The sequence below is a fragment of the Molossus molossus genome, unplaced genomic scaffold (genome assembly GCF_014108415.1).
Source record: "Molossus molossus isolate mMolMol1 unplaced genomic scaffold, mMolMol1.p scaffold_m16_p_4, whole genome shotgun sequence".
NCBI lineage: Eukaryota > Metazoa > Chordata > Mammalia > Chiroptera > Molossidae > Molossus > Molossus molossus.
Window position 1 is genome coordinate 91,025,074 of NW_023425377.1, and position 72,089 is coordinate 91,097,162.

The 72,089-nt window shown below is 42.9% G+C and overlaps 1 protein-coding gene across 1 annotated transcript; it reads left to right on the forward strand.

The window, feature by feature from the left end:
• Positions 1 to 17,574: 17,574 nt before the first annotated feature.
• MFAP3L (microfibril associated protein 3 like) lies at positions 17,575 to 58,564 on the forward strand. The gene is made up of 3 exons (XM_036282054.1): positions 17,575 to 17,698; positions 39,981 to 40,408; positions 52,926 to 58,564. Exons 2-3 carry the CDS (start codon positions 40,111 to 40,113, stop codon positions 53,855 to 53,857), a joined length of 1,230 nt encoding a protein of 409 aa, XP_036137947.1. The 5' UTR covers positions 17,575 to 17,698; positions 39,981 to 40,110; the 3' UTR covers positions 53,858 to 58,564.
• The last annotated feature ends 13,525 nt before the right edge of the window (positions 58,565 to 72,089 follow it).

Genomic DNA, 72,089 nt, shown 5'->3' on the forward strand with positions numbered 1-72,089 from the left:
AAACCAGCGGAAACTGAGGCTCAGGGAGGCTGAAGCGGCTGGAGCCCCAGGCAGCTCCCTAAAGGGCCCGCGCACGGACTTATCGGACTCTCTCCCTCTAAGCTCGGAGGGGAGGCAGCTCGAGGGGCGCCAGAGACATACAGGGAAGAACTGAGCTGTTTGGCACTGGAGCGAGCACTGGAGAGGGGGCTTCCTCGGGTACAAACGTGCTGTCAGAGGCCTTTGTTCCTTTGGTGAGCCCTTCCCGGGGGCGGCAGAGAGAAGCCATATCTGGGACTCCAGCAACCTGGCTCACACTGGTAGCCCCGCCCTGCTGACTCCCTGAGGACCTGCCCCACCCACCCAACTTTCAAGCCCACCCAACTTTCAAGCCCACCCAAGCGGTTGCCACTTGCTTAACCATAGGATTGGCCAGTCTTGCATCCTGCTTCAGGTTTTTCCTAAATTCTTTCAAACGAGCAGCACCTGGTCTCAAATAGCACCATACCTCTCATTAAGTAATACACAGAAACAACCACAGGGAGGCAGCCAAAATGAGGAGACAAAGAAACAGGTCCCAAATGAAAGAACAGAACAAAACCCCAATAAAAGAACTAAGCGAAAGGGAGATAAGCAACCTAACAGATACTGAGTTCAAAATACTGCTTATAAGGATGCTCAATGAACTTAGTGAGAACCCCAGTGAACTTAGGGAGGGCCTCAAGAGCATAAAAAAGGACCAGTTAGAAATAATGGATACACAGTTAGAATTAAAGGAGGCATTAACTGAAATAAAGAATAATTTACACAGCTTCAATAATAGAGTATGTAAATCCAAGGAGCAAACCATCGATTTGGAATATAAGGGAGCAAAAAATGCCCAATCAGAACAGCAAAAAGAAAAAAGAATCCAAAAAAATGAGGATAGTGTAAGGAGCCTCTGGGACAACTTCAAGCGTGCCAACATTCGCATCTTGGGGGTGCCAGAAGGAGAAGAGAGAGAACAAGAAATCGAAAACCTGTTTGAAACAATAATGGCAGAAAACTTTCCTAACTTGGCGAAGGAAACAGACATACAAGTCCAGGAAGCACAGAGAGTCCCAAACAAGATGAACCCCAAGAGGCACACACCAAGACACATCATCATCAAAATGCAAAAGGTTCAAGACAAAGAGAGAATCTTAAAAGCAGCAAGACAAAGGCAGCTAGTTACCTACAAGGGAGTACCCATTAGGCTGTCAGCTGATTTCTCAAAAGAAACTTTGCAGGCCAGAAGGGAGTGGCAAGAAATATTCAGAGTGATGAAAACCAAGAACCTACAACCAAAATTACTCTATCCTGCAAAGCTGTCATTTAGAATTGATGGACATATAAAAACTTTCCCAGACAAGAAAAAGTTAAAGGAGTTCATCAGTACCAAACCGTTATTATATGAAATGATGAAGGGTCTTTTTGAAGAAAAAGATAAAATGTATGAACAAACAAAATGGCAATAAATACATATCTATCAACAATGGAATCTACAAACAAAATGAACAGGAAGAACAGAAACATTCTCATAGATACAGAGAACATTTTGTTGGTTGCCAGTTGGGAAGGGGGTTGGGGGAATGGGTGAAAAAGGTGAAGGGACTAAGAAGCACAAATTCATTGCTAGACTGACAAACCTCAAAGGGAAAGGGGTTGGAGGGGTGGGAAGAAATAAACCAAAGAACTTATATGCATAACCAATGGACACAGAGAATAGTGTGGGAAAAGGTGGGAGGGGGGCGAGAGTGGGGAGGAGGGGGTCAATGGGGGAAAAATGTGGAACATGTGTAATACATTTTACATCCAACAATAAAGATTTGGAAAAAAATAATAAATAAATAAAATAAAATAAAATTAAATTAAAAAGCTGTGGTACATATACACAATGGAGTACTATGCAGCTGTAAGAAAGAAAGACCTCTTATCCTTTGAGACAACATGGAGGGACCTGGAGAGTATTATCCTAAGCGAAACAAACCAAGCATAGAAAGACAAGTATCACATAATCTCACTTATTTGTGGAATATAATGAACATAACAGTGTGAGGAATGGTGTAGTCCCAGAGACGTGTGGAAGTGGGGTACAGACTGACAATCCCCAAAAGAGGGTGTGGTGGGGGAGAGATAAACCACAGAACTTATATGCATGTGTGCATGAACAATGGACATGGACAACAAAGCTGGGGACAGGGCGGGGAGGGAGGGGGAAGGAGGCATCAGTGGAGAAAAAGGAGAAACATCTGTAACAAAAATAAATTAATAAACAATTAAAATAAAAAAATATATAAGATGATATGCACATCTCAGATGTCAGTTAAATCCAGGAGACAGGATGGGCCCTGTTGCTGAAGGTCGGCGGTACAGAGCGCAGAGCTGGGCAGTCTGCTGGTGAGAATCACGAGGAAAGAACTCCGATGGTGAGGACGGGGAGCTGGGGCGGGAAGGTGGGGTAGTGTCAGAGGAAGAGAAAGAAAAGGAGAAGGGCCACATTTGCACTGGGAGAGAGACGTGAGGAAACATAGGACAACTTTAATTATTATGGGACATTGGTCAAACCCTTTACCTAATTTAATTTTCAAAATACGTAATATGTCCTTTATTGCCCAGTGATCTCATGTGCATCCAATAATCTTCCAGGATCCCACTGGTGCTAACCCTCCATAATTTTTTTTTTTATCCTCACCTGAGGACATTTTTTCGTTTTTTGTTCAGATAGAGTGGGAGGGAGAGGGAGGAAGAGCCAAAGAGAGAAACATCGATATGAAAGGGACACATCGAGTTGCTGCCACCCACACAACCCAACCAGGGCCGGGGACAAACTGCAACCGAAGTACATGCCCTTAGCAGGAACCGAACCCGGGTCTCTCCAGACCGCAGGTCAATGCTCTAACTGTTGAGCCAAACCGGCCAGGGCTAACCCTCCATAATTGATGATCCTCATGTCAATCACACCATTAGAGGCTGGACTGCTCCCCTCTCCCATTTATATGTTGAAATTCTCACTCCAAGTACCTCAGAATGTGACCTTATTTGGAAACAAAGTTGTTGCCCATGTAATTAGTTAAGATGAGTCACAGTGAGTAGGGTGGGCCACTCACCCAATACAACTGGTGTCCTTATAAAGGGGAAATTTGAACACGGATACAACACACACACACACACACACACACACACACGGAAAGCCATGTGAAGGCTGGGGTTATCCTGCCACAAGGAACTACCAGAAGCTGGGAGAGAAGCCCGGGACACATCCTTCCCTACACCTTCAGAGGGAGAACAGTCCTGCTAACACCTTGATCTTGAACTTTTAGCCTCCAGACTATGACACAAGTTTCCGTTTAAGCCGCTCAGTTTGTGGTACTGCTACAACAACCCTAGCAAAGGAATAAGACACCTCAGCCACAATTCACTGTCTTTATCTCAATATTTTATATGTATAAACATATACAGTGAAATCCAACATAAGTCTTCAAATGTGGTCAGCCCATCAGAATGGCAGATGAGGGGGGAAATTGTTTCATGCCGAGGCTGTTTACAGTCAAAGACTCTTGCCAATTTGCAGTGAAATGTGGCTGGAGATGAGGCCAGTGACATAGCAAAACGGACCAGACGAGGCTACCCTCCAGGTTTCAAACCATGTGGAGAGCTGGTGGCATAGCTGCTCTGCTCATCATCAGCGTGCTTGGAATATCAGCTCCACTCAGTATTCACTGTTTTCCTTGAGTCTCTCTTCTTGTTCTTGGTCAAACAGAGCACCTTGTGTGGCAGAGCTGGGCTGTCCTCTCCGGCTGCTAACCTGAAAGGTGATCCAGAGTCCTCCTGACCCTGACCCATGGACTTCGGTAGCAGTACTGTGCTAATCAGCAAAGCTGGCCACATCTTTTTGCTTATTGCTTAGTGACATCCCCATTTCCAAAAAGAGCTTGAGGTGACTTAAACCAAAAACACCTGGCCAGCATGTACATTATGAAGCTTGTGGTCTCAAATGAACAGAATGGTTACATATTCTGTAAAGTCTGTTTCTTTGGAACTGAAAGGTCTTCTCAGATACCTAGTGGACACGTATACCTGTCTGTGCTATTAGAAGATACGTGCTTTCAAACTCTAAAATGATAGGTTTTATCTGCCATGGCAGTATCCTTTAGAGCAGACAATCAGAGGAAGTCGATCAATATAAATGACAGAGAAAAGGTGGGAGGAGAAGCTTCTCATTTCTCATTGTTATTACCTGCTGACCACATTTCTCTTTAACAGCCTCAGTACCACAATGTAACTCCCTATGTGGGAAAACAGTAAAAATGTCATTTTCTTTTTTTTTGCATTTCTAATTTGCTCTTGTACAAACTCTAAAGATTCTAGAACTATAAAATATGAGATAGAAAAAATTAAGGTAATAGACAAATATATAACAGAAAACCAAGGAGTGTAAAGAACAGAAGAAATAAAAGTAATTGAGTGAATAAATACTCTCTGTCTAGAGAAATACCCATTCAAGCACTACAAGTCCTTATGAAGTATGTACACAGAGAAATCCATTCAAGAGAAGAGGTGGGGGTGGGGAGTGACTTAAAAGTTTTAAATTGTTGATAAATTAAATTTTTAGAAAAATTTAAAAGAAAAGAATTTTGGTGAGAACAAAAATACTCGTGCCGTGTTTGTTGGAGACTGTCTGAATTATCCTAGTGTTCCCAAACAAACAGAACCATTTCTTCAAAAGACATATATGTGGTACAGTCGTATTCTAACCACAAGTCCACGTACCAACTACTTCTTGGCAACACGGCTGGCTCTGCTCCAAAAGCCGTGTTACGTTGCATCCTTACAAAAAGGAGAACGGCCCAGTCCTTCATCACAGTAGCACTGCACTAAGGTGACCCGAATTGGCCCCTCCTGAAATTGTTTCTCAGTTGTCCTACTGTAAGCTGATTCCCCTATACTGGAAGACATGAGTCAGGGTCAGGATGACACTACGTTCTAGACAAATGTTTTCTGGAAACAAACTGTCTTAGTCACTTTGGGCTGCTTTAAGAAAATACCATAGGCTGGGTGGGTTAAACATTAGACATTGATTTCCCATCGATCTGGAGGCTGGGAAGTCCGAGATCAGGGTGCCAGCATGGTTAGGTTATGGTGAGACCCCTCTTGCTGGCTTGCAAAAGACTGCGTTCTCACTGGGGCCTCACATGCAGAGAGAGAGAGATCCTCTCTTAACTCTTCTTATAAGGGCACCACTCCCAACACAAGGACTTCATCCTTATGGCCTAACTACTCCTAATACCATCCCACTGGGACTTAGGGCTTCAACATATGAGTTTTGTTTTTGTTTTTTTCCTCACTCGAGGACATTTTTTCCATTTTTTGTTCAGATAGAATGGGAGGGGAAGAGAGAGAGAGAAACATCGACATGAAAGGGACACATCAAGTGGTTGCCACCCGCATGACCCAGCCGGGAACAAACTGCAACCGAGGCACATGCCCTTAGCGGGAACCGAACCCGGGTCTCTCTGGACCGCAGGTCGACACTCTAACCACTGAGCAAAACCGGCCAGGGACAACATATGAGTTTTTAAGGACACAGCTCAGCCCAAAGCATAGCTACAGGATTTACCCAGTCTGCCTGCCCCTTCCAGGTCCTCTCCCGTGTAAACTCCTCAGATGTGCACAGCTGGTGCACCAACCCAACAGGACTCAAACCAATGGGTTTTGAGTCTGCACCTCTGCTAAGATGGTATCACACATATCACCTCAAACATGGTGGGACACTGTATACACCTGTGTAAAGAGCTTGACAATGGACATTTGCACACCATACAGTCAGCGCGTTCATACACAAGATCACAAGCACCTGGAATGGACGATTATGCCCATGTTGTCAATGAGAGCAACTCAAAGGGTAGGAGCGCACAGGGGCAGGGGAGACGCATCCATGGCAGGCCAGCTGGACGGCACTGGCAGGACTCACAGCACGCAGAGACAGAACATGTGAGTCCTGGTTAGGAATGAACCCTCACAGTGATATGTATTAAGTTACAAAGGTTTACTATTAAGACAGAATGGAGCCCTGGTTGGTTTGGCTCAGCAGTTAGAGTGTCAGCATGCGGACCAGAGAGTCCGGGGTTCGGGTCCCACTAAGGGCACGTACCTCGGTTGTGGTTTGTCCCCGGCCCCAGTTGGGGTTGTGTGGGTGGCAACCAGTTGATGTGTCTCTCTCACATCAATGTTTCTCTCTCACTCTTCCCCCCTCTCTATCTCCCGCTCTATCTGAAGATAAATGCAAAAATGTCCTCGGGTGAAAAAAAAAAAAAAAATCCAGAATGGAGGAATGGAGTAAGTCCTGTGGGCAACAGGAACTGTTAGACGTCTCTTCCTAGCCTCTGTTCACCTGGGATCTTGATGGAGATATATATATATATATATATATATATATATATATATATTTTTTTTTTTTTTTTTTTGGTACGTGCCCCTAGCAGAAAACGAATCTGGGACTCTCTGGTCCGCAGGCCGACACTCCAACCACTGAGCCAAACAGGCCAGGGCTTGATGGATATCTTCAAACAGATGATCTGGTGGCCGATTTGAGCGTTGGAGCGTTGGACTGCAGACCAGAGAGTCCTGGGTTCAGTTCCTGCTAGGGGCACGTACCAAAAAAGTAAAAAGAAATCTTTCTGCCCTGGTTGGTTTGGCTCAGCAGTTAGAGCGTCGGCCTGCAGTTCAGAGAGACCAGGGTTCGGTTCCCGCTAAGGGCACATACCTCGGTTGCAGTTTGTCCCTGGCCCTGGTTGGGTCGTGTGGGTGGCAACCACTCGATGTGTCCCTTCCACGTCGATGTTTCTCTCTTTCTCTCTCTCTCTCTCTCTCTCTCTCTCTCTCTCTCTCTCTCCTTCCCACTCTCTCTGAACAAAACATGAAAAAATGTCCTCAGGTGAGGATGAAAAAAAAAGATTATCTGACTGCCCAGACATTTGTATAGAGACTCTCATTTCATCCCTCCCTTTGGAAATAGATTATATACTCAAACAGGTATGTTAAATTTTATGGGCAATGTAAAGGATTTTCTAGATTAATTTTGACTATATACTAACTTTAGAACCTAACCCTACCTGAGAAGTCACCTCCCCAAATCCCAACTTGATTCTAGCCAAATCCTTATTTATTTGGAAAATACCTACTCAAAATGAAGTCATTGCCTTTCTTCCATATACTTCCTTTCCTAATATAGAAAAGTTTATTTGAAAACTGTATAAATCACTATGAAGTCATATTTTATTCAACAGACATTTAGCAAATACCTACTATGAGCAGGGTAATGCCCTGGACGCAGAGGCTGGTCGTGGTCTCTATCCTCAAGGGGTTTAGCTAGCTTGGGAGTATAGGCAATGTATGTTAAAGGTAGTTTGCATGGTAAGACAATTTTAATGTACCAGATAAAAATAAAATCATTTAATTTGCTGTTTCATAAAATTCTTTAGATGGATTTACAATGTAAAATTCACTATATTTTTATTGTTGCGGATATTTATTCTTACTATAATCCTGTTGCTGAAATTTCATTTATCATGCTCAGTGTTTTTATTAATCTTCCACCATAAATAACTCATGGGATGAGAGTCACTCTCCAGATTGTTTTATGGCTTAAAAACAAAGGGCATCTTGGTTCTTTCATAAATGAACTGTCACAATAAATTATGCAATGTTCCCAAATTGTTACACAAATCTGGCATATTTATTTTATAATAAATTAAAATGTACGCATTGGACTTGATTTTCCCACTTATTTTCAAAATTGGTTTCAGTGGTCCAAAATACCACATCTACTCCATTCTGCAACTCATAAATTCTATGGTTAGTTTCTTGTGATGACATCGAGAGCCCATCACACTGCCGCTCATGTAACATTGCCCAGTTCATCACTTCATCATAGGATAGGAGTGCTGGTGATCTACAGTCATCTTAATGTTTGGGATGACATAGGTTGACAGTTAGTGGAACAAATGAAAAAAGATTCTCATTCTAAATCTATCAGTATGCATTAACAGATATTAAGAATATTGACTCATTTAAAAGTTGCACTCCATTGACAAGAGTATGAAGACAGACATGCCCCCTTCTTAACTTCCTGTTTCCTGTCACTCCACCATCCCACCTCTAGACCTCCCAAGGAATTCATGGCTCTAACTGTGACCCCAGACTGAGCTGCAACTCTGACAGGCCTCCTGGCTTTTGAGAGGCGCTGAAGAGATGCCCAGGGGTAATCCACAGGAGGACAGGTATCTGTAACAGCACCTCAGCACCAGAAAGAAGCAAGTGCTTGGTGAAGCAGAGATGATAAGAAGACAGAGAGGGGAGTCATTTCAGCCCTGATACCAGGCTTCACCCTGGTGCTACCACAAGGAGCTGGACAGTTAGAAGGAAGTTAAGAGCAGTGGCAAATGACCGCTATATTCTCCCATTACCCTCAACCCTGATGGCAGCAGTCAGGGGTCATGAAACAGTTGGAGCCTGGAGCAGGACAGAACACTCCTGATGCAAGGTGGCCTTGGGCACCCGAAGGTCCCAGTACTCTGTGCCTTTGGTCTTCAGCCACTTGGCCCTCCGTCACTAACTGCAGAGAGGTCCACCTAGACCATGGTCTCCCCCTAGATAAAGTGAGAGTCTGGCAGAGCCAGGGGCAGCGGTGTCATTGGGGACAGCTGGGGAGGCTGAGCAAAGATAGCCTACGGAGGGATTTGACAGCACAACAGCCTCTTGGAAGCTGGCAATACTGATTTGCTTAAGTGGAGTCTACAATTAAATGCATCTCACAAATAACAAAAAAAGCTGTATTTTCATACGAACTGCTGATGTCAAAAAGCCGGCGATCCTTCAATTATGTAACTTCTTTGACCTGCCTTTCATATCGCATTTTTAATACTTGGGTGAGATGCCTACTCTTTGAAGGAAAGTCATGCCTGAGTCAGAATCTTACAAGAAATGAATCAATTCACCCATTTAAGCACGTGGTATTTGGGAACTGTCCCGGAAGCCAGGCCAACAGGAATGCCATCTGAGGGTTACAGCCTGAATTCCGACAAGTCTCTCGGATCCGTCTCATTTCCCCGCCGGTCTTCTCATGAGTTTTCCCATAACACGATGAAAGGAAAGCAAATAACACTCTCAAGAGAAATAAATAGCATGCGAGCAAATACAAGTGAAAATAAGAGACAGAGATAGGAAACCAAATAAGATCTTTAGAACCAAAGCACCTAGTACTGAAAACAGCACACATGAATTTCAACACACCAGCAACGCCATGCTGAGCTATTAGTGTAAGGCAGGCTAAGGGGTGTGGTTTTCCCAGGGATGGCTATTTTGCTGCTCTTCTGGAATACGAACACCTTCCAAAGTGGTTTTGGTTCTCCTGCATCCCTGGGGCCCTCAGCAATAGGGGTCCAGTGCTGGGGGAATGACAGGTTTGTATAATGCCTAAAGATGGCAGGCAGTTCTGCTCCAAGCAAACTCATTACCTACCATGTGTCTTATAGGCAATAAGCAATAGTGGAGTTTTAATGTAATAAAATGTAATATTTATGTAACAGTCGAAGATTCCCGAAGACGGGCTGGGTATTCTCCTTTCAAGTGTTGTCCATTTTCAGTAATTAGTGCTACAGGCCAAAGCACACACAGAGAATTGTAAATCACTGGAATCAATCACATCAAGACAGGTCTGCAGAATCCTTTTGTACTGCACTCTGTTTTCTTCCTGTCATCGTGACAGCCCATGTCATTACCCTTATTAGCAATTCTTAGCTGCATTTCTGAGTGACCGTACCCTACTTGGAGCAGCAAATTGTAACTTTTATTCAATTTAAGGAAAACGGCTCACTTAGTTCATAAATACAATCTCACTATTCTTCCAGTTCTAGGGATGGTTAATTTCAAGATACCTTTAAAATTCCTAGAAAAGCAAAAAGGAAGGCTCATTGAAATTAACAGCAGAAAGTCTCTCCCACAATCGAGAACCCATGAACCATGATACTGAAAAACAGACACAAACTCTTCCTTGACCTTGTCCTTCAAAATTTTTCATGCATTTGCCAGATTCATCCACATTTATTATCAGCTTCGCCTTTTTGTCAGCTGACCCAGATCAGGGAGAAACATATTGGTAATAGATCTGAAACACTTCTTCAGAAGGAAAAGCAGAATCAATACCATCCGGACTACGGCCAAAGGCCACTAAAGAGAAGTTGCAGAGCTTATAAATGTCTGCAAAGCAAGTGAGGTCCCAAAGAAGAAACACTAACCCTCAGCCGGATGACTGCAGTTCTGTAACACTGCATGGTCCGTAAGTGAAGGGGCACTATTCATAAGCACTCTCAGCCATATGGAGAATAAACCAAACACACTCACTCCGGTAACTACAGGTAGAAACAGTATCAGTGATGCGGAAGGTGGAAGGCGCAATCATACTGAAGGTGAGCTCATTTTGGACGGTGTCTTTTGTGAGGGGAAAGGAGAGCTTCAATTAGGTAACGTCATTCTTCAGGTTGGCCACAATTATAGGACTATCAAAAGTACATTTTAGCCCAGCCAGTGTGGTTAGTGGTTGAGCGTCAACCCATGCACCAAGAGGTCGCTGGTTCAATTCCTGGTCAGGGCACATGTCCAGGTTGTGGGCCTGATCCCCAGTGGGGGGCATGCAGGAGGCGGCCAATCTATGCTCTCTCTCATCAACATTTCTAGCTCTCTCCCTCTCCCTTCCTTTCCCTCTAGAATTAATAAAGAAAAAAAAATTTTTTTTAAGTACATTTTAGTCCCCACTTCAGTCCTTTCCCATGGTGACAATTCACTAGTAGATGTCCAGTGGGGAGGTGTTCATGCTCCCCACCAAGCGGTCTCTCAGGCCTTTGGACAGCAGCTCCCTGGTCTGCACAAACCTCACCTAGCAGAGGGGAGGCCCGAGGAAGGAAGCCAGACTTCCCCAGACAGCAGGACTTCGTAGCCTCCTAGTGTCCTTCATATCTTACAACAAAAACCAGCTCCTGCCACCTGCTGCCTGGCCAGCACCTCATTCCCATCACTGTTGCCACTGTAAGTCTCCGAAACCCCCAAAAGGGCTCCTACTCCCCTGTCATCCACCTCGCCCTCTGCCCTCCCTGCCTTGGCCACACACCAGGGCTTCTGCCAAGATGTCTGCTGTCACATATATCCACAAGATAAAAAGAAAAAACATAACATTTCCTATCCCCTTAATTCTAGTCCATAACTACCTATAAAAGAGAGAGGCTTGAAAATCACCACCACAGAAAATCACAATTCAACTCTCCGCGTAAACCTTGGACTTTTCTCCTCATGCAGGTGTCTCAGGTTAGTCCTGCTGAGGGGGCAGTGAAGCTGCAGAAGCTCATCTAACTTGGGGGGCCCTCAGTTCTGAGCTATGTTCCCAAGGGGGTGCTGTGGCCTCCCTGTCAAATGTCAGGGCAAAGGGTTGTCCTTGCGGCCACGCTCCTGGAGATCATGTTGGCTTCTTCGGGTGTCTGTTTTCCCACTTGCTGCCCAGTGATTTGTTTTTGTTTGTTTGATTCCTTGCATGACCCAACTTTGACCTCCTGTCCTATGGTGGGAAAGTGGATGTTTGGATCCTTCCCGAGGAAATTATAAACTAAAAGAACAAAACTTCAAGCTACATGCAAGACACAACTTTTCCAGAATCCAAAGTGAAGCCCGTGGGAAGTGAAATGTATACAAAAGTCCCCCTCTCGGAGCCATTCCACTTCCTCAGCCAGGCTCTCCAGGCCTCCTTTCACACCTCTCTCACAAGGAGAGTCCCTCTGCTAACCTTCCTGTGCAAATATCCACCCACTTTCAGGAAGTCCCCACACACAAGAGACTTGGCTGCAATACTCCTCAATGTCCCAGGCTGGGAAACTGCCCAGGAGAGCGGGGCTTTGGCGTGGTCCCAGAGGGAGGTCCAGGAAGGGCGGGCTCCTTCACGCTGGGTCGTCTGCCCATGTGAGTTGCAGGCACAGCCTTTGCTCTCCTGATTTCTGCAGCTGGCTAACTGGTTAGACCACACACATGCACACACACCTCCAAAGGACCGACATCAGTGCTCAATCTGAAGCCATAACAAGGAAGGGAATATTTTCCTAATACTGACTCAGACTTTTTAACAAGCTTTGTGCTCTTCAGCAAAGTCACAAGATGATAGAGAAGCGTCTGCTTCCTTTCATTCCTCCCTCGTCCTCCTTCCTAATTGTGCCCTTTCAGACTCCAAAGAACAAGAAAAAGGCATACGGTAGGGTCACACGCCTGTGATTGTCCTCTTCCAGGAAGGAGGTAAGGTCAGAACCCCCACTGTCCCATCACCCTCTGTCAAAGGAGGCTAAATTTAGGAAAGAGATGCTGGAGAATAACACCAGGCCTACATGAGTCACCCAGTAAAACTCCCCTGTAGGTCACACATGGAAAAACAAGCAGCTCCCTCACCACATACGTATTCGTCTATATTCACCAGGCTCTAATGTTAATAAGCACGGGTGTGAATAACACTTTTAATAAATGGGCCACTATTTTCCCCACCCACCTATATCTTTCTGTTCATGAAAACCAATTTAGGGGCGACTTGAAGTTCTGGACTCGCTGGGGTTTTTGTTTTGTTTTTTCCCTCCCCCTTTTATCCATGTGACTTAAAACCGTGTTTCTCAAGTATGTCGTGTGGAATCAACTGGAGGAGCTGTTAAAATCACTGCCCCTGGACCACTCTATTCAGGAGGTCTGGAATGAATTCATCATTACTGGTTAACCTAAAGGAGGCAGTCAGTCCATCCATGGTTAACTCTGGGTGCTCTCAACAGACAATGGGAACTGGTAGAACCATAAAAATGATGAGCATTCCTAAAAGATTACTCTGCCCTCTCAGAATGCCATACTTCCAACAGAAAGAAAGAAATAAAATCTATTCTAAGACGTAAGCATGCAATTAGGAGGTTATAACTACACCAAGGAAGGAAACGCAATGAGAGAGAACAATGGACTTTGTGATTAATTAGCAATCCAACGCCGAGCTTTGTGCAGCTACAGACAGATAGATAAACACGTGCATCAGACTGGCTCCCTGAAAGCTTCCTGATTTCTAAAGCTAAAGAAAACCTCTGGGTTTAAGACCAAATCTGAGATCTCACATATATTACTCGAAGGAGCATAACCATTCAGCAAGTTATATGTGATGTGGCTTTTCCGGTATTTTTTCTTTTCACTCTATTTACAATTCTCGAGGAGAATTTTAAAAATTAATAAACTTTAAATATTGCATGGATACATATGTCTATTATTCATTTATCAAGTAAAATTTTATTGAGGACTGAGAACAAAGCTACAACGACTGTTGAGAAGAGCCCTTGTTGTCATGCTGCCTACAATGTCATGGAGGAGACAAAGGAAAATGAATCAAGGTTAGGTGTCACAATGGAGGCAAGGTACACCCTTCTTGGTTCCTGTTCCCAGTGGCCCTGAGGGTGTGGGCCAGGGGAGCCCCAAGAGTAGGAGGGGAAGCAGGTCTTCTGATCCAAGTATTGCGGCAAGAATCTGGAGGAGGAGCAGATAGCAAGGATAGGCCCAGAAGCGATAGCATCCAAAGAACAACAAGCAGAAAAACATCTCAACAGGAAAATAGAGGGGACCAGGCCCTGTGCAGAATGGGAGGAACCACGCCATATGGGAAGAGGTAAAGCCCAGAAGCCTGGAGGAAACGTCGGGCGGGGTGGGTTAGGCGACATGTCCCTGATTTTCCACGGACCATATCTGACAAGCGTGTTGATCACAATGAAGTGGGGGATTATGTAGAAAAGATCACAGTGCAGCAAATGGCAACCAGGAGAAAGACTAGGGGGCAAATGAGACATGATATGTGCTTCCAAACTCCTGAACCTGATCATCATTATGCCCTTTGCCTTGAACCTTGAATCTTAAGGTTTTCCTCGAGGTTAATAATGTGGCCTCTGCTTGAAAAGCTAGTAGTGGTTGTGGCCGGTGTGGCTCTGTGGTTTGGCTCTATTCCCTGTCGGGGCACATGCCCAGGTTGTGGGCCAACTCCCCGGTGAGGGGCATGCAGGAGGCACCAATGGTGTTTCTGTCTCTCTCCCTCTCCCTCCCTCTCTCTCTAAAATCAATAAAGAAAATAAATAAGTAAATAAAAGCTAGTAGTTTTGTGATTTACTTTTCTGTAAACCATATGGTGTTTCCTCTGACCAGTTTCTAATAGCATATTGTTTTTTCTCAGTGTAAAATTCTCTGTCCAGCAGCGCAATTTCACCCAGTTTTTGGAAAAAATATTCTTTTCATTATGAAATTAATAAAGCAGCTGTTGTTGTTGTTGTTTTTCAATGGGGACAAGGTATATGATACAGGTGAAGTATTCAAGAAGAGGTCACCTTGGGAAGGTCAGTGGAGACCCAGCCTGAACTGAGTTTTGAAGACAATGTTTGCCAAGGGCTAGACAAGAGGAAAGGACAGAGAGAAGAACTAAAGGAACACAGAGGTGTGATTTTGCATAACAAGTAATTCGAATGCCTAGGATATGGGACACTGGCTAATCTGGAGACAGACACAGGGACCAGTTCGTGCTTGAAATTTAGATTCTATCCTGAAGACACTGTGAATCCATTTAAAGATTTTTAGCAGACATGTTGAAATATAATTTGCTTAAAAAGAAAATCTGTCTGGCCAGGGGCAAGGTAGACAGTGCTAGTGACTAGCTAAATGATGGGGGAAAGGTAGATGGATAAATGTAGGATAACATCCATATTTGTGGTGTGCATAGCTGAGAAGGTGGGGGTCCCAGTAACAAGCTAGGACTTACAGGCAGAAGAGCAACTATACCTCTTGAGTTCTGTTGGGGACATACTGGGTTCAAGTTTTCTGAGGATCATAGCAATTAAGGTATTTGGTAGATTCCATATAAGGATCTGAACTTGGGTAGATGTGTAAAAGAAGTTATGGTTTGGGGCAAAGATAATATTCAAAATATTTACAACTAGTATGGACTAAGACTGACTAATTAGTACAGGTGCCTAATGGACCAGAAAGGTTCCCAACAATAAACAACTAGCACAGCCATACGTGCACACACCAAGTGTACACAACCTTGGTATTGACGGTCATCAGAGTGGATGAGATCCTCAGAGAGATAAGAACGGAAAGGGCCACAGGACAGAACACCTACAATGGGGAGCGGTGCAAAGGAAAACAACCTGGAAGCAAGATGAGAAGGAACTGCCAGGGAGGACACAGAACACTGGGAACCAGAAAGCTTCAGAGGGGGAGGAGAGGTCATATGGACTATTGAAGAGATGTCCACATCCTTTCCAGGCTACACTATGTGTGATGTGCAGAGGCCTGGGCAAATTCAAAAGCAGTGCTCAGAGGTACCAGTGACAATGAAGTCTAAAAGCTCAGGGAAGACGACTCCAGCACAAATTAGGAGGCTACGGGGAAGTACTAAGTAAACGTATTCTTCCCAAGTGGCCTTCCATTAAAGATGGTGTCTCCAGCCGTGCGTAATTTGAACTGGGCTGCACAAGCGAGAGACATTGAAATGGAACCAGCCCTCACTAAGGGCATTTCCTACTGTCACCCCAAACCTCACTGGGCAGCTGTTCCACTGCCCATCTTCCTTCTCCCAGAATAGAACAGACAACTATCCCACTTCTGCCCAGGCTCAATGTAAGGCTTTTTGGATTCCTGAGTTTATCCCAAGCCTGTAAAAATCTCTTCCCCGTAAGCGTTCTCCAGTTCAGTCTTTTCTTCTAGGATTAAAACAGCAAGCTCCCCACACCTGCCTCAAGTGTGTCAAAGGTAGCATGAAAACATTCTGCAGGTTCTCTGAGAATTTGGAAGGAGGGCAGAAGGAGAGTCTGAGAGTGAATGCAGAATAGCCCGAATTTTTAAAAAGGAATATAATACTGCATAATATTTGAGAGTGAGGACAAATATTTAATCTTTGATAAAACAGGCGAAATTTTAGTGTTCGTATGCAACTGTAAAGACAGTTTATTAAATACTTGGGAAAAAAATGAAAGAAGGCTTAGGTTTCCTGAAAGAAAACCAGACTGAAAAGTTCTTAAGAGCTAAAATGTGTTGTTATTCGAAATGCCATAAAACATGACGTTAAAATGTGATTTCTAATTTCAGTGTTTTAGGGGGAAAGCATGCTTGGATTCACCTGTACACCAAATCCCACGCACCGCCCCCAAACGGGCCTCAGCAGGGGTGACCTGTCCATGTGTCCAGGACGTCGCGCACCTCTAGGGCCCTACTTCCACCGGCCTCCTGACCTTCCACGTAGTGATGAGCGGGCACAGCTACAACAACCTTGGGCAACACGATGCAGCCGCTTGCGGCAGCCTGGCACTGCCCAGAGCATGCTCAGTCAGGTCTTGACCCACTTCTGCAGGTCCGAACTCAGGGCAGGGGGTCGGGGGCGCTATTTTGACCTGTTTGTTAGGGACCGAGAGGAGAGAAACTGGGGGTTTCTTAGGCTCCTTTTTCGGTGACAGCAGTTCTGACTCCGTGGCGAAACAAGCCCAGTCTGGCTGCAGCATCCCCAAGCTGCAGTGTATAAACTCCACCTTTCCGGGTTTTGGCAGCAACCGTAGGAGGAGAGGGAGGAACAAGAGGAGTTGGGTAGGTGGAGGCGTGGCCAAGGGGCGGGCCTAGAAGAACCAGGGAAAAGGAGCTTGGTCCTGGCCCGAAATTGATGGTCCCTGGCAAGTCCAAAAAAGAGGGGGGGGGGGGGGGTCGTTTACAGTGCAGGATATTGCAGCCAGTACAGGCGTGTTAGACTAACATCTTATTTACAAAGCACCATATTGCACATTAGAAAAAACCTAGAAACTACAAGTAACCAAAAAATACAGAAATTTTAAACCCCTGGAACTACACCACTCAGAAGCCACCAGTGAACGTCCTGTGTTTTCTTCCAGCCTCTTCTGTGTGGGCTTTAGAACTGACTGCAGAGCTACAGGGAAAGCCTGCGAAGCTTTTGATGGCAAGGTGGCTTGACAGGTGGCCTTGGAGACATGGGTTGTGTGGCTGGCCCAGGGATTGGGTGTGGTTGGTTCTCTTGTGTCCCAGGATGGTACTCTCAGAAACCTGTTCCTGGATGTCCTTGAACAACAGTGCGACTCGATGCTCAGAAAAGTTGCAGGGGAAGCCCTGGTTGTGCCCTGCAAGCTCGAGGGCACCAGAAATAAGTGCTCTCCGCTCCTGCAGTAACCTCGGGTACTGCAGTGGAGCCCCGGGGCATCAAAGTCCTGCCTCAGAGGCTACGCTGACTGAATAGGAGGCTCCCCAGCACACTCAGCCCGTTCCCTCCTCTGCGGGAGGATCCAGGGCGCCCACTGGCCCACCCAACCGCCCAGCGCCCGTGGCTGCTGCGAAAACCCGGCGATGACACCGCGCCCGGTTCCGCGGCTCCGCGCCGCCCGGTGAGCTGCACTGGGCATGCTCAGCACCGGCGGCTTGGGCTCCAGTGGGTGGAAGCGCTGCACTCCCAGCCGCCTGCCCGCGGCGCCGGCATCGCTGCAAGGGGCTGGCGGAGGCGGCTCGTCCGCCTGCCGTCCGTCCGGGAGTGAGGCGCGGCAGCAGCTCTCAGGCTGGCCATGGCGAGGGGTGCACGGCGGCCACCTGAGTGGCGCGGTGGCGTCAGGTTAGCGGGGACGTGGGGAGAGGCTGGGTGGCGATGCGCACGGGTAGCAGGGAGCCCCGCACCCAGTGGGCAGTGGAGTCGTGGCTGCAGCTGTCACCGCGGAACTTTATGGGGCACTTAAGCTGGTGGAACCTGCGACGCAGGCTGCGCGCTGGGAGGCGGGCGAGGTCCAGGCAGTGGGCTCCTGGGGGTCCAGGGATGCTTCAAGATCCCTGCGGGCGGAACCTGGGGACGAATGGATTGGGAACAGCCGCCTCTCAGGCTTATACCATAAGCCTCTAAGGGCTGGAACGCGGTGTCTGCCAGGGGCTGCCTAGGATCCTCCCGGGTCTCCCGGGGGAAGGGGATGCCAAGGTGCCGCGGGCCCTCCACTCCAGGTAGCTCCGGTCACCGTGCCTCAGTTTATCCAAAACAAGGGGTAGGGTGTACTGTCCTGGCCCAGAAGGCCCTGTGTGTGGGTTCTGGGTCCGGAAACGGGAGAGCGCCGTGTCCTGATACTGCAGGAGTAAGGGAAGCTGTGGGTGCCTCCAGCCACCGCCTCGAGACTGGAGCTTTCAGAGTTTGTCGCATTTGACTCCATAGCAAGTTGACATCAAATTGCTTCATGGCGTAGAGAGGGAAACGTGCTTCACCGGCTTTAAAAAAAAAAAAAAAGAGGCAAAGTAATTGCAGAGCTGATTTATTTCACGCTTGACCATTAACTTCCCTTCCCTTCCAAACATTGGAGCTTGCAAGTTGCAGGATTTGTAAAGCAAGCTAGCAAAAAAGAATGTTTTCAGGTCTATTATCTGCTCACACTGTAGAAAATAATCTTTTATGGTTGCATTGCCATTGTTTTTAAGGATACTTGTTACACAAAAGTTTGGTTACTGTAGCAATCTTTATTTTGTGTTAGCTTTACACTAAGACGTTGGGAGGCTAGTGTTGCAGAAGCGCAATGTTTTTTTGTAGTTTTCTCACTTTTGTTTCTAGATGAAACTTTTTTTTCCCCGTTGCTACTATGCTGAACATAGTAAAATTGTTCAAGGTGAAATGCAAGATGAAAGATTTATTTTTAGAAGGGTAAGTTAGAACAATGTAGTTCTACTGGAGTTTTACTTTTATTTTTAAAAAGGCACTTTGTAGATCCAACTGCGGTTTCTACTGTTGGTTCTTCCTAACATATTTAGTACCATTACCATTCCGAACTAGTTCTACCTCTAACTAAAGCTGTATTCTCACGCCTATTTCTTAAGTACCACTTAGTGGGTTTAGTTTTTTTTTTTGTTTTTTTTTTTAAGCTCATTACAAAACTTCTTGTTTGCATTCTTGATAAACCTTAATAGACTTTCGAGGTGCATTGACTTTTCATTGGGTTGTGAATAGTTTTTAATGTTTGTTTTCGCCTGCTGTGGCTCCAGCTGTAATTCCAGCTACCCTGGGTGGTTTCCCTAAATGGGCTCTATGATATGCCTAAACACAATCAAGATTTTATAACAGGAAAGGCCTCAGATGTCCAGACAACAACAATAGCAACAACATGATTTCTGTTTCTACAAGTTAGGCCTATAGTCCTCCATTTAAGCCAAATAGTTTGGTGCTCATTGCTCCTAAACTCATTTCTAAACATAGTTATAGAAAACTTAGACATTTGAAAAACCCAGTACAAATATTGAGAAATTATGCTTCCCTTTTCTATAAATATGCATCAGGTTAAAAATCTGCCATGAATCAATGCATATATGTACAGCTTATCCTGTACAGCAGGTCTGGTGTTCTCAAGCTACACTCCCCAGTAGAAGTTAGTACAGTTAGTACCATCACAACTTTGGGTTTTTTTCCTGATCTAGAGGAAGCAACTAAGCCTTAGCTTCCTGTTTGTGAATGTGAGGTGAAATTTAATACAGATTAATAGGCCCCTTCTGGATCAAAAATCATATACATCTATATCTATATCCATATATATCTATATACACACACACACATATATACACACTCATACATGCACACACACACATTGAAAATGAAATGTATTTTAATAAACACTGGATTTATAATTATTCAAAGTGTATATACATTTTTCTTTTTTCCAGTTAGGAAAGACAATGAAATTTAACAAAAGACATATCTAAACTCCACTCTTAGCTTCAAGAACTCCACATTCTCCTAACCTAAAACTAACAAAATCAACAGGATTTAGATTGAAGAGGGGTTTTATTATTGCTAATGAAGCAAAGTAGATTTTGTATTCAAATTAGGAAACAGGTAATAATTTTTGTTTCTTTTGTACCTATTGGGTTCTCGCAGCTCAACTCCAAGCACATAATTTTTTGTTTTATTTTCATGTCTTTAGATTTCTATACTGTTGAGTATTATTAGTGACATTATATATTCATAGCAAACTATCACCTTTAAAAATATAGTCAAACCACCCGGCTGGTGTGGCTTAGTGAATTGAGAGCATCATCCCATGGACTGAGAGATCCCACTTCGATTCCCAGTCAGGGCACATGTCCAGGTTGTGGGTTCAATCCCCGGTAGGGGACATGAAGGAGGCAGCCAATCAATGCTTCTCTCTCACATCGATGTTTCTATCTCTCAAAATATCATTAAATATATATTTTTAAAAAACCTACCTTCTCTAACATCTCCCATCTTGAACAATTCTGTTCTCAATCAAGTTGTTCACAGAACAAGTCTCTCAGTTGTCAAACAAAACTTTGATTCTCATCCAATAACACTTTCATGCTGTGTGATCAGGCACATGTCTCTCAGGCGACAGAGAATGTGTGAGTATGAGTCAGTTTACTGCTAAACCTCTTGTTGTTAACATCTCAGGAAACTGTGCTGTGAATGTTTTCATGGGTTTTTTTTGTTTGTTTGTTTTTGCTTTTGTTGCTGCTTGTTATGATTAAATACATACAGTAAGTAACCGTGGGTCCTAAGAAGGTTAGTGACAGCAGCAAAATGAAAAGGAAAGTTGTGAGAACAACGATAGAACATTAGACAGAAATAATTGCGAAGCATGATAGAGGTGTACATGTGTCTGATCTGGCTACCAAGTATGGCATGGTGAAAGCAATGATTAGCACAATTTTGAAACGTAAAGAGGCCATTAAGAGTGCTGATGTTGCTAAGGGTGTGAAAGTACTCATGAAACAAGGATCACAGGCAATTGAAAAAGATTAAAATGGAATTATTTGGGGGTCTGGGATGGATTAATTCAATTTACATTATTTCTAATGGGAAAAAAAATGATTTGGTTTTTGAACAAATTGCTTCTCAAACAGTCTTCCTGAAGGAAGAGAACCGAGATTCCATTGTAGATCTTCCCCCACTCATGACTTTAATTTATTCATCTCCTCGTTTGGCTTGCAATTTAAATATCTGAGGCTACATAAACTTGGCTTGATTTGAACTTTCTGTTCTATGTTTTTAATATAAGAACTTCCAGATACTGAAATACCAAATAAATATTGTTGCAAAGTTGCTTTTAACCTCCAACACAGTACAATCAGATTTGTTAGATGAGTGGCTTTTTTTTTTTAAATTTATAAGTCATGTAGATAATATCTGCACCAACTCAACATGTACCCAAGCACTTGAGGTGTGGTCTGTCCTTTTCTAGCAAAGTCCAGATGACATGTAAAACTATGACAGCACTTTGTGACCCATGGCAACTCACACTGACATTTAAAATGGCCTTAGAGCCCTGGCCGGTTTGGCTCAGCGGTTAGAGCGTCGGCCTGCAGTCTGGAGAGACCCGGGTTCGGTTCCCGCTAAGGGCATGTACCTTGGTCGCAGTTTGTCCCCGACCCTGGTTGGTCGTGCGGGTGGCAGCCACTCGATGTGTCCCTTTCACGTCGATGTTTCTCTCTCTCTCTCTGTTCCTCTCTCTCCCTCCCACTCTATCTGAACAAAGAATGAAAAAGTGTCCTCGGGTGAGGATTAAAAAATAAATAAATAAATAAATAAATAAATAAATAAATAAATAAATAAATATAAAAAAAATGGCCTTAGATGCAAATGGTTGGTTTTAAGTGTGTTCTAATGCCTCCCTGGAACGGTTAAAGGATGAAGGGGTTTGGTTAATTCTGTGATGATAACCAGGAAAGAGCTGTCAGAAATCGTTTCTAAATTTTTCTTAAAACAGAAGTCCTGTGAATTTGTTGGTTTTACCTCTGCCTCCACCTGAGGTTTTTACTCATCAAAATATCACACTCAGTTTTCTTCCCCACAATCTTTTATAGTTAGGCCCCTGAGGGTACATAAATGAATAAGACAGTGACTCAGAATTCCGTCAGAGAGGCATGCTTGGAGACAGAGAAATTGTAATGCAAAGTAAGTGCTACAGAAGTGGCTGTACAGAGAACCGAGGAGATTTAGGGTGATCCCTGGGGGGGGGGGGGGGGCTCAGGAAAACAGTGACATTTCCATAGGACTTTAAGGAATGCCTCAGGAATTGGGTAGGAGTCTTCCAAGCAGAGAAGTAGGCTTTCCAGGCATAAGGAACACCATTATGGTAGTTAGAATGCCAGCCACCCCTCCCCTAAAAGATATTCACTTCGGGACTTTGCAGATGTGATTCAGTTGAGGATCTTGAGATGGAGAGAGTTTTCAGGTTTTCCAGTGGGCTCATTATAATCACAAGAGTCCTGATAAGGGAAAGAGGGATGTAGAAGTCAGCATCAAAGTGATGCCACGTAAGAGAGACCTGACCAGCTATTGCTGGCTTTGCAGGTGGGAGGGGTTCACGAACCCAGGACTGAGGGTAGCCTCCAGAATAGCGGTTCTCAACCTGTGTTTGGGGTCGCCTAAGACATAAAAGTAGCAAAATTACAGTTACAATGTAGCAACAAAAATAATTTTATGGTTGGGGGTCACCACAACATGACGAACTGTATTAAAGGGCCGCGGCATCAGGAAGGTTGAGAACCACTGCTCTAGAAGCTGGCACAGGCAAGGCAATGGACGGTCCCCAGAGCTTCCAGAAGCAACACAGCCCTGCCAACTCTTTCATTACCCATTATGACCCACGTTGAACTTCTAACCCACAGAAATGAAAGATAATAAAGTTGTGTGTTCAGTCACCAAGGCTGTGACTTCAGGGCCATAGAAAGGAGCCACAGAAAGCAAATGTGCACCACATACAAAAAGGATTTGGTGTAATGGAATGATCGGCAGGAGAAGGGGAATGAAGTGGTCCTTTCATTGTGAGAAACTCAGTGTCATGCAAAGGAGCTTGGATTTTATCCTATTACAGATAAACAATGAGAAACTAGCAAAGGACTTTTAAACAGGAATGTGCAATAACCAGACTGCTGCGACATTCAGCTTCCTTAAAAAATTTTTTAAAACTGCAACGTATAGCTAAATCTCAAGTTTTACAGGGCACTTGGACAAAGGGTGTCCAACCAGAGGTGGTCAGTGATGATAGAGATCCGGAACCAGCATGTTATATGATTCAGTCCTCTGAAGTGATCTGAAATGACATTTGTAGGCATGTGTGAAATTAATAACTAAAGGAAACTTTTATTCACAGTTCCCAGTAGAAGGACATAGACAGTACAGCAGAGAGGCCAAGGCACATTTGCCTGCTTTGTTTCTGCCTATTGTCCTCTTAGTAGGCAGCTGCTTTGCTGGCTGCATACCATGTAGGCATGAGCAGAGAGCTGCGAAGGCTCAAATTTAACATGGTTAACTTGAGAATGATGTTATGTCATCTGGACCAACTCGGACTAGTTGCTAGTAGCTGATCGTTGTGCTGTGGGCTCAGCTGAGGAGCTGCCGTGATCAATTAGCAATGTTGGCCATGGGCTCCATATTCACCGGCGGATGGGTGACAGCTAAATACTAGATGACCTAACCTCTGTATCTCAATATAAGGAATTTAGTCATTCTTTCCAGATGCATTTATTTGATCTCTTTTATGTCCAAGGGCTTAATATCTGTCCTGTAAAAACATACAGTCCGGTTGAATTGATATATCTGTGTATCTGGGAAACCCAAACGGAAAACATCTTCTACCTTCGTGTTACAAGAGTGGCTTTGAATTGTTAGGAAGAAGCGAGCAAGAGAGAAACAGATTTTTCAGACAGCATTGGTAAAAGAAGCCCCAGGCTGGCAAAACCTGACACTGTAAGACTTGATTAAGATTTATATTAATGAAAGCAAAACCATATATCTGTATTGTGTAGCTTCCGTTTGCATAACTTTATAAGATTTTTACCCAAACTTCCCTATATAATGATGCAATGATTATTGTTTTCTACTGCAAAGGAAGAGCTCAGTGTAAACTGTTCCTCTTTTTTGAATCTCTTCTGCCTTTGTCTCTGGGACACATGCCTTAGATGTGTTTATTTTTATTTTTTTAATTTATTTTTATTTTTTTGGTGCTCTTTCTCTGTTTGTCTTTCCAGTTTCCTGAGGCTCTAACCTTCATCTTCTCCTTTAATGGCCACTTTGTCCTTTCCAGGCAATTAAATGTTTCCTCATGACTGTTGGTCACCCATACACCAATGTCTCCAAATCTCTATCTTCAGATAAGCCTCTCTCATCTATTCATTAATTAATTCATCGATTCATTCAACAAATATTGGTAACCTGAGAGCTTATACACTAGTGGAGGGATAGATGTGCAAAGGACAGTTGCTGTGAAAATGTGAAGTTATGGGTAAAGGTCAGTGAGAAAAGGCATGTTGGGGGCTCCCTGGGGTGTCCTGGAGGGCTTTTGAACCATGACTTGAAAGCTAGGGGTTCATCAGATGTGCAAGGTTATGGAAAGCAGCATGGTGAAAGGCACAGAGGTTCTGGGGGGCTTCAAGGAGTTCAAGAAAGGGAACATGATGGGGGCAGGGACAGGATGTTCCAGAGATGAGGTTCAAGAGTCCAGTCATGAAGGATCGTGTATGCCAAGGACTTAATAGTTTTATGCTACTGACAAAATGAAGACATGGACTATGTTTTAAGTCATATCTTTTAGAGTCAGCTGACCTCTGCAATGACATGGCATACAGACTAGGGAGCAGGCAAGACTAGCTGCCTGTCAACAAGGAAGGAGTATATTAAGGGATGCAAGTCACAGACCACGAGCAGGCAGATCCGGGAGTGGTAGCCATGTGGGCAGGAACAGAAAGGATGTAATTGGGTCAAGTACTGCAGAAGTGTGAAAGCCACACCCTGTCAAGGGATTTTAGGCTTAAAGCAGTTTTTAAGGGCTCTCCTACCAAGTGCAAGACTTGGCATTACCAGAGAGACTAACTGCCACTGCACTGGCTGAAGCAGAGGGACCCAAAGTAAGGGAAGAATATACACAGAGCTGTGTGTGAGGGAAGAAGCCGAAACTTCATCATCACAGGGCACGGACTTCATAAGAGAGGACGGGATAAAGAAGGAATTAATTCCCTAATGGTTCTCTAGCTTCTGGACAGAAAGAAGCATTTGGGGTCTGCCAATGAGTCTGAAAGAAAATTAGTGTGGGGTGGGCTTCCCTATTTCTGGATTACAAAGTAACTTTCAGAGTCTGGGCTGAAGTTGAGTCTTTGTAATCAGTGGGAAAGAGGAAGCTGGCTGAACAGATTTTTAAATATAGTCCCAACTCTTTCCTTCCATTGAGGATTTGAGTTGGCTCATGGTGCCAGGAAGAGTATAGGGAAGGTTTTGCATCTTAAGGAAATAAATGGGTTGGAGTCAAGTGCTCCTGGGTTTCCCACTGAAGGGGCCCATCCAGTTCAAACAAGGCCAGAGCGTGCAGTGTGGGCTAATTCAGATCATTCTTACCTGCTACTAAAGCTGTATCTGTACCCTCCTGAAACCAGCGAGAGCTCTGTAATATTTTAACAGTGGAGACCAACCCAAGTTGACCAGCAGTTAACTCTTTTCCCAGAGGCCAGGCTCCCATGTAAAGAGGTAGGTAGCTGCATAGGGTCTGTGCTTTCTTAAAGGTGTATGAAACGCACTATCCTTGGTCCTCAGCAGAGGAAGGTATTTGAATGAAAATTGCTTAGGCCTGGCCAGCTTGGCCTAGCAGTTAGAGCATCAGCTCTTGGACCAAAGAGTCTTGGGTTCGATTCTAGTCAAGGGAACATACCTCGGTTGCAGTTTGGTCCCTGGCCTTGGTCGGGGTTGCGCAGGAGGCACCCAGTCGATGTGTTTCTCTCACATTGATGTTTCTACCCCCCCTCATCCCTCCCACTCAATGTGAGGATAAATGAAAAAATATCCTTGGGTGAGGATTTAAAAAAAACAAAAACATTAGTGTTTGGCTTCAAGATTCGCTGGAGACTTGTAACTATTGATGTTTCTTGCTTCTCAGCTCCTATTGTTAATTTCATTTTGTAAATGGGGTCCCTGCTGAATCCAGGCACTGGTGGCTTTGCCCTGTTGCTGGGCTGCCAGCACATCCACTCTTGTCCCCTCCCAGCTCACCTTTTTGCCATTCTAGCTGCCAGTCCCAAGTGGGAGGGAAGGTTTTTCCTTTTAAGGTTCAGACAACACTGGATTACTTGGTCTCTGACCGAGTCTAGCTCTTGTTCGACTTCCGAATGTTTTTCTCCTTTCTAAAACACTTTTGAGGAACTTGAACTTCATTTCAAGAAAACACTGGAGTATTACCAATCCTTTGCTTTACTGAGGCCGAGCTTTTCTCCCCAGGACATCTGAATCCAGGATGACAGTGGACTTTTGATCCTCTCCTGCCTTCAGAGGGTTTCTCATCCCTGCCTCCAGGTTAGGGCCATCTCCCCTTCTTTACTGGGGTGCAGTTTTTACTAAGTAATGGATCATCTGTCCCGAAGTCCTCTTTATTATTTCTCCTAAGAGGCCCTAGAGAGAGGCATCTTATGAATAGAATTTCTGGAGGGGTGCCTAATATCCAATCGAGTTATAGAGATGGGACTTGCTCGAACATACTGTGAGATTTTTGTTTTTTAATTGGCATGCCATGTTTATTTCCACCCCTGCTTGTCTAAAGTAAGCCATTACTCCTGCTGGGAAACTGCCCTGTCTCCTTGATTCATCTTTCAGGACTTGGCCAACCCCAGGGAACACTCTGTGACCTTTCCAGCTGGCCCTCCACGGAATTTCTGTGGTATTTACCCAGTTTGGTGCTAATTATGTATGACTTTGTGTGCAGATACCATCAAAATACTGAGCACCTCTAGGGTGAAGAACTGGTTTTAAAAGTTCAGGAACTGGTACTAAATTGATAATGGTGGCTTCATAAACACTTTGAGTTCAGTTGATTGTTACGACAGGCTCCTAGTTGTTTTTCTTGCTTAGATGAATCTGACGGCCCAGCTGAGAAATCATTGACAACACCTGGAAAGCATGCTCGGCCTGGCAGGGCCTTCTCCCGTCAAAAGTGATAGAAAAGCAAACCTTCCTTCAAACATTCTCTGTGGAGATCATGGAGTCCACATTTTCCACTTGCTTCTGGTATTTAGTTTATTTTCCACTGTCACATTGAAAACCACTTAACTTTGGGGAAAGATTGATCTTGGGATATGCGCTCAAGTATTGCTCTTATATACAAAATGTTTAAACAATTAAAAAAATAATCACAATATTTTAAAATCATTTTTAAAAAATAATTATGACAACCCGGCCGGTGTGGCTCAGTGGTTGAGCATCGACCCATGCACCAAAAGATCACCTGTTCAATTCTCGGTCAGAGCACATGCCCAGGTTGTGGGCCCAGTCCCCAGGAGGGGGCATGCGGGAGGCGGTCAGTCGATGTTCTCTCTCATTGATGTTTCTATCTCTCGTCCTCTCCCTTCCTCTCTCTAAAATCAATGAAGGGAAAAAAATTAACAAAAAATAGATTATGATAGTTTGGACCTTTATGGCATTTAGATGGTTGCCCAAGCCATGGTGTTCACTCACTGATAACTGTGTCCCAATTATTAGAGCCCTGGATGACTCAGAAGATGTGTTTCTTTCTTTTTTTTTATCCTCACCCGAGGACATTTTTCCATTTTTTGTTCAGATAGAGTGGGAACGAGAGAGAGAGAGAGAGAGAGAGAAACATCGACGTGAAAGGGACACATTGAGTGGCTGCCACCTGCACGACCAACCAGGGCTGGGGACAAACTGCATCCGAGGTACGTGCCCTTAGTGGGAACCAAACCCGGGTCTCTCTGGACCAGAGGCCGACGCTCTAACCACTGAGCCAAACCGGCCAGGGCAGAAGATGTGTTTCTACGAGGGTTGGTGGCTTGGCCCCTGCTCCTCTCGCTGTCAATGTGGACAGAACCATACAAGCCTGCATGTGTCATAGGGTAGCAGTAAGGCGCAGATGGGATCACTTCTGTGGGGGTGTTTTGTAAACCAAACATGCTAAGTGAACATGAGGGACATCGTCGTACTCTCACTAAGAATTAAATCGAGTAGAATTTAAATGATGGAGCCTCTTCTGGTCTGTTCCACTTAAGATCCATTTCTTAGTGAGAGTCTTTTAAAACCACTTGGCGTGAGCGATTCGGAGAAATGTTCTCCATGCAGTTCCACCGTGTGAGAATGGGCTGGAGGAAGAACACGAAAATAACAAACGCTGTTTTAACTCCCCTCTCCAGTGATAGGGCACATTTTTTCAAATAGATGAAATTTTGTTCTGATGAAAGGAGAAACCCCGGGTGACCCAGTTCCGTACTGTGGCTCTGAAAGCCCCTAATCAGAGAGCTACAGAGACAAGGAGTGAAGGTTGGTTTTGGCATTTTGAAAATCTAAATTAAGCAGGCAGTTGCTTTTCATTTCAACAGTGGGAAGAATGTATATTTCGGCTGATGGGGACGAGAAAACTTTCCCTTTCCCTTCCCTGTTAGTTCTTCTGTCTGGTCGAAGAATTAAAATGACATAAGGCAGGTGAACAGGAGAAAACCAAGCTTTAAAAGTGCACACAGGGAAGTCACATAAGCACGAAAACTCCAAAGGCAGTGAGGCAAAATGAGGTACAGATGTCATTCTGGACTGAGAGGGGGAAAGGAGGGGGCTGGGGTTTTAAAGGGAATTAAACAATTCACAGGATGAAAAGAGTTCATGTTCAGTAAACAAACATTTGTTGGGCTCTCTTCAATCAAAGACACAGGCTGGACTTGCATGAAGTGGGCTTCGCCAGGTTCCTCCCTGTCCTCTAACCTAGATCAGATTAAACTGCTGTGATCTAGAATGATGGTCCCCTTCCTGGAGCCAGTGCTCTTAAATTCTTTTAGGCTGTAGGGGGAAGGCCAGAGGTCCTTCCTGAGCCTTCTGGGTCTTGGTTATCTCCAGCTCAAAATAATCTGCCTCACAGAATGACACGTCTTGGGACAGCTCATTCTGAACCCTACATAGGCACAGAAATCAGTCCCCACAAACTTACTCATCTCAGACGGCAGCCGAGTCCTCCGGCAGACCCAGACCGCTTTTCCACGGCCTGCTCCACGCTCCCTCGGCCTCCGCTCCCAGGGCCGCGTTGGAGGGCACAGCCTCTCGGAGCTCACGTTCGGAAAGGGTGCGTTTCTGAAGACTGACTTCTAAAGAGATCTTTGTAGCTGTCCAGTAAGTTAGTACTATGTCTAACTGAAAGGGCACAGAAGTAATATAAATTCACTCAGCAGATATTCGGGTGCTTTGCCCAGCCTGAAGCTCGTTTCTGGACATGGGGCTAGGACAGTGAACCATGTCTACAGCAGATGCCCAGCCCTCTGGGAACTTAGACCTTAGCAGGGGCAGACACACGCACACCTACCCGGCAGTTACTGCTTTGAAGGAAAGGGCAGGGTAAAGGTGGACCTCGGGTGATGGGGGTGGGCGCACTATTTTCTGTAAGATGACTCCGGAGGGCCTGCCGACCAGGTGACATTTGAGCAGGGGCCTGAGAGTCAGGACGGAAGGTTAGGAGTGAGCCTTGTACGGAGCTGGGAACTTACTCATCTCAGACCGCAGCCAGAGTCCCCCGGCGGACCGCTGGGAACTGTTTCCAGAGGAAGGAAAAGCAAGTGCAAGGTTCCGGTGTACATGGCACATTCCAGGATTAGCAGGGGCCAGTGTGGCCGGCGGGCAGTTAGAAATGAAGACTGCAGGCAGCCGGGGACCAAATATAGAGGCCATGGAGGGGCCTTCTCTAGCTTTTACTCTGAATGAGGAACCCTTGCAAATGTACATTGTAATAACTTGAGTATTAGTGTTTTGTTTTAATTTTCTTTGTGGCATTCCCATGCACAGATTATTACTAATCATTAAAAAAAAAAGTAATGAATAGCTCCTGTGTAGCACAGTCAACAAATATTTGAGCACCAATCGCGTTATAAAAGTTGTACCCTGAGTTGCAACAGCAGACACAAGACCACTCTGTAGTGGATTATCAAGTGAAATGAAGATTTCAGGGACCCAGATGAGGGTAGTAATAATCATCAGCCTGTCAGCGGAATAGGAAAGATTAGCACAGCGAGTGGTTCTGGTCTGAAGAGGAAACTTTGGGTCTGTGGCGTGGCCACGGGTGCTGGGGTGATGCCCTCCATTTGCCCAGGTAGCAAGACAAGAGCAGCAGGGCTCAGTCGCTGAACTGAGCTGCCCTCAGAGTGGAGTTGAAGGGAGAGGCCTGCATCTGTAGCCCAGAGGAGCATCCCTGGCAGCCGTCCAGCCGGCCCATCCTGCCTACCTCAAAGGAGCCCTGTGGAAATCTGAGCCGATTCTCCTCTGCAAACACTGAGGACACCTGGGGGTCACGGATGGGCAGGGGCGGGGGGTGTCCAAAGGCTTTGGAAGCTCAAGTCTGTTTTCTCTCTCATCATACTGTCCAGGATGGAAGGAACACGCCAGCTGCTGCCTTTTCTGTGGAGAACAGGTTCCCTGGGTCTGTGTGGGGTACAGTACAGGGTGGCTCCTGGGCACCCACCAAGTCACAGACGGCTTGGTGATCGCAGTACTTTGCCCTGGTTGAAATCTCTGCAGTGGGATCTTCATCTCCATGTGAACAACCCCCTTGCTTTTCCCCTCTTCTCCCCTCCCCTCCCCACGTCTTTCCTTCACCCGCTGCAGCCACACCCCTGGCTTTGTGGTCACAGAATGGTCGATTTGGGAAGGGACCTGAGAGATGGGTCTGTGGCTCAGAGGGATCAGCGGACTGCCAGAGGCCATCTACTCGCCAACGGCACAACTTTGGAAAGGAGCTGGACCCTCTCGGTCTGTGGGTCTTAATCTTAAAAGGTTAAACGGGTCCTCTCTTCACACTTCACCCCAAAATGTCTGTTCTTGATCTCAACCTCAGGGCCCATCCCACTCCATATCTCAGGAGACTTAATTCCATCCGAATTCTTACCTCAGCTCTGTGGCCACAGGGAGCCCTGTCGCAAGTTCGTCCTCACGGTGGCTGTCATTGGGATGTGTTCCTGCTGTTACTCTCTGCCTTGGTTAGGCACTTACTAATACTCTAATAAGTTAAATAGCTGTATCATGGGTGGTCCCACCACAACATAACTACCCTTTATAAGGTTGATCCTGTGAAGAACTGCCCTCCCGCTTCCAGACAAGGGCCCTGGATTTGGCCAGTTGGGAAGCCATCTGGGTAAAAGCAAATGGGGGACTGGGAACCGCACTGTCACTATCAAGGGCTTATGAGTTTGCAAAGTGTGCCAGGATCCACAAGATGTAAACACACAGTTGCGTCAGGCCGTGAATCATATTTGGGAAAGCACGCTGAGAATATTGCTGTCTGATTGATAGGCCGGGGTGCTCCGCAGGCTGCACAGGGGATATGGGTTTGCCCCTCCATCCAGGCAGAGTGCTGACCACCTAGACTCGCAGGCAGGCATCTAGGGGCCGGCACTTTAATAAACAGCTCCTTGGTGCATGGGATGCTCTGGCCATCGTTCAGGCCAGAGGAGAGTTCTGACTCGCTGAGGTGGGCAGGCTTCCAGGGATCCGTCAGCTCCTGCCTGGTTTCACTCTGGATATAGGTGCTTATGTACTAGATACATACAGATCTTCTTGGGAAATGGGCTTGTGATGAAATTAAAACAAGAAGAACTGAAAGTCCGCAGAGGTAGTGCTGTAGGTTAGCAGGTAACAGAAATCAACTGGACTATAATGAACATTTTAATCTCCCTATATACAAATGCCACATGAGTAGGGAGAACATTTTGAAAGGATACCATTTTGCTTTGTTTTTTAAGGGGCTGGGGAGATGCTGGAAAAACTAGCTAGTGGTAGAGACAGGCAGAGCAAGACAGAAACAGCTAGAGAGGTTTCTGAACCAGTTTAGGTTGACTATAGAATCTGATAATGATGGTGTCAAAAATTAAAGAAAAATGTCAAGACAGAATTGCTAACCCTTTTGTCCACATTGTAATGTGTTTTGGGGGTTGGCTTGGGTAGCACAAGGCACCATCCGCAGTGCTTCTGGCCCATTTATATTCAGTTCCCAGGTTTGGTTTAGTCCCTGGACCATCAGCTTTCTGAGGAAACATCTCTCTGATCAAATAAGGATTTACATTAATTGACCCCAAAACTGTTTCCAACAACTCATTTAGAATGAGAGTTCAAAGAAATAAAAACACTAAAACATCAATAAACTCTTCTAAAAGATATACGTGTGACTAGAATAGCCCTGATTTCATGTCTCAACTGCTAAAACAACTTAAATTGCCTCTAAAGCAAGATATTTTAATGTAATACCAGATCTAATCTGCCATGAGCTTTTTATCCTGGTTCTAAGCCACTAAATTGTGTGACTCTGGGTGATTGCTTAGGTTCTCTGGACCCCCTTTCTAATGGCGTATAAAGAAACACTTTTGTGAAAAAACATCCAAGTCTTTCCAGATCTAAAATTCTAACAAACAAATATCTATGGTAGACTTATTTTTATCTTGCTCAATGATAATCATTTTATCTGTAGAGGAAAGCCTTTAATATCTTCTTTCTCTCTTCCTCCTTTTTTACATCATTTTATATCTGAGAGCATTACTTTATATCATTCTTACTTTTAATCAGAAAAGCATTCCCATTTTGGGAAAAAATGTGATAAAGATCCAATAATGGTTTGGTTTTTTTTTTACATTGATTCTATTTTTTTTCCCCCCTTTATTGATTTTTCGAGAGAAAGAGAGATAGAAACATTGATGAGAGAGAACATTGATTGGCCACCTCCTGCATGTTCCCCACTGGGGATTGGGCCCACAACCCGGGCATGTGCCCCGACCAGGAATCAAACTGGTCACCTCTTGGTACATGGGTTGATGCTCAACCACTGAGCCACACCGGCTGGGCAAGGTGGTCTTTTTAGACACAGAACTGGCCATGGCACTGCCCCCTTGCAAGACCTGTGGGTGTGCCCCCATCCTTGGTATTCCATGCTGTCCTTTCATTGGGGGAGGGGAGAATAGCTGTAGCAAAAGTAAATTAAAAAAAAAAAAATCATTTAAAAATGCAGTTAAAAAAAAAAACAAATGCGTATAGTTTTCATTCATTATGATACGTGGGAAAGGACGTTGCAGAAATATGTCCATAGCTAAAATAGCCTTAGCTACCAATTTCGAGTTGTTGGCATTTATGATGTAGTATTTCGAGCTTCTCTCCATGTCACGTGGAGTCAGGATGTCCCCTCCTGGCTTCACGGGCAGAAACCTAGCGAGAATGTCTCAATAGACTCAAAGGGAGCCTTTGTGGCTGTGGCATCATTTATGCAAAAGTGAAAAGAGGGGTAACTCCCTGTAGATGTGACGAAATCTAGTTGTGTAACCATAAAATGGTTCATCGTAGTTGATGGGGAAATGCCAGCATGAACACGGCCAAGAAAAAACAATAATGTATATTCATTTAGTTCAAAACACCCTTAATCAAGAGGCCCTTTTCCTCCCAACTCCAGAAATACGTGTTCAATGGTTTATTACCAGTAGGGAAACAAACAAACAAAATAAATAAATAAATAAATAAATACGATTCAACAAAGCACATTATTAAATATTTTTAGATAAAATATACTTGTGGAAGAGATCAAGTGAAAGAAAGGATCCTTGATGTTTGCTAAATATTTTCTCTTTTTGTTTTATTTATAGAAATACTCTGTGAAAGTTTCCCCAAAGGCCATGAGGAAACACATACAGCTAAACAATTTGTCCATTGTAGCTTCTGTTAAACCCCGGTTTTGGAATCTGTGGCCTTTGTTCTTGGATTTTGAAGGACTGTGTTTTGATCTGCTGGGTTATAGTACTCATGGTTTATTCTTTAGTGGCTGAAATGTCCCTCACAATGCTATACAGTGTTATTAACTGAACTTTGCTGTAAGATCTGACAAGCTGAACAAAGGACATTTGTAGATTTTCACCATGTCCAAAGTGACATGATGTCATAAACAATTGCCATCAGATTCCACATACGTGTGGCTCCTTATGGCAAGTGTGTGGGCATCCATTACTGAGGTCTTCCAGTGTGGAAGAAATTCAAAATCAAGGAAATATCTTTGTAATTGAGATGTTTCCTCAAGACAAAACTGAGACAAGGGCAAGCTCAGGTATTAGGGAAGAGTGTCTGAAGTTTGGGACAAGCTGCGTGTGCCATGGGCAGACTGGGGGCCTTTCTGAGCTATGGGATTTGTGAGACGGGGAAGGTGGAATTGGGAATGGATTCTGGGTTAATGTCACCCAGACCGGCCAGCGTACCTTCTGCCTACATATGGCATACCTAAGCTATACCACCTGCAGAACATATTGAAATCTCCCCCTCTCTCTCTCTCTCTCTCTCCCTCCCTCCCTATTAGACTACAAGTGGCCATAGCCTATGTCTGACTGAGCTTTGTAGGGCTCCCAACCCACCCCCACACCTCTGGCATTGTGCCCAGCACATAATAAATACTTTAAAAAATATATATGAACAGAAAGGGTATGGTGTGTGATATGGTGGAGTCTTACTAAAAATGACTAATTTGTTTTAATTTAATGCTTGATTTCAAAAATAAATGTTCACAAAGAGCTTTAAACTTTTTCTTTTTTTTAATCCTCACCCAAGGACATTCTTTAATCTTTTGTTCAGATAGAGTAGGAGGTACGAAGAGAGAGAGAGAGAAACATCAATGTGAAAGGGACACATCAAGTGGCTGCCACCCACACGACCAACCAGGGCCGGGGACAAACTGCAACCGAGGTACGCGCCCTTAGCGGAAACTGAACCCGGGTCTCTCTGGACCGCAGGCCGACGCTCTAACCACTGAGCCAAACCGGCCAGGGCCACAAAGAGCTTTAGAATAAAAATGCTTTGATACGAACAACCTATGAAGTATGCATTATGTTTTCTGTATCTTAGTAACTTTTCAAAATGAGAAAGGATGAGAGAGAATGGGGGAGGCAGAAATGGGTTTGCTAGCAGAAATTCTCCCATTTTCAGGTGAAAATCCTTTTCTGTACATCTCAAGGTCTCAAAGGGAACTAGATGCTGCTTCGGAACAGTTACTATGTTTCTAGACAAAGCGCCTACTGACATTATTAAAATATACTAGAACAGTAAGCAGTATCTCCTTCTCTTCATTCTCTCTAGCAGCATGTGTTTGCAAGTATAACACCAATGTGGCTGGCCTTTGTTTGGAAACAGCTCTTGAGTTATGCATTTTAAGACTCAGTTTGCTCTGTACATGCATTGCATTTTCCTTAATTGTGAGAAAAGAACACTACAGTATATTTACTGCACATATTTATGTGAGAGAAAAATGCCACAGTATATTTAATACACATATTTATGTGAGAAAAATGCTACAGTATATTTACGACACATATTTATGTGAGAAAAATGCTACAGTATATTTACTACAGATATTTATGTGAGAAAAAATGCTACAGTATATTTACTACACATATTTATTAGAACCTGTCTCCCACTTTGTCTTGTCTCTCATTCTCTCCTAAGGTATAGTTGGGCGTCTGCTCTGACCTAGGCATCAGGGAGTCCCAGATGAGTGACCCCAGCTACTACCCTCAGGATGCTCACTGCAGCAGCTGCCCAGTGGGGCAACTCACACATTTTCACACTTGAGTCCCTGCAAAGGACCCAGTGTTCAAAATCATTTGTAATCATTTCTGGTGGTAGGATGATGGCCAATAAATGTATTAAACAAAACCAAAAACAAGGTGTGTCTTTTAAATAATACAATTTGAAGGATAAAATAAAAATCAATTGACTTGAGAAGCATAATTTCAATCCAGGAAATTTCATACATTATGTTGACAACTCTTGTTTCTCAAGCCAAGCAGTATGTAAATGCTTTATGTACATTGGGCTACGAATCATTATAATTGTCTTGGACTTGGTAAGTACTTGGCCAGAAAAGCACAGCTGATAAAGGCAGTCAAAGCCAGGACCCTGGCCCAGTCTATCTAAAACCTGAGGCCATGCTCTTAACCATTCTGTATTGAATAGCTCACATTTACAACTGCCCTGTTAAAAGGAAATTACAGGTTTGGCCAAGAAAAGAAAAACATTTACAAAGTCATAGCAGGGTGTCTGTCATGCCTTTGTGCTATCTCCCTTAGCCATGCAATTCCTGTGGGTGGAGTAATGTGTTGGCCTTCCTGGGGCAGGAAGGCTCTCTGGTCTAGGGGGAGGGTGGAATCTATGGCACTGAGAAACTCTTGTCTTTCCCAGTGAATAAATCTATGGCCTGAAGCTAATGTATCACCCTTACTCCCGGTACCTCTTCACTTTTATTGTCTACAGAATTGGAATAATAATTTCTGCCTTTGGAGAGAGATTCATTCATTCAGCAATTCATTGAGCATCTAAAGTGTCAGGGACAACTTCAGACACTGCAAACACCAAGATAAATGAGGCAGACAGTATGGTCAGTGTGGTATTGGCATAAGGATAAACATTAGTGGAACAGAATAAAGAATTTAGAAATAGACTCGCTTTTTTTTTACAAGAAGGCAAAATAATCCGTTGTAGAAAGGACAGTCTTTGTACAAATAGTGCTGAAACAACTGGATAGTCATATGCGGGGGTGGGGTGGGAGAATGAACCTCGATCCATACCTCATGCCATACACGGAAATCACTGGAATGAATCAGTGTAAAAACTACACCTGGGGAGGGACACAGGAACTTTCGGTAGTGAAAGAAACATCCTACATCTTGTTTATTATGGTAGTTACATGGGTGTATAAATTTGTCGAAACCCATTAAAATGTATACCCAAAATGTTTACACATTTATTGTTTGTAAATTATACTACAGTAAAGTTGATTTTCAAAAAGAAATCATATTCTTTGGAATCATATCCACTGAAAGATTTCAATGAATGCTGGATAAAGTCCAACTCCTCACTCTGTCCTGCAAAGCCCAAGGTGAGTTGGGCCTGTACACTTCTCTGACCCATCTTGTCACCTTTGTTTGCTTTTGATGTTCCTCCTTCCCGGAATGCTCTTCTCTCAGGTTTAGGGGTGGCTGATTCCGAAAGGACCTCAGCTCGGGGAAGTTCTTCTGGATTGCCTAACTCATCACTTGAGTGCATCATGGTGTGTTTTTTCAAAGCATGCATCATTAGTTGAAATTCTCTTATTTATTGTTTGCTTTTCCCCCTGAGAATATAATCTACACATAACAGGAAAGATATGTCTTCTCTACTCTTCTATCTGTAGGACTAGAATAGTGTCTGCCTAATAGTAGGTGTTCAGTAATGAATACAAAGCGGAAGGAATTCAGATTCTATAAGGCAGACAGTGCAGAAACATTGAAAGTTGCTAAGTAAAGGAATGGCTCCATTTAATTTGTACTGAAGAACGGTTACAGGAACTGGATTGGGAGCTGGGGAGAGATTGAAGGCAGATCTTATAGAAGGCTACCCACACCATTTCCGGTAAGGAGAACAGGAGGACTGAACTAAGCCTCTCTCAGAGGAGACAGAAAGGATGGGACAATCCAAACGACATTTAAGAGGTGGAATCAACAACATGTAGTTACTGCTCTGAGAGTACTGAGGATTAATCGTCATGCATGCCTGTGTAGATGGTGCTGCCCCGAACTGAAATAAGGAGTCCAGGACATGTGGCATGTTTAACAGATGAGTTTGGTTTGGGAATATTAATTTTGGTTACCTTCAGGACATTCTAGCAGAAATGACCAGTGGACAGATAGTAATATTAGTCTGAAACCTAGAAAAAGGGACTAAGAACAAGGATTTGAGAGTGATTAGGTTGGAGGTGGTAATAAAGGCATGGAAATGGAACCCTGGGGAGAGCTGTGGGTAAAAAAGGAGAAGAGAGCCCGTGATGAAACTCTAGGGGTTAACGAACCCCCAGGGACTGGGAAGAAGAGGAACTAGTGCAGAATAATAAAGGCAGCCAGGGGAGCAGAGCATAGAAGCCATGGAGAGAGTTTGGAGAAAGAACACTTAGTAGTGGCAATCACCACAGAGATTTGGCAAGAGAACGACGGCAAACTTGGCAATGAGGAGTGACTGCTGACTTCAGCAAGAGCTGTTTTCAATAAAGAGCAGGCAAAACAGAGAATTGAGTGGCCGGAAGTAATTGGCAGGGGAGGAATTTAGGATAAAATGCAGGATTCTTTTGAAAAGAAAGTGGGAAGTCATGCCTACAAGTCTCAGTAGGAGAAAGGTGTCTATTGAGGACAATAGGAATAACGCTGGGCTAAAGTGAAGATGTCCGTAGCATTGTGAAAAGCAGATACCGAACCAGCCGAGCCCCGATAACCAGATTGCTAGATGTCACCAAAGACTGGCTGGGGTTGGAGAGAGCTCCTTTCATTTGGCAGGAACATGGTTGTATGATTCTCTGCAGATGCGCTCCAGCTTCCTGGGTAGGAGCAAGGACAAGAGATTAGTTTGCTCACATTTACATGCTAGCAGCGTCATGGCAGCAGAGAACAAGGGGTAACTATGTTTGGGATTGTGGTCTACATGTTTGGGTCTAGACTGAGACAGACTTGGAGCATGAAGGTGGGCATGGGGAGGAAGACAGAGACTGAGAAAAATCGAAGGGCGGACAGTCAGTGAGAAGAGGGAGAGATCGAGAGGAATGGGAGGGTGCAGATGAAGATAGTTGTTGAGAACTTCCGAACTACTCGGAACTTCAGAACTTAGAATTTGGGCAGATGAAAGGTCTGGAGTGTGGCCGAACAATTAGGGGCTGAACCAGAAGTTAGTGATGTAAGTGAAGGTTAGATCTTTGGACCTGGAAGTGCAGCCACCCATAATGTCACTGCACACCTACTGATGTTCAGCCCAGCATCTGGGAGGCAGATGAAGAAACTGGGGACTTTCGTGAGTGATCAGGAGTCAACAGATAACAAGGAAATGAAACAGAGAGTTGGGTGGCATGAGGCTCAAAGGAGCATGGGCAGTTGCATGGCAGGGAAGGAGTATTCCGAAAGCCATAATGGGGAGTCAGGGGAAGGCCACACTGATTCCGGTGGTGCCCTTCCCCACGTGGCACAGCTGGGACACTGAAACAGACAGGAAGAACACTGGTGAAGGAACCCCCCGGTGAACAGTCGGGTCATCTACGATGAAGACAGGTGATGGGATGGAAAGAAACCTTGTCACGCTAAAGAAAAGAAGCCCGTGTCGGCTTTTGAACTTTCTGAAGTAATATGATAAATTTAACATAAGAAATATATCTTTGTTCCTACTAGTAGCTGTACATTTTAGTAGCAAAAATAGCACTGATTGTCACGATTCCTGTGAAAAAGTTAACAACATTCGGAATATCTGAATTCGTGTGTTTATTTTCATTTTATTTTACTTTTTTTAAATTGATTTTTAGAGAGAGAAGAAGGGAGAGAGAGATTGAAACATCAGAGAGAGAACATTAATTAGCTGCCTCCTGCATGCCCCCACTGGGGATCAGGCCCACAACCTGGGCCTGGGCCCTGACCGGGAATCGAACTGGAGACCTCTTAGTGCGTGGGTCAAAGCTCAACCACTGAGCCACACCGGCTGGGCTGAATTTATGTGTTTAAAAATTATATAGGTTTGGCCCTGGCCGGTTTGACTCAGCGGTTAGAGCGTCGGCCTGCGGTCCAGAGAGACCCGGGTTCGGTTCCCGCTAAGGCGCGTACCTCAGTTGCGGTTTTTCCCTGGCCCTGGTCGGTCGTGCGGGTGGCAGCCACTCGATGTGTCCCTTTCATGTCGATGTTTCTCTCTCTCTCTCTGTTCCTCTCTCTCCCTCCCACTCTACCTGAACAAAAAATGGAAAAATGTCCTCGGGTGAGGATAAAAAAAAAAAAATTATATAGGTTTGTATTTTAGCTGGGTTTCTTATGTTTTATAAATAATATTTTAAAAGTATGAGTGCTAATATTTATGTATGTATGGTTTGTTTTAACAGGTTCTTAATCAAGAACCAACTCTATGGATCCAGGACGGGTTTGTCCCAGGGCCTGCTCTGAACAGCATGCTGCCTGCTGAAGAGTCCATTGGCAAACCATCTCTGTTGCCTTACAGAGCGAGCAAAGAAGATGGATCGATTGAAGAGCCATCTGCCTGTGTGCTGTGTACCTTCTGTGCCCTTTCTAATCCTAGTATCCACTCTAGCGACTGCAAAGAGTGTGACTAACAGCACTTTAAATGGCACTGACGTGGTCTTGGGCTTTATGCCCGTAATCATTGCCAGAACTGACCATATCATAGTCAAGGAAGGGAATAGTGCCTTGATTAATTGTAGTGTTAATGGCATCCCTGATCCACAGTTCAAGTGGTATAATTCCATTGGCAAGCTGCTGAAAGAAGAAGAGGATGAGAAGGAGAGAGGAGGAGGTAGGCTTTCAAGTTGGGTCAAATGTCATAAAACATAAACACGGACCATAGAGCCAGCACCTTAAATCTGAGTTGTTCTTATTCAGGTCATTTAAAGATCTCATTTTGTCTTCTTTCTGGGGCAAGAGAGATAAATATATATCCTTAAGGATTCAAAGCAGTAATTAATTCTTTTCTCTTTTTTTTTTTTCACTCTTTGACTCAGAAGACAAAGGATAAACATTAAAGTCCCTTAAAAGGCCTCTTGGCATTATGTAATTTAATGTGTACAAAATGTTATAGGGACGAATGTAAAATGGATTTTTCCTTAAGTATATGTTCCATTTACAAGGGAGTTTAATTTTGTTTCACAGAACTGGCTCAAATAAACAGTATCGCAGTCGTTTATCGTTAAATGCCCGTTTAATCCATGGACTGTGGATTTAAAGGCCACACTTCTTAAAAGAAGTCTCACCAACTAGAGATCATTCTGTGCTCCTCGAGGCCTGGCTGGTGGTTCTAGACTGTCTCTTGCAGTTGAGGCCAGGAGGGAGGGGGAAAGCAATCGCAAGAAATAACATGTGCTAACAGGGGAACGCTTGGTTTTTAATGAACGAGTTTCTAACCAAAAAGTGTGAATCACCTACCTAAGTACTGAGCTTACGTCAGGGAAATTTCCAGCCAAAGGAAGGATTGATTGAGTCATTAGGAATCAGTACATTTCTTGTTTTAGGGGTGACAAGCAATTGTCTAAACACCCAAGCCTGAGCCCTTTGACCTAAAGAAGTTAATGTACTTTCCTGAGCATTTTCTTTGAGATCAAGTTAAGGGGTTCTGGCCAGGGAGTAAAAAGACCATTGTTCTGAGGCCAGAGCGTCTTTGTTCCTATCACCCTTCCATTCACACGGGCCTTCCCATCCCACAGCCCTTTAACCAGTGAACAGTCCCCAGAAGAGTTTCTGCTCCCAGGAAATCGTACATTTTTAATCTCCTTCCCTCTTTTTATCTTAAGTTTTATCTTCATTGCTCTGAAAAGAGAATAGCAGCTAATGCCTTATGTCTCCTTAGGAGCTGCAGGATGGAGGGAGTGGTGTTTTCCTGCAACTGCACGGTTCTGGTTCACAGCTGCACTCCTAGTGGTTAAGGTGGCTCCAAGTCTAACTCCCGGGGACTGGGTTTCATGGTCATGCTCTCACTTCCATTGCTTTTGGTCAGCCATTCAAGGGTGCACAGCACAAATAAGCTTCTTCCCTTTAATGAAAATATATATCAGGTATCATATATTCGTTTGCCTGTTTAACCTGGAAGAGTGGAACACTTTCTCCAACAGGTAATTAAGGGACCATATCATTTTAAAATTAGGAGGCACCTTAAGACATTGTAATCCAAATTCCTCTTTTACTCAGACTTTCCCCAGGCCCTGCTGTTATTAAGTGGCTATGACTAGAACCTTCACTACCTACTAGAAAGATGAGACAACACCACCCCTAACCCACATTTGGTTTCCATTTTTACAGTTCTTTCCCCCCAGACTACAGGGCAAAAGGAAGTGACATCACACTTGGGAAGAGGGACAGTCACCATAGTATCTTATACACCCTCAGGTCCCTGTAATTCATCAGGTCTTTCTGCAGAGTTAGGCCCCTTCGAGGAATATCCAGGTGAATGAATTGAGGAGAGCAAGAACTCAGACCTGAATCTCCCTTTCCATGGACCTTGGAGCAAAGGTTATCCCTGGGTATTAAAGAACTGGGCTGAGTGAACCCCTACGTCCAAGAACAGCCCAGTACTGGAACCTTAATTTCAGCCACAACACTTTGAGTCTGTCCTGAAGTAGTACCTTGCTGCTTCCAAGAGATCATGTGATGTCTTAATTGAAAAGGTCCTCATAACTGTTGACTCCATCATGGCAAGTGAACTCCATACCTTACCTTTATCATCTGTGTATTGGGAAGCTGAGCTAGATGGAAGTTACATTTGGCACAGTATTACTTTGTTCTGTGGGTGCTCAGGTGGTCTATAGTAGCAGCCTGTTGGTGACCCCTGGACCGTGGTAGCCAGTGGAAAGCCTTTGGCACAGAGAACTAACTGCTCTGTCAGAACTCAGCACGTCACCATGTTTGTAGCCAGCAGCCTTGCTGATAAATCAGATGTTTTGAAATCTCATAAGGAAGATGCACTCTCATTTTTTTAAAAAGAACTCATAATTCTAGTACTTGATGTTCCAGCTCAGCTTTTGCAGTTACAATGCATAATTATAGTAATTTCGGAACATAATAACACAGGGCAATGTAAAACTCTGTACCTAACAACCAAGCAAAGCATAGGAAATAGTAGGAAAGACACTCTTCATCATAAAATATCAGAATTTTAGTCCTAGAATGGCCAATTAGAGGACCCATAGCCTTTAACCCTTCATTTCTAGTGGAGAAAAAGCCCGTATTATAACACGAACATAGATTTTAATTTTCAGGCTGATAGGCTAGAAGTTTAAATAGAGCATTTATTGCTCTATTAATAACTCTTGTTACATTTGTAACTCAACAAAGAAGTGATTGAATATAGAATGAAAAATGAGGCTAATATCCTGGAATGTTGCCTAGATACAGTAGACTACTTGTAAAACCAAACTACCAAAATGAATGTGATTTTCATTAACAACCACTACCATTGATTAAGCCCCTGTACCCAGTTCCATGCATCATTTCTAATCTTTACGATAAGCATGACAGTTAGCTATTAATCTTCACGTTTACAAATGAGAAACCAGGTGAATGGAGAGGAAATTACACAACCACAGTGCAGCTAAGCTAGTATTTACTCTCCCTCTGTGCCCAGCCGGCGTCTGCTCATCCTTCAGGTCTCAGTAGGTGAAAAATGTTGAAGAGCATCTAACCCAGACTGAGTGAATGTCAGAAGCCCTCCAGGATGGAGAGGCATTGTAACCACCACCAGCACAGTCAACAGTGTTAGGATACATGGTGTGACGTGTGTATAGACAGACATGTATTCAAACTCATCTGGTGAGTTGCTCCAGGAGCACACTACCATTTGCTTTGTGATTAGCTGGGAAAGGAACGATTGCATCTCTTGTTTAGGCTGAAAAAGTGAGACAGCTATTATTCGTGCCAGCCCTGCCAGAGAGAAGGGGGCTATTTCCTGCCGTTGGCAGGAGCAGCTGCTGCTTTGCTTTTCTTCCCTTGTGCTTGTCACGTCAGTTCCACAGGATTAGGAGAGGCCAATGTGTAATCTTATTTCTGGAGGGAGATTTTCTTTTTTTTCACTCGTTCACCAAAAGACATGCTTGGGGTGGTTGGTGTACCAACCTTATTACAAAAATAACTCAGAATTCAAATAACATGAATAACCACAAATGGCCACACAATGTGCTGGTTTCAATTTTCCTTTTGCTGGAGGTGAATACAAATATATGGCTGTCAGAAAGCATTATGAAAAAGTCCTAGTTATTTCAGGTACGAATTATCGAGTGTATTTTTGCTGTGCCTTCTAACCCTGACTTTAAACCATTCAAATGTACCTTTATCAGACAATAAACAACAAGCATTTCAAGAAAGTCAGCTGGTATAGGCCTTTGTAAACATGACTGACTTATTAAGTTTAAAATCTCCCTTAAAGTTAGGTTTCAGACCTCTCTGTGGATTTGTCTTCCGGACCCTTGTAGCATTCTGTCACCAAAACGAATTAAGAATTATCTTTGGAAATAAACACGCACAGAGGAATGAGCTGAACTCCACAGTCCACAGTTCTCACCATGGCTGCTCTAGCTCTGTGGAATTCATTATAAATTTTGCATTTATTTTATATCTCTGCATTGTTTTTATCTCTCAGCTTTTCAGATTTTTTTAATGGTCTATAAATTGCTTTTTCACTATTTCTGCGAAGGATACCCTCCAGCTGTGCCAGCCAGGTTTCAACACTGTAGTGTATCATCTCCCTACTTAATATAGATGGAAGGAGGTCAGTTCCCACAGCACTCGATGTAAATTGTCCTTGGCCTCTAAGATCAGCATGAAGTAGTGTGTTAACTTTTGAAAATACTATACCGAATTCCTCTTTTTAGTACATTAAATATTTGAAATTTTAAAAAATCAACTTATCAATGGCATTAATCACAATAGGTGGAATTATGACAATAGTATTGGAAGTTCCAAAGAAATTTAGGATAGTTTTTCTTCGGGCAAGTTTCTTAACGTTTCTGAGCCATAGTTTTCCTATCTGTAAAAGAGAGATAATTCTTTTTGTTACTATGTACGTTTCTGAGTCCTAAATCAATGATTGTGTATTATATGCTTAGTATAGTACCTAGAGCCTACCAAACTATCACTAAACGGCAACTGCTGTTATTGGCAATACTGTCCTATTGCATGACAGTCATAGATTCTAAGCCCTTCAATCTCTGTTTTGTAAAGAAAGATCATTTTCTGGGTAATTTCTTATTCTCTACCTCAATTTCTCAATCTTTTAAATAAAATTTAAACACACACACACAAATGTATATCCCTTCCATGTTATTTGAAATTTGAAAATAATGTTACTGTCCTGAGAGCAAGTTTGGAATCCTCTCCCCATCAGAGGCTCCCTGCTCTTAGCACATTGCTTCAGCAGACACAGGGCACACCGGTATCCAATAGGCTTCTGTCTGGAAAAGCAGTGTATGTGGATATTGTAAAGTACATTATGCACAGGATGAACTTTACATTTGCCAAATCCAGTGTTTGCGAGGCTGCTGTTAAACCTCCTACAGTGCATAGGATAGACCCCTACAAAGAATTATCTAGTGCAAAAGGTCAGTCACACCCAAGCTGAGAAAGCCTGGTCTAACCCAAAGAAGCACTCCTCAGCTATCTAAAGAACCACTGCAAAGTAGATCTTCAGTTGTTTGAACCCATAGTGTATTTTGCCATAAAAGTGGTTTAATTTATGGTACTTTGATTCATTTTCCAAACGGAGTCATTTTAAGGGCCAAGTTGGGTAACAAACCACCATTTGTAAGCATTTCTTTAAATGAGTTGTGCTCCATTTGGGATGTGAGCCCAGAATGCTTTAGATTTAGCCATGAAAAGACCTGTCCAGATCCTTCTCAGAGAAGGATGGCAGCTGAGATTCCCCAAATGTAATCTTTTTCTATGAACCCAGGGTAGGTTGCTGTTGTCTTGGAAGGCCACCTGCAGCTGCTGTCAGAAATGACTCTTGCTAGACTGCATGGAATTACAGGCTTGGCACTCTTTTGAAAATCAAGATTACCAGATCAAATTAGCTGGAGGGTCAAATGTCTCCTTTACCAGGACATGAAAATACAGGTTCTTTTCAAATATCATCCATACCTTTAAGCAGAGCAGAAGTGCAGGCTCAGAACAGCACAGTCTGTCCACCCCCACCTCCCTGGGCTGAAAGCTGAGCTTAGCCGGTGTTATCCTCGGTTACCATGATGGAGGAACCAGCTTGTTAGAGCTGCCCTACTAGCACTCTTTGAGGAGGTCCCCTGGGAGGATGAGGGAGGGAGGGAGGGAGGGAGGGAGGGAGGGCACAAGAGCCCTTGCAACTTGCAGTGTTTATAACCTGACTCTTTGCAGTGGCTTTAAGAAGCCATCATGTATGGCAGACGCTCTGTGACAGGTGCAGCCGGACAGAGCTAGGTTTGTTTCCAATTATGTTTGTAAAAAGGCAAGTAACCTTTCACTACAGTAGTCTATATTTCACATCGTGGAAAATAAGGGTCACATGTGTAGCCACAAACCCATGGTGCATTTTGTTCTTACTTAAAGAGTGTCAATTCAATGCCATACCCGTTCCAGTGAATGTTGTATTTTATTTTTGTTTACGTAAACATTCACTGGGATTCTAACCACCTGAAAATTTTTACTGAAGTTGGTTTTAGGAGAACAACCTACTTGTTTTGGCAGATTGACTCTCCTTTTTTAAGAGCATGGGTTGTGAGGAGCTTAGGAGCCTAAGTATCTAAGTGGGGTTGTGAACACTTGTAATCTTCTAATACCACTCACTAGGGACATAGACACATCATACATCAGTTTGTTTGTACATTCACAGAACTCTCTAAGGCCAAAGAAACCCTTCTCTTCTATTAAGTAATTTGAGGGAATTCTAAAAGTTTAGCATTTGGGTGTAATGTTAATTTTTAATGCTCAGTGATCCTCAGGAAAAGCTGGAAAGATTTAGCATTTCTGAGGACATGAGATTTGGAGAAAAGCCGTCATTACAGTGTCTTTGTTGGTGGTGCTCTTCCTTTCTTTAGGGTTCTTCAGTTCCAGAAAGCGTTGATGGATCTCATGTCTATATGGCAATACTTGGGTCAGAAGTTGTTTGCATGATCGATGGTTTGACCTAATGCTATATGTCAGTCTTACGTTGAGTCACAATAACCCCAATACCACAGAATTTCTTGACGTTTCCAGTTTTGGCTGAAGCCATATAGTGCTGTTAGTCCACTTCTCTAATCACTAGGCTGTCTTCCTGACACTGTCCTGTTGACGGGACACTGTGCTGATCTGAGTGACTTCCCTTCCGTGTGCGTGCATGTCCCATGGTGAGCACCGTGGTACCAGGTCAGCCACCTTCCTAAATGGGACTGAGTTATGGCTTCTCCTAGAAAATGTTGGCAGGGGAGGAAAGTTCTAGAACTATGTCCCCGGATAGAAACACTACTCTGGAAAGAAATAATTTTCTTGCATTCATTAATATTTTTCCAGTCAATCTAGGCTTGCCCGATTTGAAGAACTTCAAGTCTAAACATGGGTCATAGATTACATTCACTTTAAATTTTGAGGGATTCCTCCAAATCAACCTTCCGACGGTGTTTACCAACCCAAGTCCCACCTGCAGTGTGGGGGAGTGTCCCCTTCTCCATTCTCTTGGAAACATAATGTATATTCAATGCCCCCCCTTTATTTGGCACTCTGAAAGGTGAAAATGTTGTTTTTTCAAAATTAGTCCCTGTAAATTTTAGTTATAATTTAATTATTAATTTTGGTGTTTTTTTTACACTTAGTTACCACTTACATTTTTTTTCTGTGACTTATCCATTCATCTTTTCTCCATTTGTTTTTTTCTTTTGGGTTGTCTTGATTTATAGGAGTATTTTTATGTTTTATAGTTAAGTATTTGTCAAATATTCTACAATTTTCTCCCACATTATCATTAGCTTTTAACTTCAGTATGGCATATTTTATAGTGTAAAAATTTTAATTTGGGAGAAAGTCAATCTGTCAATGTTTTCTTTACAGTTTCCGTGAATCTTGAAATGTTTTAAAAAGCCCTCCTATTCTAAGGTTATAAAAAATGATTTAATATCCTCAATTAACTTTATACTCTTAATTTTATATTTAGATTTTCAGAGAACTTGGAATTTATTTTTACATGTCACATAAAGTAGGAATTTAACTTTTCTTTGACACGAGTAGTCGATTATCCCAATATCCTTTTCTCAATGATTTGAAATGACATCTTCCTTATTTTTAAATTGCCCACACTTCCCAGCATCTGCTTCTGGACTTTGATGTTTTCTCCACTGTTTCAATCAGGGATCAGAGAAGACTTTCTCAGGGAACAAGGCGGGATGCCAGGGTGGCGTCTCAACTGGGCTAAGAATGTGTGAGACAGGGAGGCTTGGAGTGGGAAAGGCGGAGAGCATCCCAGGCAGAGGGAAGCATGTGGGAAGGTCCTGAGGCACCTTAAGATGTGAAATCGGGGGAAAGTCCTGCAAAACGAGGGTCTCCTGTTCTCTCTCAGGGTAAATAGATTAAGCTCTTGAACATTCTGGTCTTGTATCTCACTCAAGCCTTGTCTTTACCCGAGCCCTCTGGATTTTAAAAATGGTTGGTCAGCTCCAGGAGCATACACTGGGTTCCCTCTTTTGCTCATAGGCTCCCCACTTCAACCAACCATCCCCCTTTGACCTTAAAAGCCCTTTCTCGTTACCCTCATTTTGTTTCCTGCCTGCACCATTTCAGCGGGTCCGGGTCCTGGCCCTAGCGAGGACTCAGCCTCTCTCGTCAGTCTCTGCTTGCGGTCCCTTCTCCACCCCCCTGCCCTCTGCCAGGGATCCCTGGTTACCTATTGGAGTCTGTGTTCCGCTTTGGCCTGGATGGTTTTCGCAGTCAGGCATCATCTTTGCATTTGCATAGTCTAGTGTGGAACCTGGTATATAGACAATGTATTCAATAATTGTTGACACTGTGTGAACACGCTAAAAGATCTCCGCCCTTCCAGAAATGTCAGCTTTGTCGCATAGCACACACTGCGGCACAGCTGAGACGTGACACGTTCGCTTCTGCTGTGCGAAGGAGAGGCTGTCACCACAACACTGTTCTCACATGGGTGATTTTCATGTGTGATTCTCGTGCTTGTCGTTTCTTGGGGAGGACGGTGGCAGGTTCCCGGGCAAGCTCTAGCCTGTCTGGCTTCTTTTTTCCAGGCCCTTCCTGCTGCGTGTGACAGTGTTTCAGCCTGACCTTCAGGTGTGTGTCATCTTCCAGGAGCAGAGAGGGAAGAAGGGGGTTGGAGGAAGGGCATTCCCAAGGGCGAGCGACAGTCTGAGCCAGGCAGAGGGTGGAAGAGAACGACCATGAAGAGGTTAGGGAAATATTTCACATGTGATCTCTCCTATTGTATTCAGACAGTAGTGGTTAAGAAGCCGCCTATTTTATTTCCTCCAAAATTCATCGCACATGGAACTGACTTGGCATCAGCTGCTGACATTTAGGTTTTTGTTTGTGCTGAAGTGATGCAACTTCATGAAAATGCAACACATAACTTTGACATTCCCACTCAATTACAATTTAAAACGCGTGAGAACATTACTTGGACACCCAGTTGGTGTGTATAGCACTGGGGGTGTTTTTATTTCTTTAACTTTCTGGCAGCTGAAGTTGGGACCATTCCAGAATGAATCTTGGGACAATATTTATAGACTGCGGTGAGTGGTTATGTGTGGCACAGAAAATGTTCTCGAGATGATTCCAGCTGGGCAGGTACCCTGTGGGGATACTGCATGGGCCTGGGCTTAAAGTTGATGTGGGAGGACCCCCAAAGTGGAATTTGTGCCATCTTCTTAGTTTTTAGGGGTTCATATGACAGGGAAATATGAAGAAACTCTTATCACTAGTCAAAGGTCAAGCTGAGACTGAGAGGCATTATTTAGAGTCTTAATTCCTAGAGAGGGAGGAACGTATCAGCCTTTAAAAAAGAAACTGGACAGACGTATATGGCCTTTGAGGTCGAAATCTTAGCTCTTCTGACATTATAGTCCTTGGGAGGGGGGGGGGGGGTGCACGCACATGCGTTGGCTTCCAAAACCTTGCTTTGTGATCTGTTAAGAGAATGTTTAATCCAGGTCACACATTCATTTTACCATATCATACCTGAGAGGAGACCTAAACGTCATTAATATTACCTTGATCTATAAAATAATAGGATGGTTGTTTCAAGAGGAATCTAATAAAGGACCAAAAACTAAAACGTCTTGGTGTCCTTGTCTGAGATCGGAAACAGGAAGATGCTGGCAGAGATAGATGAGGTCCCAGTCATTTAACTAGGATGTTGCAGCTCAGATTATAGGTAATAACCCAAGAGTTTTAGGGTCATAATATGATTTACTTTTTGTCATAGTTTAGAGTTAAGCAAATATAGTCACTTCACAGATACATAGTTGGGCTTCGGGCTTCAAGAACAAACCACAAATTAATGATTGAATAAAGCATGTATAAGATGTTGTCTAGGGACCCACTGTCTTGGGCTAAGGAGCAGAAGGTGCTCCTAAGAAAATATCTGCTGAAAATCTCTGTTGTCCCCAAAGGAGCCACAGTGTCACCTACTGAGTTTGTGTTTGATTCCAAACTATGCCTCTTTTCACAGTGTGATAAGAAACTTTTGAAATGTCAAAGTTCTAACCGACATTGAATTGCGTGGGTCCAGAATAGGTAAATAAATGTCAGTACACAGTTACAGATATACCTGAAAGTAACTATAAAATTGAAGTTCAGAAACATTTTTTTAAGTAGAGGAACACATTGGTATGTGGTAACTAATATGCATTGTTGCATTTCACTTGTCTATAACGAGATACCATTATGACTAAAATTATTGTGTAGGTGTGAGGAGAAAGCTGTTTATATTACCATCTGACACCTGCCTTTTTAGATTAGTGTTCTTTTCTGCCTTTGTTCATTCTTCTGCACCCACCCAGGTTCAGACAACTCTCTTTGTTTTAATTCCTCCATAAAAGGAGTGGCAATGGGGAGGTTAGGAGATGAATAAATTGATCCTAATCATTCCCCATACAAATCATCTCACCTTTTCACCCTCTTCCACACTCTTTCCTGTTGTATTTTCTTCCACATGAAAGAAGGCAAACGTGAGCAGAGTCTGTAATCCCTGGAACCCGATACCTTCTATATCTATAATAAACTTTCAGTCACCTAGAGCCCTCCCCCATGCCTGCTGTAGTCTATCTTTATGAAACATGCAAATTTTAAGAAAATACATTCATAATTTCCCTTGCCTCATATTATTATATATTTGGATAAATCTGCAGTAAAAGTATCAAGATTCAGGTTCAGGAAATGAAAGGGGTGAAAGGTTTGCCCCATCTGAAATAGAGAAGATTTTGCAGACCGGTGCTGGGTTTGTTTATTCATGCACGCTCAGAGAGACTGAACATTCACTCGATTTTCCACCAGTGTTTTCTACTCTTGGGGAAAATACACTGGCTGAATTGTTAGAAAAGGGTTACTCGGGGACACCAGGAACCACTCTTCACAGATGTCCTTTCAGAAAGCAGAGTAATGTGACAGCATCTAAAGGCACCCTGCCAGAGTCACCCGGCCAGCAAGTTGGGGGAACGCAGGCCCCCAGGAGGCACCTCGCTGCTCCTGCCAGCTTCCTTAAGAATGTTCATTGGACTGTAGTCACCATGCTGTAGCAGATGATGGTGGCATAAAGAAGGCCCTCTGTTGCCTCATTTCCCGGTCCCTTGAGACCTTGGTCATGAATGTGCTCAGAAGTTTAAAAAAGGAACCTTTTGCTTGTTGCTTTGGGGAAATATCAGACTTTTAATTAGAATTAAAAGGCACTGCCAGGAAGGAACAAGTAAAAATATAACACAAGCATAGGTACTTAAAAGGAAACTCCATGTTAAATTGCCCCATCTCTCTGGAGAGGTTCTTCTGGTTGGCTCAGGGAACTGGAGTGCTTTTATGGAGAAATATCTGCCGGCTCTGTTCCTCAGACTCCCAAGAGGTCTGACCTGGGCTCTCCATTCCCTACAGGACAGGGTAGGTAGGTAGGGATAGGATTACAGAAAGGTTCAGACCCAATACCCACAAGCCAAACCTAGTATCTGTTGTCCAGGGGTCCTCTGACCTGCGGGACTAAGAATTAATCCCAACTAAAGAGTTTTGCTGGATTCAGAACCTCATTCCCAGGGCAACACTGCGTCCTTCCTAGGCCAGAAGGGGGAGGAAAAATTGCTCTTATCAACATGCATTCTCTTATGGTGTGAGGCTTGTTTTCAATTTGATGGGTCTATCATTTCTTTGCAAGGCTAAAACAAATTGATACAAATTCATACCCAACCTCCGAATCTTCACATTACAACTTTAAGTAGTATAAACAATTCATTGTAGATTCTCAAAATTAATGACATAGCCCTGGCTGGTTTGGCTGAGTGGTGTTAGAATGTCGGCCCACAGACCAAAGGATCTTGGGTGCGATGCCCTGTCAAGGGCACATACCTGGGTTGCAGATTCAATTCCCGGCCCCCATAGGGATCATGTGGGAGGCAATCAATCACCGTGTCTCTCTCACATGAATATTTCTCTCTCTCCCCTTCACTCTATCTAAAAATCAATGGAAATATATCCTCGGTTGAGGATTAACAACAACAAAAAATTAATGACATAATTATGAGATCATACAAGGATAACTTCAGTGTCAAATATGAGAAACCCAGGTAGACAATTATAATTTAATTGATTTATTCCAAATTTTATGTTGCTCCTAAACTACATTATGTTCTAAGAAGCATTTCATTCCCCAGTGAACTTATCTTCAATAGCGTCATGTTCACAAGTAGGTTAGATAATCAGATACTATAGTTAAGGAATTCTTAGTAGGAACACAGTATTCTCCAGATTGTTTCTTTTTCTTTTTCTTTTTTTTTTTTTCACTAGGGTGTGGAATTCCACAGTATGGTTTGGTGCTTTAAAAAGTACAGCCTCTTGAACTTGAGTTCATCTTCTAGCTCTACTGTTTCCACCTTGGGAAGGTGGCTTAATCTAATTGTGCCTCAGTTTTGTCATCCTATGAAATGAGGCTAGAATTGGTACCTACCCCACAGAGCTGTGAAGGTTAAATGAGTTCTTACACGTCAATGTCTGGCACATACTAAAGGTTCGCTGTTGCTCTCATTAATAGTTGATGTTTTCAGTCATGTGCAAGCTTGTAGTCCCTTCAATGGACTTTGCATGTCCTGTTTTGAATGTTCTTCTCTGCCTCCCGACAGGAAAATGGCAGATAAATGAAGTCGGCCTCCTGAACATCACCAGGGTGTCTTTTTCAGACCGAGGGAAATACACCTGTGTTGCTTCTAATGTCTATGGCACTGTGAACAACACAGTGACCCTGCGAGTCATCTTCACCTCTGGAGACATGGGCGTCTACTACATGGTCGTCTGCCTCGTGGCCTTCACCATTGTCATGGTCCTCAACATCACGCGCCTGTGTATGATGAGCAGCCACTTGAAGAAGACTGAGAAGGCCATCAATGAGTTCTTTAGGACAGAAGGTGCAGAGAAGCTGCAGAAGGCATTCGAGATCGCCAAGCGGATCCCCATCATCACCTCAGCCAAAACTCTAGAGCTTGCCAAAGTCACCCAGTTCAAAACCATGGAGTTTGCCCGCTATATTGAAGAGCTGGCCAGGAGCGTGCCTCTGCCTCCTCTCATCATGAACTGCAGGACCATCATGGAGGAGATCATGGAAGTGGTCAGGCTGGAGGAGCAGGGGCAGAATTTCGTGCGGCACACTCCAGAGGGCCAGGAGGCGGCAGACAGGGATGAGGTGTACATGCTCCGAAACTCTCTGAAGCGAAGTGACTCCCCCACCGCCGACTCAGACGCCTCGTCGCTGCACGAACAGCCTCAACAGATCGCCATCGAGGTGTCCGTGCATCCACAGTCCAAAAAAGACCACGTGGACGACCAAGAGGGGGCACCGTTTGAAGTCAAGGATGAAGAGGAGACAGAACCGTCAGCTGAACCTTCCCCAGAAACTGTAGAGCCTTCTACGGATGTAACATCCACGGAGCTAACATCTGAAGAGCCCACGCCCGTTGAGGTATCAGACAGAGGCCTGCCACCAGCCCGCCTGGGAACCACGGAGCCGGCAGTGACACACGACAGAAACACCTGCATTATTTATGAAAGCCATGTCTAATATCAACTCTGAAAAGCTATGCATATCAAGAAAATTAGGGGCTGCTCGTCGTAGTCCAGGTGTAGTACGCACTTGCCACTAAGCCTTACTAGGAGACTGGCATCCCTTAGGTAGGAGTGATGCCATTGTCAAAGGGGAAACATCTGCATGCAGTTCATGTGACTGGAACCTCCCCGGTCGGAAAGGATGCGGGAATCATCAGGGTGCAGAATCGATACTATTGGACAGGTGTCTAAGTGATACGAATGTTAGAGACGATTCTCTGCTAAATACCTTAATTGGTGATGCCCTTTTGGCAAAGAGTACACTGCTGTAAGATAAATTCTGAGTTCAAGAGCCCTGTCCAATGCACACTGCATTGCTTTTCTTTAAACAAACAAACAAAAAAAAAGTATAGGTCTGCTGCAATAGCAAATGCACGTATATGGGTTTGTTGCACTTTCTTCTCAGTTTTTATTCCTTTCACTGATCCTTTATAATGGAGTAGTTGTTGTTATAGTAATACTAATTCCTCTTTCTGGTTTAGTCCTTTTTGTCCTTATTTTCCCCTAGAACATTTACCTCAGAGGCTTTGGTATCAGTCATAGTCACCAGTACCAGGGCTGATACCTCTAAGTCATTTGTAATGTTCCAAAGTAGTCACTAAGCTCCTTATTTTCGTTATTTCCCAGGCCTGTTTTCATACCTTGATTTTTATTTGTTTTTAATGAAGCTGCTGTGAAACTGAGAAAAACCTTGCCCAGGAATAGCACTTTAATAGCCAAACGAAAATGTGTTTACCTGTCCAATTCTGAGGGCCTTTTGGTGAGCTCAGCTGAGGTATGGGGCAGCAGGAATTATAAATGGTTGAATATACCCATAATACCCACGCAAACTGCTGTTTTTACATTTAAGTAATACCATCTTCCAAACAAAAACTGATTCTTTATCTGGAAAATGTATTGCTTCCAAAGTCACAGACATTGGATGAATCCCTGCAGGTTGTAGAATATTGGCTACCCAGAAGGACTTGCAGGGAAGGATATATGACAATGGTATAGGAAACTGTACCATCAACTTTCATGCCAAAATTATTGAATTATTGTTTAGTCCCACAAGAAAGCAGTTATATGCAAGGCAGGATGTCGTTATAGACAAAAGACAAAACTAATCATCCAAAGGCCAACACCTTACCTGACTTTGCCAATAACCAGCTGCCTGGCTTTGGGCAAGTCTGGGTTTCAATTTCTTACTGGTCAGAGAGGTCAGACTCGATGAGCTCTGAGCACCATTTAAATGGTCTCATTCTCTCACAGAACCAAACCAATATTCTTTTTCATAAGTACTTGAAAGATTTTCACTGGTATCTCTGGGTTCACCTAACATTGTTTATGCTGCATTATTTACTCAGATAAATGTGATGATTTTCAAAAATCATAGCATTTTAAGTAAGTTGTGAATCTTCTCCCTGCCTCCCCCCCCCCCCAATTAGTCATTTAGACGAATTCTACAATTTCGATTTAATCATGGTGAGAACAAGTGGTATTATTTCATTTTCACTTGGGAGCAGGGAGACACTAACCTTGAAGTGGTTATAAGGGTCATGGCCACATCAAGTGATGGGGTCATGACATTGAGGTTACATGGACCACAGTGCTAATAAGCAGAAGCAGATGTTTAGTCCTCACTCTGTCACTATCTGGATAAGTAATCTTGGACTGCTCCCTTCTCTATTCTGGGGTTTAATTTCTTTCACCTGCAAAATATAGCGGTTGTACCTGATGAGTCACAGGATCCCTTCTAGCTCAGACATTTAAAGTTTTACAGAAAGTTTATAATCTCTCCTGGTGGCCCCCACTGCAAGAGACAAGCAATATTAGGAGCAAAAATGGGTACATGAGGTTGGATGCTTTTGTTGTCCAAACTTTACAGCAAATGTATCTATCTAGCTCTGTAGACGAGGGCAGTAAGTTTGGCTTTAGGGATGGCCTTGACTGGTTTTTTATACCTAGATAACTGATGTGGAAGGCAATCTGACAACCATGGATTATGATCAGAACTCTCTTGGTCAGGAATGAACTATTGGCATCTTTGGTGGTCACGTAAAGAAATCAGTAGTGAGCAATCAGGAGAAACTGATCAGGCTCTCTTGACTGGGATTTTATGTATTTGGGTTGCAGAGAAGTTTTATCTCCAACTCTTAGAATATCAACATTGTTAACTTCTTACGGAGGTCAACAAATTCTTACCATGGATCTGTACACCCAGAACAACAGAGACTTAAACTCATTTTTTGGTATTTTGTGAACTATTTCTCAATGAATTCAGTTGTCATTCCACCCAAACCCATGTGCACATGTCCACATGTAATTTTCAAGAAAAGGCATCTACTTCATCTAGACATTGGTTCAGGGTGAAAAGTTTACAATGGGCACATTTTTTAGGAAGCAGGAGCAGAAATGTGTGACCAAAGAATGTTTCCATTTTGTTTTTAGCTTCTTCTCTGGGGAGATTCTGTAGATTTTCAAAACGTTCCCCCTCTTTAAAGCATCCAAAAACTCTTGATATAATAATAATGGCCAACCTAAAGGGAGCTTGACTTACAACAGAGAGTTCTCCTTCCAGAAATTCTACACTCTTCCTATCCATCCTGTTGCTAGCTTATAAAATGAGAAAGGTTCTCCTGCTAGAATATGAAATGTAGAAGACCTTGTAACTTTCAGCTGGTTTTTCAAAGATAAATTAAATGGTTCAGCTTCATAGAATTCACAGATGTATGTCTGTGTGTGTGCACAACACACACGTCAGACTCACTTGGGCAGTTTTAAAAGTTTAACGCTAAATCCCAAGCCATGATCTTGGAGTCATATGTAGTCATTCTCAAAATCAAACAAAATCTGGTGTCTGAGTCATCTGGTTATATCTCTAGCGATTTTTTTTCTTGAAATTCTGAAAATGATTCAGAGATGTATGCATATTTAAGTCACTTAGATGATCTGCAAACCTGGATGGTATTTATTCTAAATGGAAAAAGAAACAATTTTATACTGAAAAATCTATGTAATTTATAGTTTTGTTTAATATATTATATTTTCATATCTCTAGGGCACATCTACTCTTCTCATCTTTTTGTATATCATATGTAGTAAAAAGAAATACTAGCACTTGACTAAAATCTCTAGGAACTAAATGTGATACCTAATGTATAGAAATCACCCTAAAACGATGTGAATGTTCTCACCATACCAAGCGTTATTGTGCCGTGTTGTTACATGGAGAACGATTTGTCTCAGATGCTTATGAGCACTCCTTCTTCCAAAACTAAGGCTAGGAGACCTGCCCTCCCTCACAATGGATTCTGGAAGCCCTTTCCTTTCTTCTTCCTTTTTAGTGATTGCTTCCTTTTTACCTGTCTGTGCTGTTTCAGCCCCCCTTTAAAGGGCAAGTGTGAGATCGGAAGGCAACTTGATGGAAGGACGGAATTGAACTGTGGCTCTGCAAATTATTTAATGGACTAATAACCTGTTTTAAACCCAGTGCTTGGATTGTCACATATTAGTGATCTAAGATCTGCTCGCTTCTGTAGCACACGAAGAAAAGGTGAGGCACAGCGAATACTTGCATGTTTTGTACAGGCACACTCTCCGTGTAGTGCAGCAGACACAAACCAAGTTAACCGTAGAAACACCAGTCCCAGCCATGGGAGGAACTGGTCCGCCAAGGCAAATCAGACACCTTCCGTTTGCAGATGGAAATACAGTGCTGTGTCAGGGCTGGAACTGAAATGGCAACCTCTGTGGTCCTGTCAGTGGAGGGTTTCCTTCCACTCGGTAAGAAAACGGAGCGTTCAACTCCTCTGTCAGATACTCTGTTTTATACTCCGCGCAGTTCAGCTACTCACTTGTACCTGTCTTCACATATCCTTTCGGCAGTCCCTTATGATTATTGTTCCTGTCCCTATCTTTGCTTTTTAAACTAATGTATTGTGCTCTTTGGATACCTACCAAATCTCATTGCCTATTCCCACACATATTTGAGCACCGGATGTCTTCAGGATATTAGTCATTTTACATTCACTTACTCATTTAAAAATCCTTCAGTAGATAACCAAGTTTATTTTCCTTATGACTTTCCTAGGGTTTCTACAGTGTTTAATCATGTCTGGAGTAAATAAATCAGTGGCCGGGGGAGGGAATCAAAACAGAATTGCTTATTATGTTTTCCAAAGGACTGTTTGTTATAAAAGGAAATATTGTATGAGGGTGGCAATGATCTTTAAGAGTCTATAAGATATCATTTTAAGGAGGCTAGTACCCAGAATACCACAATCAAAATTGAAGCTTTTAGAGAATGTAAAAATAGGGGAAAAAATAGTTCTAAGAATATTTTGGCATGAGTTATTTTTATTTAACCAGTAATAAAAACCTTCAAATGTATCTCTCTGATACCACAGAGCTGCCTACAGTGAGTAAAGGTCAAAGAAGATGCTTATATTTCTGTTTGGTTTGCTGTTTATGTAGTTCTGGATATCCTTTGTTAAAATCAGAAAATAAAAAAAAATGTACCTGGGCAGAAACTTCTAACTGGTGATTTTGTGAACTATAAATGTTCACTTTTTAAAAACAAGTAAAATATGGAAACAAATGACTGATATTTAAGTTGATGTTATAGTAAGAAAAAACGTGTGATTCATCCTGTATTTTGATTGTTGCTTTAATAAAGGGTTTGCACAGGTGTGCGGAATGTGTGTGTGTCCTACCCAAGGGCATATCATTGTGGCCTGATTTACTCTTTGCAATGACATGAAATCTGTAGTTAATTCTTTTCCCTACCTTTTGCATCTAAAGCATATCTTGAGGGGAAATGAAATAACTTTTTTTTTTCCTTTTATTGATTTTAGAGAGAGGAAGGGGGAGGGAGGGAGAGAGAGAGAGAGAGAGAAACATCAGTGAGAGGACATCGATTGGCTGCCTCCTGCATGCCCCCCATTGGGGATTTTGCCCACAACCTGGGCATGTGCCCCAAATGTTAATCGAACTGGTAACCTCTTGGTACATGGATCAATGCTCAACTACTGAGTCACACCAGCTGGGCAAAATGAAATAACTTTTATGTAAAACTACGAACTTGATCCAAATTCAGAAACCTTAACATCATCCTGACAAACATTATAGCTATTTACTATTATCTATATTAAGAACAAGTTTACTTACTGAAGAGAATCCAAAAATATCAAGAAACTTACATACCCATAACTATCCACAGGAGTAGGCATGAGTACTAGATCTGCCACGAAACACCTGTACAACACCCAGTCCGGGCCAAATCTAAGAACATGCTAAGTACGCAGGTCCCCCTGACAATCGGAAAGCTTTAAAAGCAGCATTCGCTCAGATAAAATGAGATGTGTGATATGTAAGCAAAAGAAGAAAGGAGGCTACAAAATGAGAAACAAAGGCACCTAAGAGGGCAGAAAGTCAATATTTTACTGTAGACTAAAGAGGCAAAAAAAAATTACTGAGTGAATTATTCATGCACATAACTAACCATCCATGGGTTCTCTCAAGCAGAAAAGAAAAGGGGGTTTAAGAGAGTGAAATATAAATGATTGTGTCCTCGTGAAGGAGAAAATAAGAAAGTTTTGTCCTAACCAGGTAATTTTGGTGCATATTTTCAGACCCAGAACAAACAATTGCTAAATGATTTTTTGCAGATTTTGGAATGCCATGTTCTGCATGAGTCTTTATCCAAGGAGCTAGGTAATCAGTGATTTTTAAAGGATATAGTCACAGAGTTGGAAAGTAAGTAGGAGGTTATCTGATTTACATACCTTTTCTGCAGTGTGCCTAACAAGTAGTAAGTAGTTCAGCTCTGCTTGAAAGTCTGATAGACCTGGCCGGGTGGCTTGGTGGGTTGGAGCATCATCCCGTACACCAAAAAGGTTGCAGGTTCAATTCCCAGTCAGGACACACACCTAGATTTTGGGTTTGATCCCCAGTCGGGGTGCGTATGGTAGGCAACCAATAGATGTTTCTCTCTCCCTCTCCCCTTTCTCCCTTTCTCTCTCTCTGAAAATCAATTAAAAAAACATATTCTTGGATGAGGATTAAAAAGCAAGAAAATCTCTGATAAACAGGGACCTCACTACCTCATGCAGTAGCATATTACATTGTTAATGGGTTTTAAATTCTGAGTCGAAAATCTTAAAAGTAGTACCACACTGGTCCTTGAGCTAGCTGGAGCTGAAAGAGTAATTTAGTCCTGCTATGATAAAATTGTCTTTTTTGCCCTGGCCGAGTAGTTCAGTTGGTTAGAGCCTCATCCCCATATGCCAAGGTTGCAGTGTGGTTGCTGGTCAGGGCACATACAAGAAGCAACCAATGAATGCATCAATAAGTGGAACAACAAATGAGTGTTTCTCTCTCTCTCTCTCTCTCTCTCTCTCTCCCCTCACCCCTTCCTCTCTCTCAAATCAAAAACAAAATAAAATTATTTTTTACTGTCAAGACAAAACTAAAATTATAAATGTCGTCATAAAAAAGAGGATTACAAATATCGGGGGTGCTCCTGATACGACTACATTAATTACATGCCATGTGAATGGTCTCAGCCAACTGGTATTAGAGGCAGAAGTCAGGTGCTTTCCCCCGACTCCCAGCCCCTGAGATGCCCTAAGGCTAAGGCTCATTAAATAAAGGTGGTTCAACAAGCCAGAACAAAGAAGGAAAAAAGCAGCAGATTAGTTGCCTCAGTGATTATGGTTTCGAAGGACCATTAGAATTGACATACTACTGAAAGAAGAGTGTATCTGTGCTAAGTGGGATATTGAGGTATTTCTAAATAGCCACTGAATGAGAGTCAGCACCAGTTGCATTTACACTATTAGGGAAAATGATTCCAAGGGTAAAATAACAGTTTTCCTAAGATATTAACTGATAACTATTAAATAAGCTAAAACACATGAATGAAGATTGATACAACAATATGAATTTTTCAAAAAAAATTTCTCACTACCAATAGAGTGGATTTTCTCTTAATTGACTCATGTTTTAAACTTCTTTTATAGAATAGGAATCCCAGTGAATCATGCAAAGAATCACCGATACAGAGAAGTCTAACAAAATGGGGGGACTTTCTGTTGTTTAGTGTAAATGCTGTACAGCATCTATTTCCTGAAAATTTTTGTGAGTCATGTAAGCTGATGCGTATGGAAGACGCGCACGCGTACGAAGTGATCGGCGCCTCTGGTTTTAAGTCTGGTTGATCCTTATGTCTGCAGGTGTGGCACACTTCTCCCACATGGGCATTTGGTGGGTTGTACAAAGTTGTCCCAAAGCCTTAAGAAAAGTCCTAACTCTGACCATCAAGCTTTTTACGTCAAGTAGGGAGAAAATGTCAAGAATGTCTGAAGAAAGATAAAATTCTGACCTGGCCATGCAGCTTTCCCAGGTTGTCAGTGATGTTTCCTACTGTCTTCCCTGGGGCATTACCTCAGCTGTCCGGCCAGTGGACCAAGTCATTATGCATGAAGAAAAATGCTTGATTACAGAATAGCTTCTATGAGAAAACTGATCTACCATGAAGTAGACACTTGATCAGGTTAACATAAAAGGGTGAGTTTTAATGTTGGTGATGTTTTAAATTATTTTAAAACTGAAACATTATATAACTTATGACCTGGCATTGTATTTGTAGAAATGCCTTCACCTAAAGGAGAAGAAATTTGAAATTGTTAAGACCTCAGAAAATTTAAATACATTCTAACTGTAGAGGAAGAAAATGATAGTGAATATGGGGAATCTGTGATCATTAAAATTTTTTAATGTGAAGAATGTAACTTTTCTATTTTTTGTCAGTGCAGTAATTAGTGAGATACATAATATTTTTAAAAACCCTGACAGATCTTTGAAAATAACAAGTTGAACCTCAAATTAAAATATATTATTCTTTATCTTGATTCCTACTCTATATTAACTTCTCATTCATAATAATTAAGGTGATTGAGTTTAATTATATTTTACTTTCTGAGACTCCTTTGAGATTAGTAATTGCTATGTTTCATTCAGGCTCACTAACTCTCTATTAATCAAACATTTTACTCATTTTGAATCAATGATTCAGAGTATGATTACCAAAAAAAAACAAAAACTGCTGGATGATCTAAAAAATGTTTTTATCTATAGCTAAAAATGGAAGCCTTGTGCTCTAACACAAGAAAAAGACATTGTTATTATAACGTGCTCACAAATAGACTGAATGTTTGTGTCCACCCAAAATATTTGGAGGTGGGGCCTTTGGTAGGTGATTAGGTCATGAAGTCAAAGCCCTAATGAATGGGAGTCCTGTCCTTTTAAAAAAGATCCCACAGAGCTCTCTGGCCCCTCCTCCCACACGAGGATGTGAGGACACACCAGGAGGACCACATTCTATGAACCAGGAGCACGCTCTCACCAGACACCAAATCTTCATCTTGATCTTAAACTTTGCAGATTCCAGAACAGTAAGAGATCATCTGTGTTGTTTAAGCCACTCAGTCTGTGGCATTTCTGTCATAGCAACCCAAATGGACTAAGACAGGAAGTATAGTATAAAATGGTACAAGAACACATCAAACATACAACGTGTTTCCTTCAAGTCTTTACAAACGGATTTGAATTGCCTTTGAAAACATTTTCCTTGGCAGATTTTAAAAAACATCTCAATATATAAATCAATACAAATACATAATTATAAACCTTCAGATTATTTTCCTATGTCATTCAACATTTACATTCACCAGCATAGAAAAATTATAATATAGTCATGATTGTCCTATTTATGTGAGATTTTAAGAGGATGGCTGTGCTTTATAACACCAGACTGAGACTCAGTCCATTACCTAAACATAAAATTGTCTCACTCCAATTCGTACTCAAATGTATATGGTGGACTGGACCTTAACTACTCCTGTATGAATATGTGTTTGCTAATATGCATGTATGAATTTTATCTTTCTAAATACTCCGAGCCTAGAACATAAAACAAATTTCTAATGAGACTTTTTATTTTTAGATCATCTTAGATTCACCAGCAGTTGTAAGAAGAGAGATCCCTGGTACACTTGACCCAATTTCCCTCAATAGAAATATCTTGCAAAATTATAGTTCGTTATCACAATCAGGGTATCAGCATTCATACAATTTCACAATCTTAATCAGATGTCCCCAGTTTTACATGTATTCATTTGCCTGTGTCTATTTCATTCTACACAACTTTTATCATGTATAGGCTTGTGAATCCACCATCACAGTCAAGATACATAAAGTTCCATCATCACAGGGATCCCTCAAGTTGCTCCTTTATAAACATACCCACCTCCTGCTCCAGAATACTTTTGTTTTTTAACTCAGTAAACTCTCCTTAGATAAGTGAAACTTGTCTGGAACCAATTGTGATAAATGTATTTTCCATAAAAATATGCTTGCCCGGCTGGTGTGGCTCAGTGGACTGAGCGTTGGCCCATGGACTGAGAGGTCCTGGTTCAATTCCTGATCAGGGCACATGCCGGGGTTGCGGGTTTGATCCCCAGTGAGGAGCATGCAGGAGGCAGCCAATTGATGTTTCTCTCTCATATCCATATTTCTATCTTTCTCTAAAAAATCAATAAAAACATATTAAAAATATATATGCTCAACTGTATCAGTTTGTTGATGTCTGATTTTCTGTTGCTTTAGTAGGACTTAAAGAGTGAAGACAGGGAGATTATTTCTGAAACATGAAGAAAGGACAGCCACATATTTGAAATGCTAAGAAACCCTTGAGAAGTAAGGGGTCGGAGGCAGCAAGAGGTCATCAAGTTTCAGGGGAGGAAGTCTTGGACATTTAATTCACACTTGCAGCCAAGAGATGCAAAGCATAGAACAGAGGTGTGGTTTCACATGCCCTTAAAAGTATCAAGGAAAGCCCTGGCCGGTTTGGCTCAGTGGTTAGAGCGTCGACCTGCGGTCCTGAGAGACCCGGGTTCGGTTCCCGCTAAGGGCGCGTACCTCGGTTGCAGTTTGTCCCCGGCCCTGGTTGGTCGTGCGGGTGGCAGCCACTCGATGTGTTCCTTTCACATCGATGTTTCTCTCTCTCTCTCTGTTCCTCTCTCTCCCTCCCACTCTACCTGAACAAAAAAATGGGAAAATGTCCTCAGGTGAGGATAAAAAAAAAAAAAAAAGTATCAAGGAAAGAGAAAGCACTTCCTCCAGCATCTCACCACCCCTGCAGAAGTTCCAAAGCTAAGGGCATAGAGTGGTAGAAAATCATGCATAAATGCTCCAACAACCTCTGTGATAATGGTGATCTTGTTAACTTTGCATTCTTCTCTTCTTCTCCCTTAACAACACAGGACTTAGACTTAAGTTCCCAGCCCTCCCTGACCAGTGAGGCTCAGTTGGTTGGAGTGTTGTCCTGTACACCATAAGGTTGCAGGTTCAATACCCGGTCAGGGCGTGTATGAGAGGCAACTGATCTCTCTCTCTCTCTCTCTCTCTCTCTCTCTCTCTTCCCCCCCCCCTTTTCGCTCTCTCCTTCTCTCTCTCTCTCATCAATAAAAAGTTTATCCTTGGGTGAGAATTGAAAAAAAAAAAAAGGCATAAGTGCCCAGCGCCTAGAGATAAGGAGATATCTATCAATTTTGATGTTATATTACAAAAGCTCTATTAAAAATCTAATGCCAGTTAGCACCTCAAGTATTGAAATTAAGGCAATTGAACACAGTGTTGAGGGGAAAGAGCCTCTACTCAACTCAAGGGGAGGTGCAGGAGTCAGATTCCTGAGCAGGGTCACTTGAGGAGTCTTGAAAGGTCCTTATTCAAAACCGCTGCGAGGCCACCAAGAGAGATTCATTCTTTCAGAGCAACATTAGACAAATGCCCTAGACTTGTGATCACAACTAACTTCTGTCAGGCGATATTAATTCTTAGCATGAATTGGCTCAACCCCAGACTACCTGACAAGCAGCTGAAGGCTGATCTCCTAGGGGGCAGCAGTGTTGAGAGGGAGAGGAGAAGAGTGAAGCTCATCCCAAGGAGACTTCGTGGAGGCAGGCCTGGACCAGGTCCTGAGCAGCGGGAAGGCACTGTGCACGCTGAGCTCTTAGACACAGTAGGAACTGCCTAAGGGAAGTACTAGAAAACCAAAAGATCGCTTCTACTTCATGCTCTCACCCAGGACCAGCCATGCTCAGATATCAGTGAATTTTTTTATATACAGCAAATAATATATGGGTTAGCTTATGTGAATCAATCGTTAGATTATGTGAATCGACCATTCAAATTACAAAAAATTATTACCTAATATCTGGTCATGAAACCCTTTCAGTTTTAGTCCTTGTTGTCTCTCAATGACATAAACCTCAGTGTCGAAAGCATTTTGGTCAACACTAATTGGCAGTTTGGATTATAAAAATCAAGTTATTAAATCATTTCTATGAAATGATTCCCAGTGATAATGACAGACTTTCAGTTAAGTAGCAACATTAAAGCATTTTTCAATACTTGTTTCTTTTGAGCATGATACATTAATTAGGATACTTGATCTCCATCAAGTTCAAAAATGCTCTTCACAGTCCTCTCTCCCTCTGGGGAGCGCACCTGCACCTTTCCTTCGCCCTCATCTTCCCCCTCTTCATCCCCTAGGAGTGTTACCTTTGCCTTGCCCTCTCCTAAGCTCCAAAGGCCCTTCTTTGGCTTCTGTAACTTCTTCCCTGAGCCTATGCAGCCCAGCTGGCTCACTTCTACTACCTCTGTAACTTTCTAAATAAACTTTTTCCTTAAAAAAAAGTTCTTCAAAAAAAGCTGTGGTACATGTACACAATGGAATACTATGCAGCTGTTAGAAAGAAAGATCTCTTATCCTTTGAGATGACATGGAGGGACCTGGAAAGTATTATGTTGAGTGAAATAAGCCAGTCAGAGAAAGACAAGGACCACATGATCTCACTTATTTGTAGAATATAATGAACAAAATAAGGTGATGAACAAAATAGACCCAGAGACATAGAAGGAGGGTACAGACTGACAAACCTCAGAAGGGGAGGTGGGGATAAATCAAAGAACTTATATGCATGTATGCATAGCCAATAGACATAGACAACAATTCAGGGGATGGGGCGGGATTGGGAGGAGGGTGTCAATGGGGGGAAAAGGAGAAACATTTGTAACAGAAATAAATTAATAAAGTTATTCATAATTGTCACATCAGTAACATTATTGTTCTGTATTTCCACTCAAAACTCACGACTAAACACAATACCTACACCATATCTAACTTTGATATGGGATTTAATTGTATACTAAGTTTTGCTCTCTTTTCTCTGTATATGTTGTTTTTCAGTCTTACAAAGTTATTACAGTTGTTTATCAACAGTGGGATGTCATATTTCCAGTCAATTATTTTTATCAGAGTATTGAAATAAAGCCAGGTAAACCCCTAAGTATTTTTTTTTATTTTGGTTTCCCCTCCTTAACAATACATACTCCTCTTCCTCCCCATCTTATAGGCAATTTAGCCTAATAAATGATCCCATGTTCTAAAGAACAAAAATATTAAGGCATTTACCCACGACCATAATAGATTCTTCATCTCCTAGACTGTGAGCTCTTCTCAGACAAAAATCACTTCTCTGTCACCACAGTGCTTCCCAAGGAACCTTAAAGATTACTGGCCCTTCGTAAATGTTCATTGAATGAAAACAAATATGTCCTCCAGCTAATTAGGATTTATTGGACTTGGATTTTTCATAGGGCCCAGTGAAGGGTAAAAAGGACAATTTGAGAGTCTCTTTGAACCTAACACCATATTTGCACAGTGTCCACCATTCCTGGGATGATTTTTCTAGTTGGGTTTCTTTTTTCAAGAATAAAATATAAGTTTCTTCCCATTTCTTTTTCTTTCTCCCTTTAACCTAATGTTTGAAAGGGGTGTTTAAAGGTCCTTTGTCCACTCTAGTCGTGTTGTGGTGAGGTCGTTTCCTACAATTAGAAATCTGCAGTGAATTCAAGAGAGAGGAGTTGTGACGGTGAAATTACTTCTGTGTCATTTCGCGTCATGCTCTCCGCAGGCACCTAACAGTTGCTGGAAGATGGAGCAGAATAAAAGCTCATCCTTTTACAGCGCAGCCCTTGGCAGGGACAGGCAATGCACCCCCATCACAGATTAATGCATTAACTGTCCAGATTGCCCTGGCTTTGTTCTAGGTTTCTTTAACCTCAAAAGAGACAAACGAAATTCTAGTGAAAAAGAAGGGAAAATCTGGTTCCTGGGGCTTGTGCTATCTTATCCTTAAATCTTTACCAAGGCAGACTGGCTCCAATGGAAAATTATCCAGACAGTTTAAATTTTCCTTTCTTAACTGATAAGGTGTTCATCTTCCTCCATTTGCTCCCCCTGCACAAACAGGGCAGCACTGCACCTGGATCTCGTAGTAGGAACAGGAACATGCGACTCATTAAGTGAGGGAATTGTTTCAAGATTGAGAAGGGACTGGATAAAACTAGCACAATATATCCCCTTACACATGGATTGACTCCAACATCTGGTTTGTCCACAGGTGTCTTTCTTTACACAGCCAGTGCCTATGTTTGTGAAGGGCTACCTACCGTTCCTGCCACTCACGGGGAGATGGACTTCTGCAGCCAGCTGGGGCTCCATTTCTCAGGGAGTCACCACTCCCTCCCCCACTCCCTCAGAGTAGTCCAGTTTCACCTTGTTTTTTTGCCCCTCCATCCTGGTCTCGTTATGGGGCGAGCTGAACGGGTTATCCAGCTTTGGCCTCCGCCCCCAGTAGGTAACAAACACCTTTGTTTTTCTCCTCTCTTGAAGTTAGCCAGACGCTTCACAAGTAGGTTGGTGCTCACATTTGCACAGGTAACTACTAAATACACCCAGGAGGACTTTTACCAGTTCTTGTATTTCTGGTATAACTATATCTGGTCTCCTCCAGCCATTCTTAGCTAGCATATGCACCCACTAAGACACAGAAAAATGTCCAAACATTCATTCTTCTAATGCTATGCGTGGGTTAGCTTTCTTCTCACATTTTACAAAGGTCTCTGAAAGATAAGCCTGCATACTTCCTTAATTCCTCCTGTTTCCAAACATCACAACAGATCAAGCCTAATGTATCTCCACCAGCCTGACTCCTCCTTACTGTTCTGATCCCTGTACCTCACAGACTCATTCTCATTCTTTCTCCCCTTCTTGAGTCTAGCCTCCAGCGACCTGCACGCTAACGTTATCACCACCCTCAGAACATTACCATCGTCGTTTACCAAGACACTCATCTGAGAGGCCTCAAGCTATTGGCCCTGCACTGCTTCCCTATATAATAAACTGCTCATAACCCACATGCCCTACTTCCACCACTGCACCCGCATATGTGTGCACACAACACAGCTCTCCAAGGGCAACCAGAGCCAGGCAAGGAGGAGGAAGAATGCCAACAGGGTTATGAGCCATTCTGATGATGCTCAGAAACAGTAACTGGAAGGTCAAGAGAATGGGCCTTCTAACGGCAGAACCATATCACCACATGACACACATGGGATCTTACAACAGTGGGACTGATATCTGCAACCACGAAAATCTACCCATCATGCCTTCTCATGCTCTCCACGGCACTCTGTGCGAACAGAAATGCATTCAACCAAATCAGCCAGTTCTTTTTCTTGGTTCACCACCTTCCTATCCTATAGTTTAAATTTCATTCTAGAGGCAGTGGTGAGGATGGAATTCATAGCCAGATTTCAAACATTTCCACCAGAGTCCCTTTGCAGCCCCTCGGTCACATGCCCCCTGAATGGCCTAGTGCAAATAACTGCTGCTGCAGGAATCCGAGAAAGGTCTTGGATCCCAGAGCGCTCCACTGACCTGGCAGTGGGCCAAGTGGCTGGGCTGCTGCTTTCTTATGTAACATCAGCCCTACCCACCCTCATTGAAATCCTCTTTTCTAGCATTTGCAGAGTCATGACAGACTGGACTCTAGGTGTATTTAACTACATGGCTGAAATCCTTTCCAACCCTTTTGTAAATCTCTCCTCTCTATTTATTGGCCATGTTTCTCTAAGCTCCACTTGACCTCTTTATCACCACCTGATAAAGGAACTCTGAGATCCAGATATGGATTGAAAGTGGGAGTGGTTGTTTTTTTCTTTTATGAGAATATTTTGCAATAAAATATTACTTGTTATTGCTAAACATTCAGGAATTTAATTTTACCAATTATCAAATGCTAACTTTGTCATCTGTTTCTATACTGAGTTAGAACAAATCCTACTGTGGTATGGAGTTACATTACTTTCATACCCAAAAAGTTATACGTTCATGGAAATAAATAGGATGTCTTTACTATACAGATTCCCTAATTTAATAACCTCTAGATCTGCTTCCACTTTACACTATGTACTAAATTTAAGCTAAATAGCAGGGGGTGGGGAATTAAATATGGAGAGCAATCTTTGATATTTCTCAGAATTCCCCCATGCATGGGCATGTGTGGCATTGTTTTTCTGCAGACCAGCTGACTAGAGATTCCTGAGGTTCAACACGATCTCCCTTGTGTTCATTGGTAACTAGAACTAGGTAATTATACATCTCATCACGATACCTGCTAGTGAACCACACTGCACTAACCTCGATCAGTAGAGAAGTCTGTCCAGGCAAGGAATAGGCATTTGTGTCCTTCCTCTTGATATTGATGCATATAATCTCTTCACACATTGCAAAGTAGTGTTTTTCTGTAAAGTAAAACAATCATTCTTTTGTAAAGTTCAAATTATAATCTTCAAATGAAAGATAAAATGTACTTATAAATTTGGAGAATAATCCTAAATTATATATGTTACAGTAAGTCCTTACTTAACATTATCAAAAGACGCTGTGACTTTAAGCAAATGATACATTAAAAAAAAACACAGTTTTACTATAGGCTAATTGATATAAATGAGTTAAATTCCTTTGGCATCCCATCAATGTTACAACAAAACAACACTGAATGAATGCCCTGGCCAGTTTGGCTCAGCGGTTGGAGCATCAGCCTGCGGAGCAGAGAGTCTTGGGTTGGGTTCCCGCTAGGGGCATGTACCAAAAAAAAACAATGCTGAATGAAACAATGTTATTCGAGGACTTGCTATATTCAAATTCTTTCAGATTAAGAATTTCTCTGAAATACAAAACCAAAGTATCAATAGAGTCCTGTAGTTAATGTGACTCAGAATTCATCACCCCTTAAGAAATTCTTCATAGGGTCAATTACTAATCAATTGAACCAAACAATTTCCCTTTTTTTTTTCAAAAATATATTACATTTTAGTTCATCAGATGATGATAAGATTTGAACACACAAAACAGGATTCAGTAGAAAGTGTCACTATTTAGTCATTCAACTTTATTTACTAGGTGTTTCTATCAGTCAAGGAAATACTTGGCTCCAAGAAGACAAAATGAACAAGGCCTGGTTCCTGCCTTCACCTTTTAAGAAAGTGCTTAATATGTGTAGTAAATAACTATGGTAAACCGTTAAAAAAGTAACAAAGGCCTTCAATGATAGATGAAATCTTAGGGGAGGAATCATCGACCTTTCTTCTTTGAGAAATCAGAAAAACTTTGTGAAGAAAAAGATAATTCCAGATAAGCTGTCAAAAGTAGCATTTGAACAGATGAAGATGAGACTCAGTGTCAGATGAGAGGTTGAGACAATAAAGAGGAATGAAGGGTTCCCCCTGGACTACTACAGAGAATGTGAGGCAGCAGTGGTGCGGTTAGGAGGTTGGCTGGAGCCAGCTCTTGGGACCTTGAATGCCAGTGTGCACAGCGTGGGCTTTATCCTCAGGCAACGTGGACTCACTAAGGAGAGAGCGAGCATGACAGCGCTGTGCTTTAGAAAGATGAATGGAGAGAAAGTGGATGCTCTCCTGGAGCAGTCAGAAGGCTTTGATGATGGACTGAATGAGGTTAGAGGCAGTGAAGGTAGAGCAGACATTTCTAAGATGGCATCATCAGGGGCTTGGCAGCACACTGTTTCTGGATCAAGGTAGTAGGGGGAATCAAAAATAAAATGAGGATTTTAAGGTTGGATAACAAAGAGAATTACAGTATCATTAGCAGAAATCAGAAGAACATACAGAAAACAGAACATTTGGAAAAAAATCTCATTATTAATGTTGTAATTTTTAGAAGTTCTTTTTAGCTCATTAAGATTGACATATTTGTGTAGATAAGCATGTGATTTGACAGAAATGTTTTCTTTTGGTGCTTTTGGAATTAGTAAATGTTATCTTGTCTTTGGACTTCCTCACACAGCAGGACTTTAAGAGCCCGCTACAATGTGAGAATATGCAGCGGCATTTTGTATATTGAAAATAAAATGCAAATAATACTGAATTTTCTAGCACTTAAGATATAATCAATAGCCCTGGCCAGTTTGGCTCAGCGGTTAGAGTGTCGGCCTGCGGTCCGGAGAGACCCGGGTTCGGTTCCCGCTAAGGGCACGTGCCTCGGTTGCAGTTTGTCCCCGGCCCTGGTTGGTCCTGCGGGTGGCAGCCACTCGATGTGTCCCTTCACGTCGATGTTTCTCTCTCTCTCTCCTTCCTCTCTCTCCCTCCCACTCTATCTGTACAAAAAATGGAAAATATCCTCGGGTGAGGATAAAAAAAAAAAAAAAGATATAATCAATAATGTGTCTTCTTTCGGAAATAGAGACTCATCATATTTGATAGCTTGGTTTAATTACTAGAAAGTCTTCCTGTTATTCAAAAGTTCCCAAACCACTGAAGAGAGGGGAATTATAAAGACGTACAAACAGCCAGAAATGAAATGGCTTAGTTAGGATGCTTCTGGCTGCCAGTAGGAGAAAATCCAACTCAATATGAGCTAAAAACAACTTCAGGATTTTTTTTTTTTTCTCGCCTAATAAGAACTCTAGAGGTGGTGTGTTTCCCAGATTGATTAAATCATTAGCGTATTCGAGTACAAGGGATTTCTCCAGCCTTCAGTCATGACTTGCTCTCCTTGGTCCTTCAACTGGGCTCCCTCCTGGTCTCCAGGCAGCAAGCACATCGTCATACATCGTCTCTCCACGCTTGCCCGTTGGAAACAGAAATGCAAAAGGGCTATCTCTTCCTACTTTGTCTGTTTGCTTGTTGTGTTTTACTTTAAAGATAGAAAAATCTTTCTCATAAGTACACCCAGCAGACTTCCTCTCAGGACTGAGCGAAAGTCCTCACCTAGTCAG

Excerpts from the sequence above, each read along its gene's own strand:
- MFAP3L (XM_036282054.1), top strand. The coding sequence starts at position 40,111 with ATGGATCGATTGAAGAGCCATCTGCCTGTGTGCTGTGTACCTTCTGTG. Across the intron at positions 40,409-52,925 it reads TGAGAAGGAGAGAGGAGGAG|GAAAATGGCAGATAAATGAA; the intron begins GTAGGCTTTCAA and ends GCCTCCCGACAG.